At 36.9% G+C, this 72,089-nt stretch overlaps 2 protein-coding genes, 1 long non-coding RNA gene and 1 pseudogene across 3 annotated transcripts; 1 reads left to right on the plus strand and 3 right to left on the minus strand.

Annotated features, from left to right (window-relative positions):
• Positions 1-2,990: 2,990 nt before the first annotated feature.
• LOC142617073 (fatty acyl-CoA reductase 2, chloroplastic-like) lies at positions 2,991-30,572 on the plus strand (annotated as a pseudogene).
• On the minus strand, positions 11,761-14,010 carry LOC142615494 (uncharacterized). Its single transcript, XR_012840775.1, has 3 exons — positions 13,588-14,010; positions 11,982-12,085; positions 11,761-11,805 (listed from the first exon to the last, which is right to left on the minus strand). It is a non-coding gene; the product is annotated as an uncharacterized LOC142615494 (long non-coding RNA).
• Positions 30,573-46,537: 15,965 nt separating the features above from the next.
• LOC142617629 (fatty acyl-CoA reductase 2, chloroplastic-like) lies at positions 46,538-53,971 on the minus strand. Its single transcript, XM_075790576.1, has 10 exons — positions 53,429-53,971; positions 51,849-51,952; positions 51,473-51,672; positions 51,236-51,336; positions 50,952-51,162; positions 50,613-50,774; positions 49,304-49,385; positions 48,809-49,206; positions 47,765-47,894; positions 46,538-46,750 (listed from the first exon to the last, which is right to left on the minus strand). The coding sequence occupies exons 1-10, from the start codon at positions 53,943-53,945 to the stop codon at positions 46,712-46,714; spliced, it is 1,944 nt and encodes a 647-aa protein (XP_075646691.1). The 5' UTR covers positions 53,946-53,971; the 3' UTR covers positions 46,538-46,711.
• Positions 53,972-62,836: 8,865 nt separating this feature from the next.
• LOC142617074 (uncharacterized) lies at positions 62,837-63,890 on the minus strand. The gene is made up of 3 exons (XM_075789765.1): positions 63,585-63,890; positions 63,270-63,505; positions 62,837-63,131 (listed from the first exon to the last, which is right to left on the minus strand). The coding sequence occupies exons 1-3, from the start codon at positions 63,888-63,890 to the stop codon at positions 62,837-62,839; spliced, it is 837 nt and encodes a 278-aa protein (XP_075645880.1).
• Between the last annotated feature and the right edge of the window lie 8,199 nt (positions 63,891-72,089).

Consider the following 72,089-nt stretch of genomic DNA (forward strand, 5'->3'; position numbering starts at 1 on the left):
CCGGCCATTTGCAATGTCTACCCCACCCCTGGGGAACCCCCCCCCCCCTCCCCTCCATAAAAAAGAAATACCTAAAATTATTATAAAATCCTTATAGGATGATAGTGATTCTTTTTTTTTTTAAGGGGAATATATATATATAAAGTGGATTTTGCGTTATTTCTCCCACTAACATAAAAAGGCCCCAAAATATTGAACCACTAGAAAATGAACCTTGTTGAAACTTGAAATCCTAAATAGTTTCAGAAAACAAAAATAAAATGTTGTAAGGGTGTTTTAATTAACCGTTGACAATCAATTTCCCTAATAACTCGAAGCTTTGGTTTTTGTAAATAAGTTATCCATAACAGAAAATCATATTATTAAGTGAAGTTACAATAATATTTATAATAAATTAAAATTATGAAAATTCTACTTAAGATTAAGCTGATTTACTTTTTCCAATTGCAAAAGAGATGTTAATAAAATATAAATATAAAAACTTAATTAGTAATATATCATCTCAAAAATAAGTAGAATTAGAAAGGTTCATAAATAATAATAATAATAATAATAATAATAATAATAATAATAATTGTAAGTGCACAATTTGTACCTAGACCCAAAACGAGTGATGGACTTAGGCCCAAAGAGCCTTATACAATGAAATTTGTAGAGTATGGGTTTGAAACCTAGGTTAGGGATATTGAAAAGTTGATAAACAGGCTAGAATGCTGCAGTCTATGCAAGTAATAGATGAATGTGACAAAAAACCCTCCTCAGACGTAAGCCGAGGACAATTTGTATAGGTTTTCTTTCTTTAAGCAAAAGATTACAATTTTTTAGTTTCATAAAGGGAGCCTCCCCCTTTCTTTCCTCTCTCGTCTTCTTATATCCTTCTTCTTCTTCCCTGTTTCATCCACATGTAACATAGATCTTCCTTCTAGATACTTGTCCCATCCACCACCTTCTTAAAGTCTTCAAATAATAGCTGGAAGGCTAAATACTACTGTTCAGAGGTCATTTCTCCATTAATGCAACCAGAGAGGTAGATGCAGGGCCTTTAATGCGGTGGTAGCAGTTTTTTCTTCAAATATTTCTCCCACGTTCCTGCTTCTAACGGGCGCTTGGATCACGCCTTTACCCAACAGACCATCCAAAATTCAGTCCCTAAGCCCTTTAGCAAGTCCCATGGCCTTTACTGGGCTTGTTCGAGGAGATATTCCACCTCGGACTACTCCTCGGACCATTATAGTGCGGACTAACCTGTGGGCCCAAAAGACTCTGATTGAACAAACTTATACCAACTAACCAGGCCCAAGGCCCAAACGTGCCTTTAAGCATTTTTCCCCCCCCACAATAGCCCCTCAAAACTTCATTTTTTCCCTCCCATCCGAGGAGAGAAATGAAGTTTTGAACCAACAGCGCACCCTCCACACACTTTGCAAACCGCCACACGTGTAGGGATCCTCAAAACCGCCTCTGACACCTCTAACGCTTTGAAACCCAAAACACTCGCATTTATGACCGCAAGTTACGTCTTGTCCCCCACGTTCAACGGTGAGATACGCATCCAACAGTCCAGGTTTGTCTTAAAAAATTGGGCGGGATAATTTCGATTCGAGGCCGCCTCCCACACGTCAAAACGCCTAGGAATCTGTATCTCCATCCATTCTTTCAGAAATCAATCACATCTAAGAATTAATCATTATCTCTCCTCTCAAGAAGCTCGTGAAGAATTGCCTAATTATTTCCCGTAAGTTTTCAACTTCCTTTACTCATTTCTTCTCAGCTTCAGTCCTCGGCCACCATCTAAACCCCTTCCCTTCTCTAAATTTTCGTTCTCGCTCCCACCAAATGGGTAGATTTAAGTGTTTAGTAGATACCAATACCAGTATAGAGGGTTTTCGGGCCAAATATCGGATTCTCCAAGACGTAGGCTTAAGATATTGCCCAGTAGAAGCCATAGGTAACGCTAGGAGAGAGGGAGAGGTTATCATCCCCATCATCACCTTCCTAGAAGGTGGGATGACCCTCCCTATGAAAAACGTAATCAACGAATACCTACGCAACCATAGGCTATGCCCAGATCAGTGCACTCCAAATGTATTTAGGGTCTTAGGTTGTGTCGATGCTTTAAACGAGCAGATGGGTCTGAACCTCACATGGCACGACGTAGTTTACATGTACGAGTGCCATAAACTTAAAAGTGTAGGATACTACCTTAAATCTAGGTCTAGCATTGTTAGACTCATATCTTGTCTTCCCAAGTCCAACAAAGGCATGAAAGACGACTATCCCATTGCCTCGAGAAATTGGTCTGACGGCCCTCACTGCCCCGTCAAATGGGGAGACCTAGGAGTGACTCCATAGGAGTTAGATTCCCTAACCCATGACTTAATCCCATTATCTTTACCATTTTTTATTACATTGCACATTATTGCACTTTCTTTTGATATTTATCGCTAATCTAACCATGCTCGTCTCCTCGGATGTTTTTCACAGATAAACAACACGTACGTCCGCGTCTAAGCCTTTGCAACGTTACAGACCTCAACCGCGTTCTTCGCTCCGAAGTCTTTGTTAGCGAAGATCTACAAGTGAGAGCAACGCACCTGATATTAGGATACGATCCTTTATCAGAGGATTTCCAAGAGATTGACAATGCGATCACCGCGGGAGATAAAAAATGCAGAAGGATAGACGTTTCACGACGAGGCTTCCTCTCTGACCAGGAACTCCCAGACGACCCCTTCATCATACTATACTCTCGCCCCATCGCGGCAATTCCTCTCTCGGCACATTCCCAAACAATCGCCGTCCGAGAAGAGCCTGCATCCTTGCAACAATCGTTGGACGAGGAGATTGACCAGTTTTGACTTGAAGAAACTGAGAGACCTCGAGAGGATCAACTCGTCATCCTCTCGGACGAAGAACACGTGCCCGCTAAAACTTCGGGCATACAAGGTTTAATACTTGCACAGCCCGACTCCAGCTCCGAAGAAGACGACATGTCCACTCTAAGGATGCTGATGTCGAAGAGGGGCTCGAAAGCCTCCAAAAAAGACGCGGGTGAGTCCCAGATCCCTCCTCTTCTGCCACCGCCCCCTCCTCCCTCCGACCCTAAACTTCTCATTCCGGAGCCTAAGAAAAAGAGGAAAAATGAGGCCAAGAAGGCAGATGTGAAGAGGCAGAAGAAGCTAAAACAGCAACAACAACAACAACAACAGAAAACTGGCAAAGGTAAGGGACGTGCCTCTTCAATGGAAAGTGGGGAGAACCGAGACCTGGCCAAGGTACGCCGTACACCGGCCGACTGGTCTCTCGGGCTGAAACTAGATAGAGCACCAATCTCTTGCCAATCCAGCATCAGGGTGTTCTAGCAAGGTCACGCTCACCACCTGGCCGAGGCTTTGGAACGGCCTCTTCTTCTGCCTAAGGATATGGACGCCCTTGACAAGATGAACCAACCGCATATTTTTCTTTCGCTAAAAAGGGACTTAGATCTGGCGAGTATCACATGTTTACCCCCACATTACTGTTTTCACTACATTTTAACGAAAAAATCGTTCTCATGTACTTTGAATTTTTCCTTAACAATAATGCATTTATTTTAATATTTTAACGCAGGCCATCCAGGAAGTCTTTGCTGCCGAGAAGTGGGTGGAAGACTCTCGGAAGAAAGCTACAGCTGAGCTTGAGGTCCGGCAGGAGACCAAGAAGTCCCTAGGCTAGGCTCTTGTGAAGAACGAGAACCTAAACAAGCAGCTGGCAGAGCAAAAGAGGGAGAGAAACGGTGCCGAGGCCAGCCTGAAGACAATGAAGACCCAGGTGGAGGGGCAACGCAAGCTTCTACGTCAGAAGGACGAGGACTTGTCCAAAGTCCAACAAGAAAATTTCAACCTGAAGAAGGAGCTTACTAGGATGAGGGAAGAGGCTTGTACCTTCAAAGACAGCATGAAGGCCGCGAAGAAGGCTGCTTACAAAGAAGGGGTGGAGGCGACAGAAAACCAACTGACAGAGGAGTTTGCCGAGCTGTGCCGGGAATATTGCCAACAAGTATGGGCGAAAGCTCTAAATATGGCAGGGATTCCCACAACTTCCGAGTTGAGGAAGCCTAAAAACATTTGGCTTCCCTAGGACATCCAGGTGCTCGAAAAGCTTCCTCCTGTCGCACCTACCCCAGAGACGGCGCCTTCAACGCATCCATCCACGACTCCGCTGCCCATTCCAACTCCTAAAGAACCCGCTGGTTCTGACAAAAAGAAGAAACAAGACGACAGAGCCGAGAAGCCTACGAGCCAGAATGCCGAGCCCAATGTCCCTCCACCAGTGGCAAGAGATAAAGGGAAACAAGTCCAGACCTCATTCGAAGCAGAGCTGAAACGAATAGAGGAGGACAGCAAACCAAAAGAGGCTGCCAACACTTCCGAGTAGAACCCTCCTTCCAAGGCTTAAGGCTCAGGCTACTTGGGACTCCCTTCTCTTTTTTGTGATAAGTTTTTTTGTATTAGGACTTTAGTTTTTACCCTCTTTTTTTTTTTTTTTCTCAAAATTTTATCTCCGATGTATTCATTGACAAAAATTAGTGAGAAATTTGGAAGATTTGATTTTCGACTGGCTTTCAACATTTTGATTAGCAATAACTTCAAATAAAAGCACATACACTTGGTGTACATATGTAAATCATGCCTCAAAACCATAATACCTGTAATATAGCAATGCACAATTTAAAACTGAACTTTAGCATTTAGTTGGAGCAGAAAGCAATCCATCAAACTTACTGTGGCTTATCAACGCATCAATACTCATGTCGTATGGTTTCTGCTAATTTTACCGAAGTAGAGAGTCTGAGGACCTGACATAACTAAAGTTTTGTTTAACAGTCAATAGGACATCAATTTCCACCAAGTATGTGGTCCGAGGATCATACATGACCAAGTTTCTATTTGATATTTAAAAATAGTGAATTAAAATGTTAATTTCCCCAAAGTAGAAGGTCTGAGAACCCGACATTATTAAAGTTCTGTTTAACAAACAATAGGATATCAATTTTCACAAGGTATGTGGTCTGAGGACCATGCATGACCAAGTTTCTGTTTGATACTTAGAATTAGTGAATTGAAATGTTAATTTCCCCAAAGTAGAAGGTCTGAGGACCTGACATAACTAAGGTTCTGTTTAACAAATAATAGGATATCAATTTTCACAAGGTATGTGGTCCGAGGACCATGCATTACCAAGTTTCTGTTTGATATTTAGAAATAGTGAATTGAAATGTTAATTTCCCCAAAGTAGAAGGTCCGAGGACCTGATATAACTAAGGTTCTGTTTAACAAACAATAGGATATCAATTTTCACAAGGTATGTGGTCCGAGGACCATGCATAGCCAAGTTTCTGTTTGATATTTAGAAATAATGAATTGAAATGTTAATTTCTCCAAAGTAGAAGATCCGAGGACCTAACATAACTAAGGTTCTATTTAACAAACAATAGGATATCAATTTCCACAAGGTATGTGGTCCGAGGACTATGCACAACCAAGTTTCTGTTTGATATTTAGAAATAGTGAATCGAAATGTTAATTTTCCCAAAATAAAAGGTCCGAAGCAGAACTTAGAAAGGTCCCTAAATAATAATAATAATAATAATAATAATAATTGTTCTACGCATTAACTTCAATTCTAATTAAGGTTGGGAGGTAAGGATCGCATGCAAATATATATATTTTCTATTTGAGCCACAATCATTTTATTCTACTACATATCTAGATTATTATGAAGAAGTGAATATCATGTGATACAACAATAGATCTTGTTAGTTTATCTAATATAGTAATTTGGGAATATATATTCAATGGTGCAGCTTTTATTGAGAAGATGCCTGATGTGGAGAAAACCTCTCTCTTAATTAAGGCAAAGGATAAAGAAGCTGCTATCCACAGACAGAAAACCGAAGTATGTTATATAAAAAATTTTCTTTTTGTTTTTTGTTGTGTGTGTTCATAGTCGACAGAATGAATAATGATGCTATGTAAAGATGCAAGTTACTTTTATGTTTCTTTGTATTTTAATTACGAGAACCTCTGAATCTACGTTCATAGTCTCAGAGATTCAATTATTGTGATTAGATTTTAGACTCGGAACTGTTCAAGTGCTTGGAACAAATGCATGGGGAATCATTTAAAGCTTTCATGATGAGGAAGCTAGTCCCAGTAGTTGGGAATGTTTGTGAACCCAATCTGGGGATGGATCTTGATACAGCTAATGAAATTGCAAAAGAAGTTGATATGATCATAAATTCAGCCGGCAATACAACTTTTGATGAAAGGTTTCTCTATCTATTTTAGCTTGAACGTACATTTATTTAAAACAAGGTTGTTTAGGGCTTTTTTTTTTGTATTCTTGGTGTTCTCTTAAAATTTAATCTTAAATATTATTTGTGTGTGTGTGTGTATATATATAGGTATGATATTGCTCTCAACACAAACACAAGAGGACCTTCTCGACTCTTAGGTTTTGCAAAGAACTGCAAGAAACTTCGGCCTTTTCTTGCATATATCAACCGGTATGCAAGTAAGCTATTCTAAAGCTTAATATTTACATTATCATAGTTTCTTTTAATTAAACTGTTACTTTGTTACACAACATATGTCAATGGGGAGAGACAAGACAAGGATTTATCATGGGAAAGTGTCACCTTAGAAACCCTACCAGTATCTATCCCAGTGCTAGATATTATAGCTGAAATAGACTTGGCTTCAGATTTTATCTGTGCATGAAAATGAAGCTTCTCAAAAGAAGAAAGAATTGGGTCTGCAAAGGTAACTAACTGTGCTTTAATGTTCAATTAGAAATGAAACATTAATCAATCGAAACAAGATACAAGAAAATCAACCTTTGTAGTTCCATATATACATTTTCTAGGACCAAATTATATATAAGAAAAAAAAAATTTTGTCCAAAGGCAAAAAGTTACAAGTTGCAAAATATGATTGTTTTAACAAATAACCCTTAAATCCATAAGGGGTTACTTGAACATTTTAATAAAATTCTAAATGCCTAGTAGATTATGAACTCTAATTTATAAACAAAGAAATTGAAAATTATAACAAAATGAAAAATTACCATAAGTAACAAGTTTAACTAATCAAAAGTTTAAACAATGGAATTTGCCCGAAGAGCAGCGTAAGTTAGAACAAAAGGCAATGAGTTTCGATCCTCATGAGTCATGTCAATTCCCTTCGGGTCACAAAAATTCACGTGATTCCATATATTGCTGACCCAAAAGGTTTTTATCAGTTTTTTTTTTTTTTTTAATCTTACGATTCGATTTTTGAAGATTTCTCTGTTTAAGGAAAGTAGGTGCTACGACTCACATCACTATATTGTTTAAACAAGTGTAAAAATTAACATCCTTTCAAGCTTAATTGCAAGTTTATCATTGCTCAAGCTTACTTGATCAACATAACTATAACAAATCAAAAATCTTTGGATGGCAAAACACTTATGTGTTCACCAAGCCATGGGAGAATGCTAATAAATAGCATGAGAGATGTTCCAGCAGTCATCTTCCGCCCAAGTGTGATTGAGAGCTCCATTAAAGAGCCTTTCCCAGGATGGATATAGGGAAACAAGTAATTTTTTTAACCTCCATAATAATATGTTCCCTTTGAAGCTTGCTAGATTTCAAGTCTCTAGAAGGGAACTTCACACACATATACACTTAAATTAGGCTAGAGTAGAAATTCTATCTTATAGAAAATAAAAAATAAAAACAATAGGTTTCCATAAACTATACTCTAAAACCACCATTCAAATCAAAGGTACAATTGATTGTTATTGGTCTTAAATCAAAATAAACTAATTATAGACATAATTAGTCTTTAGAAAGTCCAAGATGGTTGCAATCCATACTCCACTTTGGGTGTTTGCTAAAAATTCTTTCTACTTACTTCACCAATGTCATAATTAAGCCCATAACATTGTTGCTTTTCTCTAGTTATTACTTACGAATAATTTGTTGAGCTACGGTTACAAATGATTTGCTACTAGCTAGGTTTGACAATCGTAATACCCAGAAATTGATGGAAGACATGTCATTTGGAAGAGATGAGGGACTTTGGATTTAACGTAGGCAGCATAAACTGGGAGAATAATATCTTGAACGTTCATATTCCAGGTTTTAGAAGGCATGTATTGAAAGGAAGACTTATATTCTAATATTTATTCTTGAACCCTAGTAAAGATGACACACTCAAACAAGGATGATAGGTTAGCTAGCGTGCGAAGGGTCTTAAGAGAGTCGACCAAGGTCACTGGCACGCAATCGACTATGTTTCTGTGTGGAGGTCAAAATGGTTTGTGGTGAGAGAGAGAGAGAGAAAAAATATTTCATAACTTTTATTGATGGACAGTTCCTTAATTGAGGCATATTGAAATACCATTCATTTGTTAATTTTGCTCATTAAATTGTTGAGTTTGATGCATGAAGCTTTTTATGGTGTTTAATTAGTTTATACTTAACAAACAGGACACTCCCTTCCTTTGAACCCTTGACCTTGGCATACGATTTCATTCTTGATCATTTTTTCTACACCAAATTTTGCTATATCACGTTAGCCTTTGGTGATAGGGAGCAACAGGTTCTAAACAATTAACCGCTAATTAATGTATATATTGTATTAAACATCTGAGTATCTGACACATCTTGTATTATATTTCTTACTTTTATTTATGAGAAGCAATGTACTCCTTCCACTATTATTGTAACTAATCGCAGACCCAAACGATGTGTAGGAATAAATAATTATTTTGTATTATAATATAATATATAATTTTTTAAAGATAATTAGTTCTCCCTAGAAATTAAACAATTTCTATTCAGTCAAATTAGGTCTACTTCTGTCCCATTCAGTCCAATTTCGTCTAATTAGGTCTACTTTGGTCCAATTTGTTCCACTTGGTCCAATTCGGTCAATTTCAATCCCACTTCAGTCCATTTTAACTGGACCTTAAATTGATTCTTTTTGTATTTTTTTTTTTTCAAGTTTAGCTCAAAAATGAATGTCTATTTTTTAATTTTTGGATTGAAAAGTAAGAAATTTTATTATGAGTTGGTTTGGGATCTACTTATTTTGGTGAAACTGAAAACTTTTAACTGAAAGTACCATAGATAAAGATAAAAGTTAACTAAAATAGTATAGTGGGACCCATGAATAGTACAAAAAAGTCTAGTAGAACCCATGAATAGTAGCAAAAATAAGCTGAATAGTAAAACAAGTTGGCAAAAATAATTTTTGCCAAACAAATATTATATTTGGGCTATATTCTTTAGTTTGAGTTAAAAAAATACAAATAAAATACTAAAATACACATTAGAAATTAGAAATAGAGCCTTAAAAATGCAATAAAAATGACAAATATTCAAAAGTCTTATTTGGTCCACATTGATTTTATTCGGTCCAATTTGGTCCAATTTGGTCTATTCAGTTCAATTCAGTCCATTCTATCTTATTTAGTGCCCGTTTGCTTCAGCTTTTAGGGGCTGAAACGCAGCTTTGTTTAAAAGCTGAACAGAAATGAGCATTTGGTTCAGCAAAAATGCAACTTTTGGGTAAAAGTTGCGTTTTGGATCAAGGCATAAAACGCCCAATCCAATTATGGAGCTTCGGAGGTCCATAAACAAAAAGTTCATGAGCATTTTGAAACTATCCGTTGGGCAATCTTGGGAAATTACCAAATTACCCTTCAAAAATCTATCCATTCTTCTTTCTTCGTCTTCTTCAACGCCTCTCAGCTCACTCACGCCTCTCATCTCTTCCTCTGTATTTTTTTTTAAAAATTTTATTTATCTAATCTGATCAACACAAAACAACTTAAAATCAACTCAAACCCCATTGGAAAACCCATCCCAAACCCAACTCAAAATCAACCAAAAACAAAATCAACTTAAAATCAAACCCAAAATCCACAACAAAAAAAAAAAAAAAAACCCAAAATCCCAAAATCCCTATGTTTCAATCATCTTCATCTTCTTCATCATCATCTTCTCTGGAGTGTGAAAAAAAAAAGAATAAAGAAGGAAAGATGAAATATGGAAATAAAGAAAAGAGACAAAAAAAGAGATGCAATAGCTCTGTGGATGGATGAGTTCTTGAGGACGGATGAGTTCTTGTGGTACCTCTGTGGACGGATGAGTTCTTGCATAGAGGAAAAAAAAAAAGAGAGGAAGAAGTAGAGCTCTGTTTTGTAGGATATGGACGAAGTGAAGTGTCTGGAGGATATGGCTGTGCAAAAAGAGAGGAAAGAAGTAAAAAAGGAGAAGTGTAATACGTGGGTGGAGGAGAAAAAAAGAGTGGAAAAAAAAAGGAACAAAGAAGGAATGCGGTACGTGTGTGGAGGAGAAAAAAAGAGGAAAAAAAAAGGGGAAAAAAAAGAAGAAGAAGAAGGAAATGCTATCGCAATATTTTCACAATAAATTTTAAGTGGTAAGTTATTATTGGCTAATATTGATGAGAAAAAAAATAATTTTTATAAAAAGAGAAAAAAAATAATTTTAATAGTACGTTCAAATTAAAATCAGTATCAATTTTTATCACAATATTTTCACAATAAACCTTAAGTGATAAGTTATTATTAGCTAATATTGATGAGAAAATAATAATTTGTATAGAAAGAGAAAAAAATAATTTTAATAGTACGTTCAAATTAAAATCAGTATAAATTTTTTTCACAATATTTTCACAATAAATCTTAAGTAGTAAGTTATTATTAGCTAATATTGATGAGAAAAAAATAATTTTCATAAAAAGAGAAAAAAATAATTTTAATAGTACATTCAAATTAAAATCAGTATCAATTTTTACCACAATATTTTCACAATAAACCTTACGTGGTAAGTTATTATTAGCTAATATTGGTGAGAAAACAATAATTTTTATAGAAAGAGAAAAAAATAATTTTAATAGTACGTTCAAATTAAAATCAGTATTAATTTTTATCACAATATTTTCACAATAAATCTTAAGTGATAGGTTATTATTAGCTAATATTGATGAGAAAAAAAAATTTAGAAAGAGAAAATTTGATTTAAGTATTTGAAATAGTTGATTTAAGTATGAAATAAATTCTGTTATATCTACATTGTCCTTTTTGGTAATTTACCCTTCAAACTGCAACTTTTATAAGGACTAGCCAAACACTCAGCTTTTTCAAAAAACACTTTTTAACAGCTTTTACCAAACACTCAACTTTTTGAAAAATCACTTTTCATTATGCACTTTTTGAAAACTCAACTTTTTCATTATGTACTTTTTCAAAAAGCCCAACCAAACTCACCCTTAGTCTACATCGGTCCTTTCCAGTCCATTATGTCTACTTTGGTCCTATTCGGTCCATTCAATCCACTTTGATCCACTTCAGTTCTATTCGGTCAGTTCTATCCACTTTAGTCTTAGTCAGTCCATTCTGTCTACTTCTGTTATATTTGGTCCTATTCGGCCCACTTTGATCCTCTTCAGTCCTATTCAGGATATTTGGTCCACTTTAGTTCTATACAGTCCATTTTGTCCACTTTGGTTATATTCGGTCCCTTCTGTCCACTTCGGTCCTATTCAGTCCACACTAGTTCTATTTGGTCGACATCGGTCTAGTCTATCCACTTCAGTTCTATTCGGTCCATTTGTTCTTATTCGGTCTATTTGATCCTTAAAATACAAAGAAACAAAAAGGTAACATGCATCTTTATATAGCTTTATTATTCATTCTGTTGACTATGAACCCATGCATTTGTTCCAAGCACTTGAAAATTTCCGAGTCTAAAATCTAATCACAATAATTAAATCTCTAAGACTATGAACATAGATTAAGAAGTTCTTTATGCTTAAAATACAAAGAAACAAAAAAGTAACATGCATCTTTATATAGCTTTATTATTCATTCTGTTGACTATGAACCCACACAATAAAAAACAAAAAGAAAATCTTTATATAATAACATACTTCAGTTTTCAGTCTGTGGATGGCAGCTTCTTTGTCCTTTGCCTTAATCAAGAGAAAGATTTTCCCCACATCTGGTGTTGTACGTAACATCTTCTCAATAAAAGCTGTACCATTGAATATATATTCCCAAGTTACTATGTTAGATAAACTAACAAGTTCTATTGTTGTATCATATGAAATTCACTTATTCATAGTAATCTAGATATGTAGTAGAATAAAATGACTGTGGGCACAATTTATGAGCTCAACAATCTAGGTATCCTAACTTATTGCCAGGAGTCAGTCAAAATTTCCTTGAGGAGCTTAAGAATAAAATGATTGTGGCGCAAAAAAGAAAAAAATTGCATGTGATCCTTACTCCCCTACCTTAATTAGAATTGAAAGTTAATGCGTAGAACTATTATTATTATTGTTATTATTTAGCAACGTTTCTAATTCTACTTATTTTTAAGATGATAAATTATTAATTAAGTTTTTATATTTAGATTTATTAACATCTCTTTTACAATTGGAAAAAGTAAATCAGCTTAATATGTTTATGTCATAATCAATCTAATTAAGTAGAATTTTGATAAATTTCATTTATTATAAATATTATTGTAACTTCACTTAATAATATGATTTTCTATTATGGGTGATTTATTTACAAAAACCAAAGTTTCAAGTTCTTAGGGAAATTGATTGTCAATGGTTAATTAACACACTCACAACATTTTTTTTTTTTTTTTGTTAATACATTTTGATCACACGTCACCACCAATTTAGGCATTTTAACTCAGTTTCCAGGCTTGAGGGTTTAAGAAGAAACCAAATAAATAAATAAAAATATATTGTAACTAAGCATAATTAAGGCTAACCCCAATCTATAAATATACCCTACCAGGGTCCTTTGTAATCAATACTTCATAAATATTATTAATAATCCTAATTGTAATTTCATTATTGCTTTTTTAAAGAAATATTGTCTGTTTGGCATAATTGATTTTGCCAACTTATTTTATTATTCAATTTATTTTTGCTACTATTCATGAGCCCACTGTACTTTTTTATACTATTTATCGGTCCCACTGTACCATTTCAACTAAATTTTACTTTTATCTACAGTACTTTCAGTAAAAAAAAATTTAATTTCAGCAAACTAAAAGGATCCCAAACAGACCTATAGTGTATAAGTAGCTTAAATTAATTTCAATAAAATCTACATATTTTTTAAACAATATATTTTTAAGTGTTAGAAATATTAAGTTTATTATGTGATTATATGTAATGACCTAAGGGGTCACCCAATATATTGTAACTAAGCATAATTAGGGCTGACCCTAATCTATAAATATATCCTACCAGGGTTCTCCGTAATCAATACTTCAAATCACATAATCCTCATGTCCTCCTTTTTTTACAATATTTTCTTATACGATTCTTAGTCTTTTATTAAGAAAAGAAACTATTGAAAGCAACCTATTTTCGGAGAACACTAAAATATGGTTTATATTTATATTTTTATCTTCAATTTAAGAAAAACAAAACTATTGAAAATATGGTTCTAAAAAAGCGACAACGAGGCCATGTTTTTAAGAAATATGAAAATGCAAAAGAAAGTTAATACCTTTGCCTATAAACCCAGTTGCACCTGTGATAAGATAGTTCTTGCCCCGAAGATAACTAACAATGCCAATACCATCAGATGGTTTCAGAAGAGGCATGATAGCAGTGGTGGTAGGCGTGGTTTTTATACCATTGTCAACCACCATATCTGTGGATGTTATCACATCCTGAGGGTTTTTGTGAGACAGTGTCAGAGCTGAAGAGAGACTGCTACCGCCCCCTTCTGCTTTTTCTTTGTTTTGGCAACTGACAATCTTATTAGTTCTCCGAGAAGTTTTGGTACTATAGCAGTTATAGTAGCAATGGTGGTTGTTTTTTGTAGCGAGAACAGGGGTTGTGATACTATTATGAATTGAATGAGCAAAAGTGAGAGAATAAGACATCTTTGCTTTAGAAGGCTACCTTAGCTCAGCAAGGGACTTAAGCCTTTAGGCATCTGATATTCTGTCCAAAGGAGCAGCCGAGAGCCTGATTATATAGCTACGGGTCTTCTTATGAAAAGATAAATTCTTTTATAAATTGATTTCCACATGGGATTGTTGCAAACCAATGATTGGTCATTTTATATTGGCATTCGGTGGCTTGGAGGTTTAAAACATGGACATTCATAATATTTTCATAACACTTTCATAGCAAATCATAGATAGTAGGTTGTTATATTGACATTTGGCGGCTTGAAATGGACCCAAGTAATGGTATCTCCTATTGCATGATTGATGACACATATTACTGTGAAAGTATTGTGAAAATATTCTGGATGTAGCATTTCTCTAAATAAAATAGATTTACAAAAATATTAAACTGGGAGTTTTATATTAAAATATAGCTTTCCACTGTTTTTCCGATGCCTAAATCAATGGATTCGGACAAAAACCAAGAATATTTTGAAAAATAAACATTACAACGTTTCCATTGTTATGAGTGGGCATAAAATTAATTTAAGTTGTGAATTTAAATTGAAACTAATAACAATCTATTACTTATAATGTATTGTGAAAGTATTATGAAAATGTTGTGGATGTAAGACTTTTCTAAATAAAATAAATTTTTAAAAATATTAAAGTGGGAGTTTTATATATATTAAAATGTGATTTTTCACTATTCTCCAGATGCCTTCAGTATTCAAAATCGAAGGATTTGGAAAAAAATCAAGAATATTTAGAATAAAATATTACAACCTTTCCATATATTGTCATGGGTGGACAAAAAATTAATTTAAGTTGTGAATTCAAATTAAAACCGATAATAGCACTAACTCTGGCTAGCACAAGACAAAACTAAAGTAAAAGAAAAAGTCCAAAAGTTCATATCATTAGTGAACTTTGAATCTGAAGTTTGTAAACTTAAAATATACTTTTTGGGCTCCTTAGAATCTATTTCTCTCTCAAGTTGTAAAATTATAATTATAAGCATTCTGACTATGAGTTATTAACATGAGAGACATTGTTATCATGAATGTAAAGAATTTTAATCATGCTTAAAACTATTAGAATTAGAAGGATATGGAAAGTTTTATATTTTTTTGATTTGTACATTATGCAAGCAAAAAATAACTTGAAAAGTATTGTACACTTGGGATAGATAAATTTTCAAGATTTTGGTAGAGATCTCAAAAATATAATTCCATTGGAAAATGGTTTTTTCTTTATTATTATTACTTAAAAGATGAAAAAATTTCTTATATTTTTGAAAAATGAATATCCTTTTTATATTTGAAAAGATGAGTATTTTCTCTTAAAAAACTTCTTGACTTTTTGAAAAAGTTTATTTTTGAAAAAGAGGCTATATCTCATGAGTTTCTGGAAAAGAGGGTTTTGAGAATGGTTGTCTCATGAGTTTTTATGAGAATGGGATTTCAATGAGAAATTATAAAAGATAAACTAATTTTATTTTAAGAGAGGTTTTTTTTATGTACTTTAAAAAATTGTTTTCAAGATTAAATTGCAATCCTTTGAAAGAGGGGTTCTTTTTTTTTTTTAAATAATAGACTCAGAAGATCCATCTTCAATAACACTACACTCACCACATTGATTAAAGATGCAGAGAATAAGCAAGATGCAAAGGTGGTTTCCTTTAAATCAATGGGATTTAGTATACATATGTGTAAAAGAAGGCATATACCTTCACGCATAGTATACACCGATAAGTATGAGGGAAACTCCAACCTTTATTAATTGTATAAATGTAAATGACTTGTATATAAATGACAATAAAGTAAATGATCACAAGTATTTATAGTACAAAAGCATTGTAATTGACAAGTATTTAAAGAGTATAAAAGTCACACTTTTATTTTGTAGCAAAAAAAAACTTGTGTTTTTATTTTATATATATAATTTTTATTTTAAGAATCTAATTTATAATTGGATAAAGTAATTTGAAAGTCAACAAGAGAGTAGTTCTATATTTTAGACAATATTTTAGTAGGAGATAGAATTGTATTTTTATCTAATTGTCTTTTAATTTTGTTTTTATTTAAATATAAGAGTGTAGGGACAATTTTTTATCTAAAAAAATGAGAATCTCAATAAAAACCTTTTAAATAATAATATAAAGAATTTGTATTTAAATTTCAAGAATGTAAACAAAAAGTTATTACATTGCATAAAAGTCGAGCAAGAAAATAAAAAGAAAAATAATGTAAGTGGAGCACATAGAGCCATAATGTATTTACCAGGAAAATAAAGAAGAATGGATAGCAAATATGGAAAGCTAGACTACCCTAGCCTAGAAAAGGGAGAAAAAACAGAAAGCTTACATAAGGCTTTTTAGGGAAAAAGGCTGCTGAGATTTTTTGTACAAATGGTTTTAGAGACTAACCTATACAGGAGAAGAGAGTGGGGTGAGCTGGAGAGAGATTTCTGTAGAGGTTATGTAGGATACGTGATGGTTGTTGGTTTTGAAAAAGATGAAGGGCATGGGGCATTTATTCTAAAATGGGGGCCAAGTAGCTAGTCACAGTCCCCTATACCTTTAGGCCTACTGGCAGTGTAGGAATGGCCCCAACAATTTAAACTGAAAGATAATTTATTGTACATTTCCTTTCCATTTTGTGAACTTTTCTTTATGGGCTAACTAACCTCCGCTGTGGTTGTGTAAAATGCAAAAAAAAAAAAAAAAAAAAAAAAAAAAAAAACGCGCCGTTGGACAGGTTGTAATATTTATTTTTCTAAGAATTTTGCTTTTTGTCCAAATCCTTCCATTTAGCATGCCGAGGGATATTGGAAAACCACATTTTAATATAAAATTATAACTTTAATATTTTTTAAAATTTATTATATTTAAAAAATATTATATCCACAATATTTTTATAACAAATTATAGGTAGTAAATTGTTATTGATTTTAATCTAAATTCACAACTTAAATTAATTTTTTGCCTACTCATAACTATGAAAATGTTGTAATATTTATTTTTGTGAAGAATCTTGATTTTTGTTCAAGTAGAGACAAAATTAAAAAATAATTAGATAAAAATTAGAATTAAAAACATAAGTAGAATTAGAAACGTTCCTAAATAGTAACTGTAAGTGCACAATTGCACCTGGTCCCAAGAACAGTTATGGGCTCAGGCCCAATGAGCCTTAAACAATACGAATTTGTAGAGTGTGGGCTTGAAACCTAGGTTAGAAGTGTGTGTGGGGATTAAATGACAAACTAAAGATTGCAAATACTTGGAAACAATAAGGAATACTGTAAATAGGCCTCCTCGGACGTAAGCCGAGAGCTGTTCTTATATTATATCTTTCTCTTTGTCTTTTTTCTGTTTAGGTTACCAAAAGTCTCCCTTCTTTCTGCTCTAGGTCCCTCCTTAAATACTCCTCCTCTTAATACTTTATACACGTGTTGCCTCCACTCCTCCCTTAGCTTAGATATTTCTTTTCTTAGCGCCTTTGAACAGTAACTAGAAGTTTCCCTTCTACTGTTCAAGTGTCACTTCCCCATTAATGCGGCCAGGGTGGTAGGTGCAGGGTCTTTAATGTGGAGGTAGCAGCCTTTACCTTTGACATTTTTCCAACATCGGTGCTTCTAGGACATTCAAGGGTTCACCCCCTTTAACCATTGGTCTTGACCGCGTCATTCCCTAACCTTTACCATGAAGTCCCGGGTTCTCTGGTGCCAGTCCGAGGGGAAAAACATCCTCGGCTGGATCCTCGGATCCTCGGCGTATGGGCCGACCCGAAGTAATAACAAGCCCTAAACTCAAGAGCAGGTCGGCCTTCCTTAGCAAGACCTAACGGCCCATATTCCTTTCAAGATCTTTTTACTCCCCACAATAGCCCCTCAAAACTCTAATTTTCGACATCCGAGGAGAAAAATAGGGTTTTGATCTAACGAGGATCCACTCCTACCACTTTATAAGTGATGGCACGTGTGGAAATCGTTTCGCGTCCCAGAAGATGCCACTTGGCGGTTTTATTTTCAAAAACGCGCGCATTTATTACCGTAAGTTACTCTTTGTCTTCCATGTTCAACGGTGAGATGGGCATCCAACGGTCCTCGTTACTCCACGAAATTTTAGGCGGGACAAATATAATTTCGAGGCCGCCTTTTCGCACGTCGTGACGCTTTGGGAACCTGCGCCTTCATTTAAGTCATCAGGGATCAATCCCATCAAAACAACAACAATCATTCTTTACCAGCAGAAAACCGTGGAAACCTGTACCTTCAACTTTGTAAGTTCTTGCTCTCTCTATTCTTAACATTTTCTCCTCGGATACAGTCCTCAGCTGTCTTCTTAAACACCCTCCCCTTTAGAGTTTAACCTTTCGTTCTTTTCTAATGGGCAAGTTTAAGTGTCTAGTTGATACCGCCGCTGGGATGGAGGGCTTTAGGGCTAAGTACCGTATTCCCAGCGATGTAGGACTAAAATATTGCCCGGCAGAAGCCGTGGCCGGTTCTAGGAAAGAGGAAGAAGTTATCATCCCTATGATAGCCTTTATAGAGGGTGGGATGACCCTTCCAATGAAACCCGTAATGAGGGAGTACCTTCGCAACCACCGGTTGTGTCCCGATCAATGCCTCCCAAACGTTTTTAGAGTTCTAGGTAGTGTAGATGCTCTAAACGAGCAGATGGGTTTAAACCTCACATGGCACGATGTCGTGTTCCTATATGAGTCCCATAAACTTTCTAAGGTAGGTTATTATATTAAATCTCGGTCCAGCACTGTTAGGCTAATCTCCTGTCTGCCCAAATCAAACAAAGGCATGAAGGACGACTACTTGATCGTGTCTGGGAACTGGCACGACGGCCTCCACTGCCCAGTTGAGTGGGGGGATCCAGATGCGACGCCGTAGGATTAATCTCCCCACAACACAACTTCTCCTAACACACACACAGAAATGCGTATTCGTATTTACTCAAATTTGTTAAATATTTGTGTGAATCTGACCAGATTTGTTTGTTTTGACGTCTTTTTTTTGCAGATAAGCAGCACGTGCGTCCTCGTCTGAGTCACTGTAACATTGCCGATCTAAACCGAGTACTTCGCTCCGAAGTGTTCGTTAGTGAAGACTTACAACTCCGGGCTGCTCACCTCATTCTAGGGTACAATCCCCTTTCCTCGGACTTCCAGGAGATAGAGAACGCCATAATTGCGGGCGACCGAAGACGAAGGAGGATAAACGTAGCTCGGCCCCACTTCCTGGACGACCGCGACCTCCCGGACGCTCCTAACACCGTTTTGTACAACCAGCCTATAGCAACAATCCCCCTTGCTGTGCATTCACAAACGACTGTCATTCCAGAAGAGCAGGTGTCTTCTTCACACACACTTGACGACGAGATAGATCAATTCCATCTCGAAGACACCGAGAGACCTCGCGGGAACCAGTTTGTGGTACTTTCCGACGAGGAGGAAGAAGCCACCGAGGCCTCTGGACTTGCAGGGTTTGTAGTTGCCCTTCCCGAGGACGAATTTGAAGAAGACATGGGAAGAATGGAGGGTCTCCTCACCAATAGGGCTACTAAGGTTGCAGAAAAAAAGAAAACGGGGACGTCCCAAATTCCCCCAGCTTTACCTCCTCCTCCTCCTCCAGCTGAGCCAAAACTGCCAGCCGAGGATCCCAAGAAGAAGAGGAAGGGGGATAATGAGGGGAGGATTACTAAAGACCCCAAGAAACCACGCCAACAACTCCCACCGGCCCAGCAGCAGAAGCTGGACAAGGGCATGGGTAGAGCCCGTTCGGTTGAAATCGGGGAATTCAGGGACGAGGCTGAAGTGCGCCGAGCACCGACCACCTGGTCCCCCGATCTAAGGCTGGACGGCGCACCCATCTCCTGCCAGTCCAGTATAAGGGCGGTTCAACAAGGCTATGCCCACCACCTGGCCGAGGTCTTGGAACGCCCTCTTCTGCTGCCCAAAGACATGGAGACTTTGGAAAAGATGGGCCAGCCACAACTATTCCTCTCACTGAAAAGAGACTTAGCGCTGGTAAGTTTTTCTCCTTTTTTAGGTAGATTCCACTTTTAATAATATTTATAGGTAAGTTTATTTTTTATTATTCCTAACTCCATCATACTTTGTTACAGGCTATTCAGGAGGTCTTTGTAGCTGAAAAGTTTATTGAAGACACTCGGAAAGTAGCCAGAACTGAACTCGAAATTAGGATGGAGACTGAGAAGTCCTTGGGTACAGCCCTTGCCGAGAACGAGAAGCTGACCTCGGAGGTGGCAGATCTGAGGAGAGAGAAAAATGGGGTCGAGTCAAACTTGAAGACTATGAAGACCCAGATAGAAGGACAGCGCAAGCTCCTTCGTGAAAGAGATGAAGAGCTCTCCCAAGCTCAAAGGGAGTGCTCGGATCTGAAGAAGCAACTGGCGCTGATGAAGGAAGAAGCCAGCTCCTTCCAACTCTCTCTTCAAGCTGCCAAGCAGGCAAGTTTCGATGAAGGGGTAGCAACCACCGAGGAGCAGCTGACAGAGGAGTTCGCGGCTTTATGCCGCGAATACTGTCAAAAAGTATGGGGGGAAGCTTTAAACGTAGCAGGAGTTCCCCAATCTTCGGATTTGAGGAAGTCCGAGAACGTTTGGCTTCCCCTAGAAATACAGGAGATTGAAGAGGCTCCTGCTGCTACTCCTACCCCTGAGACAACTCTTCCTGCTCTACCTCCAGTGGTCCCACAACAAATTCCTGATCTTACAGAACCTTCTGGTTCCAACAAAGAGAAGGAAGGAGGAGGGGATGCAGAGAAGGATTTAAGCCAAACAGTTGAACCCAACGTCCCTCCAACGAAGACAGCAGATAAGGGAAAGCAGATCTTGACTCCCTTTGAGCTGGAGTTGAGAAAGACCGAGGGCACTAGTACCTCTCAGCAAGAGCCTCCTCCAAAAGCTTAGGACTTAGCTTAGGGCTTAGCTTAGGGCTTCTCTTTTTCCATTTTTGAACTATCTATGTAATGCATATTTAACTGATTAATGAAGAACAATTTCATTTGCTTTTCACTTGGGTTGTATCTGTTATACTTTACCTTACTATTTTTGTATTTGTTATAAAGATTGCCATTAGCACATAACCAAAATTTCTCAGAGTAAACAAATCTAACTCCAAGGATTGCACAATCATAACTTTCACATAATCTTATGCACACCATTAAAGATTTAATAAAAGGTGACATGGTTAATATATTTAAACAATGCCTTGATTAAAAAGAAAAGAAGAATTCATATAACGATTAAACCCTTATAATGCATAACACTGTTTCTAGTAGGATGTAAGATCCGAGGACCATTCCTTACACAAAATTGCTTAACACTTAAAGATATGAAACTTAAGGTCCGAGTTTAATAAACAGTAACGCATTAACATCCAGACATAATAAGGAGATAACCTTGATCAAAATTGTGGTCCGAAGATAAGACTTAACCAATTTTACGTTTAATTCTTAAAAATTATAGCTTCAAATGTTAATTTTCCCAAAGTAGGAGGTCCGAAGACCCGGCATAACTAAGGTTCTGTTTAACAAGTGACAAGACATCAATTTCCACAAGGTTTGTGATCCGAGGACTGCACTTAACCAAGTTTCTGTTTGATTCTTAAAAATTATAACTTCAAATGTTAATTTCCCCAAAGTAGGAGGTCCGAAGACCCGACATAACTAAGGTTCTGTTTAACAAATGACAAGACATCAATTTCCACAAAGTTTGTGGTCCGAGGACTGCACTTAACCAAGTTTCTGTTTGATTCTTAAAAATTATGACTTCAAATGTTAATTTTCCCAAAGTAGGAGGTCTGAAGACCCGGCATAACTAAGGTTCTGTTTAACAAGTGACAAGACATCAATTTCCACAAGGTTTGTGATCCGAGGACTGCACTTAACCAAGTTTCTGTTTGATTCTTAAAAATTATGACTTCAAATGTTAATTTTCCCAAAGTAGGAGGTCCGAAAACCCGGCATAACTAAGGTTCTGTTTAACAAGTGACAAGACATCAATTTCCACAAGGTTTGTGATCCGAGGACTGCACTTAACCAAGTTTCTGTTTGATTCTTAAAAATTATGACTTCAAATGTTAATTTTCCCAAAGTAGGAGGTCCGAAGACCCGGCATAACTAAGGTTCTGTTTAACAAGTGACAAGACATCAATTTCCACAAGGTTTGTGGTCCGAGGACTGCACTTAACCAAGTTTCTGTTTGATTCTTAAAAATGATAACTTCAAAAATCAGAGCTACTCATAACTTTGAAATATTAATTGACAAAAGCTCATTTTCATTAATAGTAATACCTTCTAAGATTATTTACATTCCATGGACGTGGTACAATTCGTTCATTTAGGTCAGCTAGCCTATACGACCCTATGCCTGCTATTGAAACAATGCGATAGGGGCCTTCCCAGTTAGGTCCTAGCTTACCCCAAGCTGGGTTTTTAGAAGTGCCTACAACTTTCCTTAATACAAGATCACCAGGCGCAAGTGGCCTTAGCTTCACGTGGGCATCATATCCCTGTTTTAGCTTCTGCTGATAATAAGCCATTTGGACCATAGCTGCCTCACGCCGTTCCTCAAGTAAATCAAGATCTCTCTCTAGAAGTTCCTTGTTATTCTCTGGGCTAAAAGAACTTGTCTTTAGAGTAGGAAAACCAGATTCCAATGGTATCACCGCCTCGGCTCCATAAGTCATAGAGAATGGCGTTTCTCCAGTGGACCTGCGCGGAGTGGTCCGATACGTCCACAGGACATGAGGGAGCTCTTCTACCCATCTGCCTTTCGCATCATCCAACCTCTTCTTGAGCCCGTTGACTATGACCTTGTTAACGGCCTCGGCCTGCCCATTCCCTCGAGGATAAGCTGGGGTAGAATATCTATTTGTGATACCCATGTCACCACAATATTGCCTAAAGGCGTTGCTGTCAAATTGAACGACATTGTCTGAGATAAGTGTATGCGGTATACCAAATCTAGTAACAATATTTTTCCATATAAATTTCTTGGAATCAACATCTCGGATATTGGCTAAGGGCTCAGCTTCAACCCATTTAGTGAAATAGTCTGTTCCCACGAGCAGCCATCTTTTGTTGCCAGCAGCTCTTGGAAATGGCCCTACAATGTCCAGGCCCCATTGTGCGAAAGGCCAAGGGCTAGAGAGAGGGTTAAGAACCCCTCCAGGTTGGTGGATATTAGGGGCGAACCTCTGACATTGATCACATTTTCTGGCATAGTCCTGAGCCTCCCTCTGCATATTGGGCCACCAATAACCCTGAGTTAGGGCTCTATGGGCTAAAGACCTTCCCCCAGTGTGGCTTCCACAAATTCCCTCATGCAATTCCTCCAGTAATGACTCTGTTGATTCAGGGTGTACACACAACAAATACGGTCCTGAAAAGGATCGTTTATATAGCTTCTGGTCCTCGGACAACCAGAAACGCGGCGCCTTTCGACGTACCTTTTCTGCTTCAACTTTGTCTTCGGGAAGGATGTCATTTTTAAGAAAAGATATGATCGAATCCATCCAACTAGGACCAGGCCTTATTAGATGGATGCGAGGTGCGTTAGCAGCTACAAGAGAAGGTTCTACCAGATCCTCAACGAGAATAACCCTTGGTAGACCTTGAGCCGAGGATGTTGCCAACGTAGCCAAATAATCTGCATGAGTGTTTCCACTCCTAGAGACATGAGCTAAGGCAAAGGAGTCGAATTCAGCCTGCCGACGCTTGACCTGGGCCAAATATTCCTGCATTCTGGGGTCTCTAGCCTCCATGGTCCCCATGACTTGGCCGACCACTAACTGAGAGTCCGAGAACACATGGATTTCCTTGCCACCCATCTTATGTACCATTTGCATGCCTACCAAGACTGCTTCATACTCGGCCTCATTATTAGTAGCCGAGAAGGTCAATCTCAAAGATTTTTCAAAGACAATTCCTTCAGGGGATATTAGAACAAGTCCAACACCAGACCCTTTTTGATTAGCAGCCCCATCTACATAAACTCTCCAAGCCGAGGGTGATATGGCTGTGATCACACCAACTGATTTTTCACCCATGTGTGCTTCTTTTGAAGTTTCTTCTAACAATGGTTCAGTAAACTCTGCCACCAAATCAGCGAGTACCTGTCCCTTTACTGAAGTGCGAGGCTTGTATTTAACATCAAAGGCTCCCAAAATGGTTCCCCATTTTGCCACCCTGCCAGAATAATCAGCACTACGCAACACAGCCTTGAGAGGCAACTGAGTCAAAACAACCACAGTATGAGATTGGAAATAATGAGGAAGTTTGCGCGTGGCGTGGACTACAGCCAGAAGCGCTTTTTCCAAGGGCAGATAGCGCACCTCGGCCTCATTCAAGGACTTACTAACGTAGTAGATCGGTCTCTGTACTCCATTTTCATTCCTTATAAGGACTAGGCTCACCGCGTGAATAGCCACGGCCAGATAAGCGAATAAAACCTCGTCCACCTCAGGGCGAGATAAAATGGGTGGCCGAGAAAGATATTGCTTAAGCTGTTGGAAGGCTAACTCGCAGTCCTCGGTCCATTGAAACCCTTTCCACTTGTTCAATAACTGAAAGAAAGGACGGCACCGGTCAGCTGACCGAGAAATAAATCTATTCAACGCAGCAATCATTCCAGTCAATTTCTGAATCTCTTTTGGGTTCCGAGGCGGCTGCAAATTCTGAATAGCCTTAACCTGCACTGGGTTTACCTCTATGCCCCTATGAGTGATCATATATCCCAAGAACTTTCCAGATCCCACGCCAAAAGAACACTTTGAGGCGTTAAGGCGCAACTTATACTTCCTTAGCATCTGGAAGGTGTCGGCCAAATCTGTCATGTGCGAAGGTACTGTCTTACTCTTCACCACCATATCATCCACGTATACTTCTATGGTGTTCAAACATTCGGGTCATCATTCTTTGGTAAGTAGCCCCAGCATTTTTTAACCCAAATGGCATGACCTTATAATGATAGTTCCCGGTTGGAGTAATGAAAGCAGTCTTCTCCTGATCTTCTAACGCCAAGGGAATTTGGTGGTAACCCTGGAAGGCGTCCAAAAAACTCATCCGAGGATGTCCGACAGTAGCATCTACCAGTTGATCAATCCGTGGCATTGGGAACGAATCTTTAGGACAGGCCTTGTTCAGATCAGTAAAGTCCACACATACTCTCCACTTGCCGTTCTTCTTCTTAACAAAAACAGTATGAGCCAACCATTCAGGGTAGAAAACTTCTTTGATAGCCCCTGCCCTTTTGAGTTTAAGAACCTCTTCCTTCACAGCCTCAGAATGTTCTCGGGAAGATCGCCGAGGTGGCTGCCTCCTCGGAACAATGGCCGGATTGACGTTTAAATGATGACAAATAAAGTTCGGATCTACGCCTGGAGCCTCATAGGGGTCCCACGCAAAGACATCTAAATTATCCTTCAGAAATTTCAATAACTCCATCTTCTCTTGGTGTGGCAATCGTATGCCAACCTGGAAGAACCTCTCTGGATCATCTGTTATTACAAACTTCTCTAACTCCTCACAAACAGCCTCATCTTCTGTCATCGCTCCAGGTGCCTCCGGAGCTGTTAATTGCTATGACTCCTGGATGGGCAAGGTTGATGACTCAATTTCTGACTGACGAAGCACCGCAGCCGATATGCATTGCCTAGCCACTACCTGACTGCCAAGGATTTCCTCAACATGCTCCCCCGAGGGGAATTTCACTTTAACATGTAAGGTAGAAGAGACAGCTCCCAAAGCGTGCAGCCATGGCCTAGCGAGGATGGCTGTATATGGAGAATACGCGTCAACCACAATGAAATCTACCTCAACCGTTTCTGTGCCGGATTGAACGGGTAAACGGATCTGTCCCTTCGGCACAACGGCCCTTCCTTCGAAGCTTATAAGTGGGGAGTCGTAGGGAGTTAGATCTTCCAACTCCAACCTTAGCCCTTTAAATAGATCAGGGTACATGATATCTGCACCGCTGCCCTGATCTATCATAACCCTTCTCACATCATAATTCCCTATCCTAAGGGTAACCACAAGAGCATCGTCATGGGGCTGGATAGTCCCTACTTTATCCTCCTCGGAAAAACCCAAGACAGGTAAAGTACTCTTTAACCTCTTCGGCCTGCTACCCACATCCTCGGCCTGCGGATGGGAAACCGCCATAACCCTAGTGGGACCTGAGCCGGTCCTACCAGGTGCAGCGAAGATAACATTGATTGTTCCCAATGCTGGCCGAGATGAACTGTTCCTCTGGTTGTTTGAACCAACTTGACTGACTTGCCCAGTGGGCTGACACAAGTGCTGCTTTAACTTTCCCTCACCGACGAGCTGCTCTAGATGATTCCACAGGGTCCGACAGTTCTCAGTAGTGTGGCCCACATCCTGATGGCACTGACAGAAAAGGTTTTGATTTCTTCTCGCAGGGTCTCCTGCCATCTTACCGGGCCATCTGAAGAAGGGCTCTTTACGAACTTTTTCTAATAACTGATGCACTGGTTCTCGGAACACAGTATTTACAGCCTGGGGTGCTGCAGAGCCGGATTGTCCGAAGTAATCCCTCCTCGGCTTGTTGTTATGATATTTGTCCGACCTGAAATCCCTTCTCTCCTGCGGGATAACCTTCTCCTTTCCTTTCCCCTGCTGCTGGTCTTCCTCTACCCTTTTATATTCATCAATACGATCCATAAGACGGCGTACGCTGCGGACGGGCTTTTTCGTCAAAGACTTTCTTAGGTCGTGATCAGTAGGGAGGCCCACCTTAAAGGTATTAAGGGCCACCTCATCAAAGTCGCCATCTATTTCATTAAACATCTCCCAGTATCTGTCGGAGTATGCTTTTAGTGTCTCCCCTTCCTTCATGACCATGGATAACAACGAATCCAATGGCCGAGGGACTCTGCTACAAGTAATGAACCGCGAAGCAAATGCCCTAGTTAGTTCCCCAAACGAGCCTACAAACCCCGATTTGAGACCGTTAAACCATCTCATAGCCACAGGTCCCAAGCTGGAGGGGAAGACTTTACACATCAGAGTCTCGTTGTGAGAGTGCACTGCCATCCTTTGGTTGAAGTGACTCACGTGCTCCACCGGATCAGTCCGGCCATTATAGATGGTAAAGGTGGGCTGGGTGAACCGCCTGGGAAGCTTCCCCCTCTCAATCCTCCGTGAAAACGGAGATTTAGAGAGTTGGTGCAACGCCCTACTCATGGTATCGTTGCCTAAGCCCCTAGAACGAAGCTTCTTACGTCTGCGGGTTGGCTGGTCGTCCTCCTCACCGGAGGATGTTGCGCTGGTGGGGGAACATGACCTTGAACTGTACCCAAGTCTCCTATCCTTCTCTGAGGAAGAACTAGACGAGGACGGGGAAACCTTACGTTTAGCACGGCGTAACTTCCTCTTCAAACGATTGATTTCCTTCTGCATGGATTTAGAACCCTCATCGTGGGTAGTGCTACCCCCTCCATGAGTATGGCTAGCCCCTGGGTATTCTGTATGGACGCTTCCCTCACGATCCCTACGTTGTTTAAGACGTTCGAAATGATCTTCCGGTTGTGATCCTTGTGACTCTGCATGGTGAGAGCCTAAGCCTGCCATAATATCCCTACCCCTTCTAGACTAGATTCCCACAGACGGCGCCAATTGTAAGTGCACAATTGCACCTGGTCCCAAGAACAGTTATGGGCTCAGGCCCAATGAGCCTTAAACAATACGAATTTGTAGAGTGTGGGCTTGAAACCTAGGTTAGAAGTGTGTGTGGGGATTAAATGACAAACTAAAGATTGCAAATACTTGGAAACAACAAGGAATACTGTAAATAGGCCTCCTCGGACGTAAGCCGAGAGCTGTTCTTATATTATATCTTTCTCTTTGTCTTTTTTCTGTTTAGGTTACCAAAAGTCTCCCTTCTTTCTGCTCTAGGTCCCTCCTTAAATACTCCTCCTCTTAATACTTTATACACGTGTTGCCTCCACTCCTCCCTTAGCTTAGATATTTCTTTTCTTAGCGCCTTTGAACAGTAACTAGAAGTTTCCCTTCCACTGTTCAAGTGTCACTTCACCATTAATGCGGCCAGGGTGGTAGGTGCAGGGTCTTTAATGTGGAGGTAGCAGCCTTTACCTTTGACATTTTTCCAACATCGGTGCTTCTAGGACATTCAAGGGTTCACCCCCTTTAACCATTGGTCTTGACCGCGTCATTCCCTAACCTTTACCATGAAGTCCCGGGTTCTCTGGTGCCAGTCCGAGGGGAAAAACATCCTCGGCTGGATCCTCGGATCCTCGGCGTATGGGCCGACCCGAAGTAATAACAAGCCCTAAACTCAAGAGCAGGTCGGCCTTCCTTAGCAAGACCTAACGGCCCATATTCCTTTCAAGATCTTTTTACTCCCCACAGTAACAATAATAATAATAATTGTTCTAGGCATTAACTTTCAATTCTAATTAAGGTGAATACGTTTATTTCAACAAATAACCCTTAAATCAATAAAGGGCTACTTGAACATGTTAATAAATTCTAATGAAATTGAAAATTATAAACAAAGAAATTGAAAATTATAACAAAATGAAAAATTATCCTAAATAACAAATTTAACTAATCAAAAGTTTAAAGGATGAAATTTGCCGGAAAAGTGGCGTAAGTTAGGACAAAAGGCAATGAGTTTCGATTCTCATGAGTCATGAAAATTCCCTTCAGGTCACAAAAATTTACGTGATTCCATATATTGCTGACCCGAAAGAATTCTATTAGTGGTTTTTTTTTTTTTTTTTTTTTTTTTTTTTTTTTTAACTTTACGGTTTGATTTATGAAGATTTCTCTGTTTAAGGAAAGTCAGTGCTATTCGCATCACTATTAATTGTTTAAACAAGAGTAAAAATTAACCATCCTTTTAAGCTTAATTGCAAGTTTTTCATTGCTCATGCTCACTTGATCAACATAACTATAACAGAGCAAAAATCTTTGGATGGCAAAACACTTACGTGTTCACCAAGGCCATGGGAGAGATGCTAATAAATAGCATGAGAGGAGATGTTCCTGTAGTCACCATCCGCCCAAGTGTGATTGAGAGCTCTATCAAAGAGCCTTTCCCAGGATGGATACAGGGAAATAGGTACTTTTTTTATCCTCCACAATAATATATTCCTTTTGAAGCTTGCTTGAATAATGCATTACGTGTTAAATTTCACACTATTTCTTATTTGTTAAAACTTTTAGGATAACTAGTAATTTATCAAAGGTTCTTCAATATCATAAATAATTAACTATACTTTTCATGTTTTCTTAATTATACGTAAATAACTCAGAATGCTGGATCCATTGATCTTATCCTATGGGAAAGGCCAGCTCCCAGGATTTCTTGTAGACCCAAAAGCAATTATAGATGTGGTAATTTGCAACTTTTTTGCTTCCTTGCAATATTGGGTTAACATACCATACTATTATTTTTTTTTCTCCAACTATGAATTGACACATGAATGCTTTTAGGTTCCTTTGGACATGGTTGTCAACGCGTCCATAGCAGCCATAGCAAAGCATGGGATAACTGCGAAACCAGAATTAAATGTCTACCACGTTGGGTCATCTTCTGTAAACCCGCTTTTGTTGCATGATTTATTCAAGTTTTCTTGCGATCACTTCACTTGTTCTCCACTAATGGACTCCAAAGGGAAAAACATATGCGTCGATGGAATGAAGTTTTTTAGTTCAATGGACAATTTCTCCTCTTACATTTCAGATGAAATAGCTGAAAGAAGCGGACTAATGGATACAACCATTACAGACTCTAAGCTGCGAGGCAAGCTGGCAATAAAATGCAAGAAGATAGTGGAGCATGCTGTTCACTTGGCTAAGATTTATGAACCATATATGTTCGATAGGGGAAGGTAATTAATGTCTTTTACTTTGGAATCCTCACACACACACAAACGCACGCACACATATATTATAGCCAATAAGTAATTTTCTAAACTTCACCTATAATGGGCGAGAACAAAAACAATAGGTTTCTATAAACTATACTTTGTTTTTAGAAAGTCCAAGGTGGTTGCAATCCATACATCACTTTGTGTGTTTGCTCAAAATTCTTTCTCCTTATTTCACTAATGCAATGATTAAGCCCATACATTGTTGCTTTTCTCTGGTTATTACTAACGAATAATTTGTTGAGCTACAGTTACTAATGATTTGCTACCAGGTTTGACAATCGTAATACCCAGAAATTGATGGAAGGCATGTCATTGGAAGAGATGAGGGACTTTGGATATAACGTAGGCAGCATAAACTGGGAGAATTACATCTTGAACGTTCATATTCCAGGTTTTAGAAGGCATGTATTGAAAGGAAGACTTGTATTCTAATATTTATTCTTTTGTTACCAAGATCCCCATACCTTGATAGGGTGTTGGGGATTTTTGCATTTGTGTTTATTGTACCACTTGAATATTGTCCAGAGAAGACTATGAAGTCAGTGATACGTGCATTATCAATCTCAAAGTAATATTGAGATTTCTCTACAAATAATAATAATAATAATAATAATAAAGAAGTAATATTGGGATAATTTTTCTTGTCATGTCTTGAATGGAAGAGTACTATTTTTTTTTAGAAACATACACACACCTGAACCCTTGTAAAGCAGAATGTGTCTCTAGTCGCAGCGAGGTCTCATTTGTCGCAAATGACGGTGACACACTCGAAAAAGGACTGTAGGTTAGCTAGCTAGCATGCAGTTGAATCTAAGCGTAAATGCATTTGTAGTCACTACATTTTGATTCAATTTTTATTTTGGTGTTTACATTTTATTTTTATCACTTTTAATCCCTAAACCAATTAACGCGTTCTATTTTGGTCCTTACCGTCACCCAACTAACAGAAAATACTAACGTGGTAAACTGAGTGCACTGTTTGCACAGTAAATGTTGACGTGTCTATTAAAATAATATTAAAAAAATGCTACTTTGACATCCACGTCAGCGTCCACTCAGCATCTAATTTAAAAAATTAAATTTATCAGTTTAAAAATATAAAAAAATAATTAAAAACAAAAAAAAAATGATGGATTTACATTTGTTTTATTGGGGGTTGAAACGAAAGCACAAGAAGCATTCTCTGAGGGAAACGAACACACGAGACCCAGTCCTGGTGTTCCAGAGCTTGATCGTGCGGTCACGGGAAGTCGAGACGATCTGACGGTTGTTGATTGAGAAAGCGACGGAGAGGACGTCTTTGGTGTGGCCGACGAAGCGGCGGGCGGAGACGCCGGCCTGGAGGTCCCAGAGGCGGAGCTCGCCATCCCAGGAGTCGGAGAGAGCGAATTGGCAGTCGGAGGAGAGAACCACGTCCTCGACGAAGTGGGAGTGGCCCGTCCTTGGTGAGGTTCTAGAAGCTGATGGATTTGTCGCGCGAGGCAGTGACAATGATGTCGCTGTTGTCGGTGCACATAGTGGGAGATCGATTTCTCTCATCTCTGATGAAATCTGCTCCCACAAGTGCTTATCTTTCTCATCTCGCTCTCTCTTTATCTGGATTGAGTCTGCTGTATTTCTTTTGGATTTTTGATAAATTTGAAAAGGGATAATATGGGTTTGTGAAAGGAAATTTTTTAGATCTGGGTGGCGATGGTCAGCTGGGCTCACAGGTGGTGGGTAGATCTGGATTTTTTGGCCATTGGTGGGGTTTGAAAGTGGTGGATGTTCTTGGTCTATTGTTGTGTTTGGTTGAGTTTTGATGTTTGGAGTTTGATTGGTTGGGTCCAGTAGAGATGTTTTAGTGTTGTGGTTGAGATGTGTTTTGGTATTTTTGTGATTGTTGGGTTTTGGTCTCATTTGAAGATTGCTGAGTGTTTTGCATGTTTGGTTACTAAGAAAATATAAGAATAGAAACAAAAATATTGATTTTTATAATTTTCTGGGCAACAAGTTATTTGAGGAAGAAGATGAGCCATTCTGGGGAAGAGATGAAGAACATGAACCATTCTGGGCTTGATTTTTTGTTTTTAATTTTTTTTTCATTTAGTTAAAATTAAGAAATTAATTTTTTAAATTTAAATTATGACGTGGCAATCTTTTAATGCCAAAATAGATTTTTTTAATTATTATTTTATTGTGCCATCAGCCACGTCAGCATTTTCTGTTAGTTGGTTGACGGTAAGGACTAAAATAGAACGCGTTAATTGGTTTAGGGACTAAAAATGGTAAAAATAAAATGTAGGGACCAAAATAGAAATCGGGTCAAAATGTAGGGACTAAAAGTGCATTTACGCCTTGAATCTATTTCTGTGTGGTTGTCGAAGATGGTCTGTGGTAAGGGAATGGTGGTTGGAAATTTGATTACTATGATCTGTTTAGATCAGTGATTTTTTCAAATTAAAAAAAAAATGCCTTGAAAAGCTTATGTAATGATGTTTATGTAAATTTAGACTTTAGGCAAATAAAAATGAATAAAAATGCCTTCTTGTGCATTTTTTTATGTATCTTAAAAACATAAGGGGATTTGGTGTTTTTTATTTATTTTTTAGAACACACAAAAAAAAAAAAAATAGAAACGTGATGTTTTTAAATAGTTCTGATTTTCTTAAACTGAAAACAAGATAAAACAAAAATAAATAAATAAATTAGTACACCATTATTATTTAACTGACCAGATCTAGATCCAGGCCTAAGATCCTATGTCTCAACAATTTTATAAAGGATCCAAGGCCCTCCAATAACTCCTGGACGTGGAAAAACAGGCCCAAATTTACTGATCTAACCCGAATCCGCCCTTTTTTATCTGGTCTAAACTCAAAGTTTGGCTTGAATGAAAAACGGGCCATCCCGTGGCCCACCAGTTTTTTGCTAGCTAACTCAGCCCAATCCGGTTAACACGTGACCTAGCCTATTTTTTAAAACTTTTTTTTTTTCCTAAAAAATATTTAGATTACATGCCAAGGTGCTATGGGCATAGAGTCATAGACATAAAGGCACAAAGCATTGTATTTACACTATTTAGCCATTTAGTAGCCACCAGCGGCAGTGGCCATGCCCCCATTTATTAAAGAAGAAAAGAGTTAAATAACGGGAAAAAAAATATGAAAGGCAAAAGTATCTGCAAGATTACAACTATACATCTACACTACTAAACGTCTAACACTAACTTAAATACTAAGACTAAGTTACTAGCACAAGTCTACCTAACACAGAACAAAAATAAAGTAAAGAAAAAAAGGTCTAAAAGTCCATATCAGTAGTGAATTATGAATCTGAAGTGTGTGAACTTAAAATATATACTTTTTGTGCTCCTTAGAAAGTTAGAATTTGTCTCTCTCTTAAGTTGTAAATTTATAATTATAAGCATTCTGGCTATGAGTTATTAACGTGAAAGATTTTGTTATCATGAATGTATTTTAATCATCAAAACTATCAGAATTTAATGGATATGGAATTTTTTTTTTTTTTTTACCTTCAAATGTATGATAGTAATACAAATAGTCTAATAAAAGTAGGTGCCCACTCAACGAAAAAAAAAAAAAAAAAAAAAGAAAGAAGAATTATGTGCAATTCATTTCCTTGATTCATTCTCACTAAAAATTTCTTTTTTTTTTCTTTTTTTTTTTCTTTCAGGTGAAAATATGGGTCGGCCCAACCTCTTTTCAACCCGTCTAAAATGACCACTATTTGAACCCAACCCATTTTGACCAGCATCCTGATTGATCCAACCCAACTCGGCCATTTGCAATGTCTACCCCACCCCTCGGGAACCCCCCCCCCCTCCATAAAAAATGAAATACCTAAAATTATTATAAAATCCTTATAGGATGATAAAGATTCTTTTTTTTTTATGGGGAATATATATATATATATATATATATATATATATATATATATATATATATATATATATATATATATATATATATATATAAAGTGGATTTTGCATTATTTCTCCCACTAAAATAAAAAGGCCCCAAAATATTGAACCACTGGAAAATGAACATTGTTGAAACTTGAAATCCTAAATAGTTTCAGAAAACAAAAATAAAATGTTGTAAGGGTGTTTTAATTAACTATTGACGATCAATTTCCCTAATAACTTGAAGCTTTGGTTTTTTGTAAATAAGTTATCCATAACAGAAAATCATATTATTAAGTGAAGTTACAATAATATTTATAATAAATTAAAATTATGAAAATTCTACTTAAGATTAAGCTGATTTACTTTTTCCAATTGCAAAAGAGATGTTAATAAAATATAAATATAAAAACTTAATTAGTAATATATCATCTCAAAAATAAGTAGAATTAGAAAGGTTCATAAATAATAATAATAATAATAATAATAATAATAATAATAATAATTGTAAGTGCACAATTTGTACCCGGACCCAAAACGAGTAATGGGCTCAGGCCCAAAGAGCCTTATACAATGAAATTTGTAGAGTATGGGTTTGAAACCTAGGTTAAGATATTAGAAAATTGATAAACAGGCTAGAATTCCGCAGTCTATGCAAGTAATAGATGAATGTGACAAAAAACCCTCCTCGGAGGTAAGCCGATAACAATTTATATAGCCTTTCTTTCTCTAAGCAAAAGATTACAATTTTTTAGTTTCCAAAAGGGAGCCTCCCTCTTTCTTTCCTTTCTCGTCTTCTTATATCCTTCTTCTTCTTCCTTTTTTATATCCTTCTTCTTCTTCCCTGTTTCATCCACATGTAACACAGATCTTCCTCCTAGATACTTGTCCCATCCACCACCTTCTTAAAGTCTTCAAATAATAGCTGGAAGGCTGAATACTACTGTTCAGAGGTCATTTCCCCATTAATGCGACTAGAGAGGTAGATACAGGGCCTCTAATGCGATGGTAGCAGCTTTTTTCTCAGATATTTCTCCCACGTTTCTACTTCTAACGGGCGCTTTGATCACGCCTTTACCCAATAGACCATCCAGAATTCATTCCCTAAGCCCTTTAGCAAGTTCCATGGCCTTTACTAGGCTTGTCCGAGGAGATATTCCACCTCGGACTACTCCTCGGACCATTATAGTGCGGACTAACCTGTGGGTCCAGAAGACTCTGATTGAACAGACTTATACCAACTAACCAAGTCCAAGGCCCAAACATGCCTTTAAGCATTTTTACCCCCCACAATAGCCCTTCAAAACTTCATTTTTTCCCTTCCATCCGAGGAGAGAAATGGAGTTTTGAACCAACAGCGCACCTTCCACACACTTTGCAAACCACCACACGTGTAGGGGTCTTTTCGTTCCTTCAAAACCGCCTTTGATGCCTCTGATGCTTCAAAACCCGAAACACTTGCATTTATAACCACAAGTTACGTCTTGTCCCCACGTTCAAGGGTGAGATACGCATCCAACGGTCCAGGTTTGTCTAAAAAAATTGGGGGGGATAATTTTGATTCGAGGCCGCCTCCCACACGTCAAAACACCTAGGAATTTGTATCTCCATCCATTCTTTCAGAAATCAATCACATCTAAGAGTTAATCATTATCTCTCCTCTCAAGAAGCTCATGAAGAATCACCTAATTATTTCCCGTAAGTTTTCAACTTCCTTTACTCATTTCTTCTCGGCTTCAGTCCTCAGCCACCATCTAAACCCCTTCCCTTCCCTAAATTTTCGTTCTCACTCCCACCAAATGGGTAGATTTAAGTGTTTAGTAGATACCGACGCCGGTATAGAGGGTTTTCAGGCCAAATATCGGATTTCCCAAGACGTAGGCTTAAGATATTGCCTAGTAGAAGCCATAGGTAATGCTAGGAGAGAGGGAGATGTTATCATCCTCATCATCACCTTCCTAGAAGGCGGGATGACCCTCCCCATGAAAAACGTAACCAGCGAATACCTACGCAATTATAGGCTATGCCCAGATCAGTGCATACCAAATGTATTTAGGGTTTTAGGTTGTATCGATGCTTTAAACGAGCAAATGGGTCTGAACCTCACATGGCACAACGTAGTTTACATGTACGAGTGCCATAAACTTAAAAGTGTAGGATACTACCTTAAATCTAGGTCTAGCATTGTTAGACTCATATACTGTCTTCCCAAGTCCAACAAAGGCATGAAAGACGACTATCTCATCGCCTCGGGAAATTGGTCTGACGGCCCTTACTACCTCGTCGAATGGGGAGACCCAGGGTGACTCCATAAGAGTTAAATTCCCTAACCCATGACTTAATCCCATTATCTTTACCATTTTTTATTACATTGCGCATTATTGCACTTTATTTTGATATTTATTACTAATCTATCCATGCTCGTCTCCTCGGATGTTTTTCGCAGATAAACAACATGTACGTTCACGTCTAAGCCTTTGCAATGTCGCAGACCTCAACCGCGTTCTTCGCTCCGAAGTCTTTGTTAGCGAAGATTTAGAAGTGAGAGCAGCGTACCTGATATTAGGATACGATCCTTTATTAGAGGATTTCTAAGAGATTGACAACGCGATCACCACAGGAGATAAACGACGCAGAAGGATAGACGTTTCACGATGAGGCTTCCTCTCTGACCACGAACTCCCAGATGACCCCTCCATCATACTATACTCTCGCCCTATCACGACAATTCCTCTCTCGGCACATTCCCAAACAACCGCCATCCAAGAAGAGCCTGCATCCTCACAACAATCGTTGGACGAGGAGATTGACCAGTTTTGACTTGAAGAAGCTGAGAGACCTTGAGAGGATCAACTCGTCATCCTCTCGGACGAAGAACACGTGCCCGCCAAAACTTCGGGCATACAAGGTTCAATAATTGCACAGCCCGACTCCAGCTCCAAAGAAGACGACATGTCCACTCTAAGGACGCTGATGTCGAAGAGGGGCTCGAAAGCCTCCAAAAAGGACGAGGGTGAGTCCCAGATCCCTCCTCTTTTGCCACCGCCCCCTCCTCCCTCCGACCCTAAACTTCCCATTTCAGAGCCTAAGAAGAAGAGGAAAAATGAGGCCGAGGAGGTAGATGTGGAGAGGCAGAAAAAGCTAAAACAACAACAAAACAATAGAAAACTGGTAAAGGCAAGGGACGTGCCTCTTTAGTGGAAAGTGGGGAGAACCGGAACCTGGCCGAGGTACACCGTACACCGGCCAACTGGTCTCCCGAGCTGAAGCTGGATGGGGCACCAATCTCTTGCCAATCCAGCATCAGAGAGTTCCAACAAGGTCACGCTCACCACCTGGCCTAGGCTTTGGAACAGCCTCTTCTTCTGCCTAAGGATATGGACGCCCTGGACAAGATGAACCAACCACATATTTTTCTTTCGCTTAAAAGGGACTTAGATTTGGTGAGTATCACGTGTTTACCCCCACATTACTGTTTTCACTACATGTTAACGAAAAAATTGTTCTCATGTACTTTGAATTTTTCCTTAACAATAATGCATTTATTTTAATATTTTAACGCAGGCCATCCAGGAAGTCTTTGCTACCGAGAAGTAGGTGGAAAACTCTCGGAAGAAAGCTGCAGCTGAGCTTGAGGTCCGGCAGGAGACCGAGAAGTCCCTAGGCTAGGCTCTTGCGGAGAACGAGAACCTAAACAAGCAACTGGCAGAGCAGAAGAGGGAGAGGGATGGTGCTGAGGCCAGCCTGAAAACAATGAAAACCCAGGTGGAGGGGCAACGCAAGCTTCTGCGTCAGAAGGACAAGGACTTGTCCAAAGTCCAGCAAGAAAATTCTGACCTGAAGAAGGAGCTTACTAGGATGAGGGAAGAGGCTCATACCTTCAAGGACAGCATAGAGGCCGCGAAGAAGGCTGCTTACAAAGAAGGGGTGGAGGCGACAGAAAACCAACTAACAGAGGAATTCGCCGAGCTGTGCCGGGAATATTGCCAACAAGTATAGGCGGAAGCTCTAAATGTGGCAGAGATTCCCACAACTTCTGAGTTGAGGAAGCCTGAAAACATTTGGCTTCCCCAGGACATCCAGGTGCTCGAAGAGCTTCCTCCTATCACACCTATCCCAGAGACGGTGCCTTCAACGCATCCATCCATGACTCCGCTGCCCATTCCAACTCCTAAAGAACCCGCTAGTTCTAACAAAGAGAAGAAACAAGACGACGAAGCCAAGAAGCCTACGATCCAGAATGCAGAGCCCAATGTCTCTCCACCAGTGGCTAGAGATAAAGGGAAACAAGTTCAGACCTCATTCGAAGCAAAGTTGAAACAAACAGTGGAGGACAGCAAACCAAAAGAGGCTGCCAGCACTTCCGAGTAGAACCCCCTTCCAAGACTTAAGGCTCAAGCTACTTGGGACTCCCTTCTCTTTTCTGTGATAAGTTTTTTTTTGTATTAGGACTTTTGTTTTTACCCTTTTTTTTTTTCAAAATTTTATCTCCGATGTATTCATTGACAAAATTTAGTGAGAAATTTGGAAGATTTGATTTTTGACTGGCTTTCAACATTTCAATTAGCAGTAACTTCAAATAAAAGCACATACACTTGGTGTACATATGTAAATCATGCCTCAAAACCATAATACATGTAATACAACAATACACAATTTAAAACTGAACTTTAGCATTTAGTTGGAGCATAAAGCAATCCATTAAACTTACTGTGGCTTATCAACGCATCAACACTCATGTTGTATGGTTTATGCTAATTTTACTGAAGTAAAGGGTCTGAGGACCCGACATAACTAAAATTTTGTTTAACAGTCAATAGGACATCAATTTTCACCAGGTTTGTGGTCCGAGGACCATACATAACCAAGTTTCTGTTTGATATTTAAAAATAGTGAATTGAAATGTTAATTTCCCCAAAGTAGAAGGTCTGAGGACCCGACATAACTAAGGTTTTGTTTAACAAACAATAGGACATCAATTTCCACAAGGTATGTGGTCTGAAGACCATGCATGAGCATGTTTCTGTTTGATACTTAAAAATAGTGAATTGAAATGTTAATTTTTCCAAAGTAGAAGATCCAAGGACCAGACATAGCTAAGGTTCTGTTTAACAAACAATAAGATATCAATTTTCACAAGGTATGTGGTCCGAGGACCAGGCATAACCAAGTTTCTGTTTGATATTTAGAAATAGTGAATTGAAATGTTAATTTTTCCAAAGTAAAAGGTCCGAGGACCTGACATAACTAAGGTTCTGTTTAACAAATAATAGGATATCAATTTCCACAAGGCATGTGGTCCGAGAACCATACATAACTAAGTTTCTGTTTGATATTTAAAAATAGTGAATTGAAATGTTAATTTTCCCAAAATAGAAGGTTCGAGGACCTGACATAACTAAGATTCTGTTTAATAAACAATAAGATATCAATTTTCACAAGGTATGTGGTCCGAGGACCATGTATAACCAAGTTTTTGTTTGATATTTAGAAATAGTGAATTGAACTATATAATGATAACTTGAACAATGAACGACAAAAATGCTTTTGATTAATAATAATACCTTCGTAGGTTGTTTACATTCCAAGGGCGTTGTACAATTTTTTCATTTAGATTAGTTAAGTGATATGACCCTATACCCGCTACAGAAATGATCCGATATGGTCCTTCCCAATTTGGTCCTAGCTTTCCCCATGCTAGATTTTTGGCAGTACCCATGACTTTCCTCAACACCAAATCCCCAGGCGCTAGTGGCCTCAGCTTCAAATGAGAATCATATCCTCGTTTGAGCTTCTGCTGATAATAAGCCATTTAGACCATGGCGGCCTCTCGCTATTCCTCAACCAAATCCAGGCTTCTTTCCAAGAGGCCATTGTTATTTCTCGAGCTGAAAGAACTCGTCCTTAATGTAGGAAACCCAGATTCTAAAGGTATCAATGCCTCGGCCCCATAAGTCATCGAGAAGGGCGTTTCTCCAGTGGATCTTCGCGGCGTAGTCCAATATGTCCACAAAACGTGTGGCAATTCCTCTACCCATCTACCATTTGCGTCATTCAGCCCCTTCTTAAGTCCACTGACTATAACTTTATTAACAGCCTCGGCATGCCCATTTTCCTAAGGATAAACTGGAGTGGAGTATCTATTTTTGTGATGCCCAAGTCATTACAATATTTCCTGAAATTTTTACTATCAAATTGCATGCCATTATCTAAAATAAGTGTGTGAGGTATCCCAAATCTAGTGATAATGTTCTTCCAGATAAATTTCTTGGAGTCCACATCCCTAATATTTGATAAAGGCTCAACTTCGACCCACTTGGTGAAGTAGTCAGTTCCCATGAGTAGCCACCTTTTGTTTCCCACAGCCCTCGGAAAAGGCCCAACTATATCCAGCCCCATTGAACGAATGGCCAAGGACTAGACAAAGGATTAAGGACTCTACCAAGCTGATGAATATTGGGAGCAAACCTTTGGCATTGGTCACATTTTCTTGCATAGTCTTGAGCTTCTCTCTGCATATTAGGCCGCCAATATCCCTGAGTCAGAGCTCTATAGGCTAAGAATCTCCCCCCAGTATGGCTTCTGCAAATTTCCTCATGCAATTCTTCCAAAAGTGCCTTCATCGCTTCAAGATGTACACACAGCAGGTATGGTCCGGAAAATGAGCGTTTATACAACTTCTGATCCTCGGACAACGAGAACCGAGGCGCCTTTCGACGAATTTTATCTGCTTCAGACTTCTTCTCGGGCAAAACATCACTTTTTAGAAAAGAAACTACGTGGTCAATCCAGCTAGGTCCAGGCCTTATTAGATGGATATGGACGGCACCTGTGGTGGTTAAAGTTGGTTTCAACAAGTCTTTGACGAGGATAATCCTAGGCAAACACTGAGCCGAGGACGTCGCCAAAGTGGCCAACGAGTCCGCATGCGTGTTTCCACTTCTAGAAACATGCATAAAAATGAAAGAATCAAACTCGGATTGTAAACATTTGACCTGGGTCAAGTACTCTTGCATTTTTGGATCCCTAGCCTCCATGGTCCCCGTCATGGCCCACAACTAATTGAGAATACGAGGACATATGAACAACCTTTCCCCCCATTCTTTGTACCATATTCATACCGACTAGGACAGCTTCGTACTCAGTCTCGTTATTAGTGGCCAAGAACGCTAATCTCAATGATTTCTCAAAGGTAATTCCCTCAGGGGACACCAAAACAAGTCCAACGCCAGCTCCCCTATGGTTTGCTGCTCCATCAACATACGCTTTCCAAATTGGAGGCCCTCTGCCTGCGATCATGCCAACTGATTTTTCATCCATGTGCGATTCCTTCACAGTTTCTTCTAATGATGGTTTGGCAAATTCTACCACCAAATTAGCAAGAACCTGGCCCTTCATTGAGGTGTGCGGCATATATTTGATATCGAAAGCTCCCAGAATAGTTTTCTACTTGGCTACCCTTCCCGAATATTCGGCACTTCGTAATACTGACTTGAGAGGCAGTTGAGTCAAAACCACGACAGTATATGACTAGAAATAGTGAGGAAGTTTTCGTGTTGCATGGACTACGGCCAGAATTGCCTTCTCCAAAGGCAAATAACGCACCTCAGCTTCATTCAAAGATTTGCTGATATAATAAACCGATCTTTGTACCCCAGCGTCGTCCCTTATTAGAACCAGGCTAACTGCATGGATAGCTACAGTTAAGTATGCAAATAGGATTTCATCAATCTCCGGCCAAGACATGATGGGTGGCCGGGAAATATATTCCTTAAATTGCTGAAAAGCTAAGACGCATTCCTCGGACCATTGGAATCCTTTCCATTTATTTAACAATTTGAAAAAAAGGCCTACACTTATCAGCGGACCGAGAGATAAATCTGCTAAGAGCAGCAGTCATCTCGGTCAATTTCTGAACTTCCTTTGGGTTCCGAGGTGGTTGCAAGCCCTGAATGGCTCTGACCTGTGCCAGATTCACCTCTATTCATCTATGAGTCACCATGTAGCCTAGGAACTTTCTGGAGCCCACCCCAAAAGAACACTTTGAGGCGTTTAGGCGCAGCTTGTACTACCTAAGTGTTTGAATGGTGTCGTCCAAATCTTTCACATGCATAGATATTGTCTTACTCTTCACTACCATATCATCCACGTATACCTCAATGGTCTTTTCAAGTCGCGATTCGAACATCCTGGTCATCATCCTTTGGTAAGTAGCCCTGTATTTTTCAAACCAAATGGCATCACTTTATAGTGATAATTCCCTATAGGAGTAATGAAGGCAGTCTTCTCCTGATCACCCAACGCCAATGGTATTTGGTGATAACCCTGGAAGACATCCAAAAAACACATCCGAGGATGCCCGACAGTAGCATCCACTAGCTGATCGAGCGAGGCATCGGGAACAAGTCTTTTGGGTAGGCTTTGTTCAAGTCTGTAAAGTCCATGCATACTCCCCACTTTTCGCTCTTCTTCTTCACTACGACTGTGTGCGCCAACCATTCCGGGTAGAAAACTTCTTTAATAGCCCCAACCCTTTTGAGCTTGAGCACCTCTTTCTTGACGGCCTCGGAATGCTCTTTTGAAGAACGCCGAGGTGGTTGCCTCCTAGGAACAACGGCAGAGTTGATGTTCAAATGATGGTAAATGAAGTTTGGGTCAACCCACGGAGCCTCATAGGGATCCCAGGCAAAAACATCGATATTGTTTTTCAAAAACATCACCAATTCCATCTTCTCTTGGTGTGGTAACCGTATCCCAACTTGAAAGAACCTTTCGGGGTCATCAGTTATGAGAAACCTTTCCAAATCTTCACACATGGCCTTCTCTACTGTCACTATACTAGGCGCATCCAGAGTTGTTAATTGCTATAAGTCTTCCATAGTCGAAGTCGAGGACTCTGATTTGGCTTGATGCAGTACTGCGGCCGATATGCATTGCCTTGCTACCTATTGGCTACCAAGAATTTCTTCAATGAATCCACTTGAGGGAAATTTTACTTTAACATGCAAAGTCGAGGAGACAACACCCAAAGCATGTAGCCAAGGCCTAGCGAGGATGGTCGTGCATGGAGAATATGCGTCAACCACAATGAAATCCACATTAACCGTCTTCGAGCCCGACTGTACGGGCAATCAAATTTGTCCCTTTGGCATGACAGCCTTCCCTTCGAAGCTTATCAACGGCGAATCATAGGGAGTGAGATCCTCCGGCCCTAACTTAAGCCCTTTGAATAAGTCAAGGTACATAATATCCGCATCGTTACCCTGATCGACCATCACCCTTTTGACATCATAACTCCCTATTCTCAATGTGACCACCAGGGCATGGTCATGTGGTTGAATAGTCCCAACCTTATCTTCATCAGAGAATCCCAAAATAGGTGTACTCCCTTTGATCCTCTTCGGCCTCGAGCTAGACTCCTCAGCCTGGGATTGTGACACTGCCATCACCCTTGTGGGACAGGAACTGGTCCTGCCCGGTGCAACAAAGATGACATTAATCGTTCCCAAAGGCGGCCGAGGTGAGTTGTTCTTCTAATTATTTGAACTTGAACGATTTCCTTGTCCGTTGGGTTAATACAAGTGTTGCTTCAATTTTTTCTCGCTAACAAGCTGCTCTAAAATGGTTCCAAAGGGTCCGACAATTCTCGGTGGTATGACCCACATCCTGATGATATTGGCAAAAGAGGTTCTGATTCCGTTTCGTAGGGTCCCCCGCCATCTTACTAGGCCACTTAAAGTAGGGTTCCTTACGGACTTTCTCCAGCAGCTGGTGCATTGGTTCTCGGAATATGGTATTAACTACTTGAGGACTGGCTGAGCCAGATTGCCTAGAGAAATCTCTCCTCGACTTATTGTTATGGTACCTGTCCAACCTAAAATCCCTTCTTTCTTGTGGGATAACCTTCGCCTTACCCTTACCTTATTGTTGATCTTCCTCAACCTTTTCGTACTCGTCGATGCGATCTATAATGCGACGTACACTACATAAGGGCTTTTTGGTCAGAGATTTCCTTAAATCGTGATCAGTTGGGTGGCCCACTTTAAAAGTGTTAATCGCCACTTCATCAAAATCTCCATCGATTTCGTTAAACATCTCCCAGTACCTGTTAGAATATGCTTTCAAAGTCTCACCCTCCCTCATGGCCATAGATAACAATGAGTCCAAAGGCCGAGGGACTCTGCTGCATGTAATGAATCGAGACGTGAATGCCCTGGTGAGTTCCATGAAAGAATCGACAGACCCCGGCTTTAGTCCGTTAAACCATCTCATAGCAACAGGTCACAGGCTAGAGGGAAAGACTTTGCACATCAAGATTTCGTTCTGAGAATGTACCGCCATCCTCTGATTAAAATGGCTCACGTGTTCGACTGGGTCTGTCCTGCCATTATAGATGGTGAAAGTGGGCTAAGTGAACCGCCGTGGGAGCCTTCCCTTCTCGATTCTGTGTGAGAAGGGGGACTTGTAGAGTTGGTGCAACGCTCGACTCATAGCATCATTCCCCAAGCCCCTAGAGGGAAACTTCTTATGCTTACAACTTGGAAGCTCATCCTTCCCGTAAGAGAAGGTTTCGCTAGGGGGAGTCTTGGATCTTGAACTGTAACTGCTTCCCCGTGGCCCCCTAGAGGAAGGACTAGACAGAGGTGAAGCCCGCCTTCGTCTGACACGGCGCAGCTTCTTCTTGAGGTGGTCAATCTCCCTCTACATGGCCTTAGCATTATCCTCATGAGTGGCCCTACTCCCACCACGCGAGTGGCTTGCCTCAGGGTGTGGTGTATGCATACTTCCTTCTCGATCCCTCCGACGCTCGAGACGCTCAAATTGATCTTCGTGCTGAAACCCCTGAGACTCTGTATAACGCGAACCTAAGCCTGCCATCATGTTCCAATTCCTTTCAACACTCGATTCCCCACAGACGGCGCCAATTGTAAGTGCACAATTTGTACCCGGACCCAAAACGAGTGATGGGCTCAGGCCCAAAGAGCCTTATACAATGAAATTTGTAGAGTATAGGTTTGAAACCTAAGTTAGGGATATTGGAAAGTTGATAAACAGACTAGAATGCCACATTCTATGCAAGTAATAGATGAATGTGACAAAAAACCCTCATCGGACGTAAGCCAAGGACAATTTGTATAGCCTTTCTTTCTTTCCTCTCTCGTCTTCTTATATCCTTCTTCTTCTTCTTCTTCCCTATTTCATCCATGTGTAACACAGATCTTCCTCCTAGATACTTATCTCATCCACCACCTTCTTAAAGTCTTCAAATAATAGTTGGAAGGCTGAATATTACTGTTTAGAGGTCATTTCCCCATTAATGCGACCAGAGAGGTAGATGCAAGGCCTTTAATGCGGTGGTAGTAGCTTTTTCCTCAGATATTTCTCCCACGTTCTTGCTTCTAACGGGCACTTGGATCACGTCTTTACCTAACAGACCATCCAGAATTCAGTCCCTAAGCCCTTTAGCAAGTCCCATGGCCTTTACTGGGCTTGTCCGAGGAGATATTCCACTTCGGACTACTCCTCGAACCATTATAGTGCAGACTAACCTTTGAGCCCAAAAGACTCTGATTGAACAAACTTATACCAACTAACCAGGCCCAAGGCCCAAACATGCCTTTAAGCATTTTTACCCCCCACAATAATAATAATAATAATAATAATAATAATTTACATGATTTGGCAAGATATTTACATCCAAAAAATGATGAGAAAAAAAATTTTACTATAAAATTAAGAACACTATAATAATAGTAGAAGTTTTCTATTAAGAAATTCAAAATCCAAATACACCCAAGATTTTCTCTCTTAAACTAGCACATGCACAAGAGAATTTCTTTTAAGCCTATTCTCTAGCCCACGAAAAAAAAAAGGACTAAGTACTTAAAAACAAGAGAACAATCATACACTTATTAATGTTGTTAAGTGATTGGGTGATGAGTGGAATCACGAAAAAGAGAAAAGGGTAAATCAAATGTAAGACAAGAATTTTATGTGGTTTGGCCTAGTGTCTTATGTCCATAATGGGAAGTCCCTGATGACTACACTTTTATATTAAAAGCTTGTATTACAATGCACTCAATGTACAGTTTTTATTATCCTAAAAGAAAATGTAGGTTTATATTCTAGAGAGCCCTAAAGAAATCCTAAGTTAATTTGTTGGGCTATAATACCACTTGTTGGATAGATAACACATTTGGGAGATTCAAGTTGACATGTTAATATAATATACAAGGACACCACTTTACCCAAAAGCTTAAATTTATGAGATTGGGTCCAAACATGTTATATTAACCACTAACTCTTCTCATTATTATTCAGTGTATGACTTTACTTACATGTGTATACCCATCATATTATAATTGTCTAGAGCTAGCTTTTCATATCCAATTATTCTATCTTCTATATGATTGAAATTCATATACTTCTTTACAAAATTTTCAGTATATACAAATGCTCTTTTTTTGGGGTGGTTGTTTAACGGATTGGAGGAATTGGGAATAGGGAGAAAATTTTTGGTAAGCTTATGCCATGATTTAGATCAATTTGATAAAAGATACAATATCAAATGTAACTCATAAGTCATATGGGCCTAAGGCTAGCAAGGTGTTGGCGAAGTACAAATTAAGCATTATATTGTACATATGTGAGTGACTAAATTGAAAAATCTTTACACCTCAAGTACTCTTTCATCTAATGCATATAGTACAATTTTAAAATAAGCACGAGAAATTATTCCAATATACGTTACATAGTCCTCTCCGGACATTATTCAAGTGGTAATATATATAAACATGAAGACACAGATATGATATAGAAAAGGGCTCAACTCAACTCCTCTGTCTCTCTCTCTCTCTCTGATACAGTTCTTTATTCATTGATCACTAGTCTTTCCTTCATGACATGCCTTCTTAGAGCATCCACATCAGTGTATCTAAAATCATGTATAATACAAATTTTTTTCAATTTTACACATTTTGAGCTACATCAGTGTATCTAAAACTGGGTAAAAATGTGGAAACTCATCCACGAGCTACAGTACCGTGTAAATATACACGGTTACTGTAGCTCGGCTAAACAATATTTTATCATTTTCCCTTCGCTCCTTTTTTTCTCTCTCTGATCCGTTCTCAACAGACTCCATAATTTTCTCAACACAGAATACAGAGATATACTTTGCTCAAAAAAAAAAAAAACACAGACATACACAAACAACCACAGATCGGTGCTTGACTTGTAGATCGGTGCTTGACTGGTCGGAGCTCGTGGGTCTTGCCGTGGATCGGAGCTGGCGGACGCTGGATCGGAGCTCGGATCGGCGATCGGAGCGCTGGATCGGAGCTCGCGATCGCGCTCGGAGCGCTGGATCGGAGCTCCGATCGCGCTCCGAGCGCTGGATCGGAGCTCGGATCGCGCTCCGAGCGCTGGATCGGAGCTCGGATCGCGCTCCGAGCGCTGGATGGAGCTCACGATCGCGCTCGAAGCGCTGGATCGGAGCTCCGATCGCGCTCGGACCGCTGGATCGGAGCTCGCGATCGCGCTCCGAGCGCTGGATCGGAGCTCCGATCGCGCTCGGACCGCTGGATCGGAGCTCGGATCGAGCTTTGATCTGGGTAGAGAGAGAGTGAGAGAGATGATCTGGGTAGAGAGAGTGAGAAATGAAGAGAAGAAATGAAGAGAAGGAGAGAGACAGAGAGAGAGAGAGAAATTAATCAGAACGGAAGAAAAGAAGAAATGAAATAAAGACGCGCGTGGGTTAGTTGAGGAAATTAATAAAAAAAGTGAAAAAATTATTATTTAATTAATAGAGGGAGTAGGATAGATGAACTGATGTGGGTAATTTGTAAAAGTGAATGTGTAAAATTTTAAAAGGAGTTTTTTGTGTAAAATAGAGGAAATTTTTACATGGACTGATGTGTTTGCTCTTACACCTGGAATATGAATGTCAACAATGTAATGCTCCCAATTTATGCTTCGTACATTGAATTCGAAATTCCTCATCTCTTCCAAGGACATGTCTTCCATCAATTTCTGGGTATTACGGATGTCAAATCTGGCAGCAAATCATACAAGATCGTAGCTTAACAAATTATTAGCAAGTAACTGGAGAAATGCAATAATGTTATCATCTAAGAAGAGTGAAATAAGCTAAATGATTTTTTAGCAAACACAAAAAGTGATGTATAGTACTCATCGTACGTGAGTTTGGAAGATGATATTTGTTTGATAGTTATAAATAAGTTTTATTTGCACGAATTTAGAAATAAGGAAAAAAATATTTTTGAAAATGAAACTTCAAAATTACGAGGATGATGTAGTTTGACATCATTATTCAGTACTTCTTCTTTTTTTGATAGGACATTAATCAGTACTTCAAATATATATAATTGTGCCAATAGTTAGTAAGTACGTACTAGAAATCAACATATATATATAACTAAACAATTTGTTTATAGAATGATTATAATTATACTTATTCTTTTAATTTCTATTGCATATATGGAACAAACATTTTCAATCATGAATATTATCAAAACTAGGTTTTGCAACAAATTGAAATATGATATTCTAAAAGACTTTTTGATTTTGTACATCAAAATGGAAAATTTAGCACAAAATTAATCACAAATAATTTTCAGAATCTAAAAATATATCTAGTTTTAATTTGATATATGCTAGATTATTGAATGGAAATGCATGAAGATAATTTATTTATGTCCTTTTTTTAATTAAAATTTTTTTAATACTGAATAAATATTTTTAGATAATTTATCTAAAAATTTTTTTTTTTTTGAATTTTAGTATTTTCTTACTTAGTCCTAACATACTACCTTGCTTAGTTCAACTGAGGAATTCATTTTTATTATGGTTTCTTTTCCCAGCTAGTTTCAAAGGTCTGATTTTCAGATGCTGAAATAATGAAACACAGAGAATTGTGTGTGATGATTTCAAAGTTAGAAATACTACCGTGCCCTAAAGAACGCATATGGCTTATATAACTTCGCCATGTGAACAATAAGCTCCGCTCTATTTTTGCATTTCATTTCCAGCTTGCTTTTTAAGATAGAGTCTGAAATTTTTGCATCCATTAGCCCAATTCCTTGAGCTATCTCATCCGATATGTAAGAGGAAAAATTGTCCATTGAGCTAAAAAACTTGAATTCAGTGACCCTTATGTTCTTCCCTTGTGAGTCCATCAACGGAAAACTAGTGAAGTGATCGCAACAAAACTTGAATACATCTTCATACGCAATGGGGTTTACAGTAGATGACCCAATATTGTAGACATTTAAACCTGGTTTCGCAGCAATCCCATGCTTTGCTATGGCTGCTATGGATGCATTGACGACCATGTCCACAGGAACCTATAATCATGCATGCTTTCAACTCATAGTGTAAAAATTAAGAAAAGTTTGGTACGTCAAATGAATATTGAGAGGAAGTGAATATGTAGCTATGTACCACATCTACGATTGCTTTTGGATCTGCAGCAAATCCTGAGAGTTGGCCTTTACCATAAGATATAATCACTGGATCTAGCATTCTGATTTGTTCACATAAAAAAAAAAAAAAGATGAAACATATAATTATAAATTCTACTGATAAAAGGCTTTTCACATGCAGGATAAAAAAAATCATGATTACCTCCATAAAATGTGTATATATTTATATAAGAAGAAACTCCTCTTTGGATTGAATTTTTATATAGTTCAGAAATACTCTTAAATCTTATGTTTTAATAAGGAAAAAACTTAAGAACAACCCTATAAAAAATACATTTTTAACTCCATTTAAAATGCCTACAAAATATGAAACTCTCCTATTAATCCATGTCATCAATACAAACTTATCAAAGTTTTCTCAAAAAATAATATAAAAAAAAAACTTATCCAAAATTTTTATAAAAAAGCAAAGCCTCATCACATGTGCAAATTCTGTGTGATGAGGTTAGTGTGTATATATACACATGCACGCGCACGTGCACACACACATACACACACACACACACACACACACATATATATATATATAAACACATACACACATGCACACACAAGATTGGATTCAAGTTACTCATAAACTTTATTTTTTGAAAAGAATATATTACCCTACTTGATAACTCTATTTAATATGTTTTTGGAAAATCCACAATTAAATTATATTATCACCTTATATCAAGATAATTAATAACTAGAGATCAAAAATTATTTATCTCATCTATAAATTAATGTTTAACTTTTAGGTACTCTTAATTTTAAAGTTATATTTGAACATGAGTTTAAGGATTAAATACATCTACTTAACACAAAATTTATAGTCTTTAAAAAGCACAAAAAACATATATGCAATTCAATAATATGATTTTCAAGTATTAATCTAATAAAGAATTTCTTCTAGAAAAAATTTTGATAATTTTTTTTTTGTGGCATATAACAAGTGTAACTTGATCTAACCTTATATATATAAAAGATTTTACTAACATATGCCTTAAGGGCACACAATAGCATATTATTTTTGAAAAAAAATTTATTGAAAATTGAAAAAATTTTGACAGTTTTTTCAATTCTCAATAAAACGGATTTTTTAATGTATGTCCTAACTGGACCCATATATATATAAGGGCATACATTAACTGAACCAATATATATATATATATATATATATATATATATATATGTATGTATGTATGTATGTATGTATGTATGTATGTATGTATGTATGTATGTATACACACACCCACACACACAAATTAAAGGTTAAAAAAGGGCACCTATTTCCTTGTATCCATCCAGGAAAAGGATCTTTATAGGTACTCTCAATGATGGTAGGGCGGATGATGACTATTGGAATATCTCCTCTCATGCTATCTATTAGCATCTCTCCCATGGCCTTAGTGAACACGTATGTGTTTTCCCATCCGAATAATTTTGCCCTGTTACAAATCTACTATATTAGGATTAAAATAGCTTGAGCAATGAAAACCTAAGCTTAATTAAAATGGTGTCAAAAAATCATTGAAAAAGAGAGAGTGCTGATTTTCTTGGGTATTGGTTTTGATTGATTACTGTTTCATCTCTAATTGAGCATTAAATTAAGCTCAGTTCATCACCTTTCCAAACCCAATTCTTTCAACTTTTGAGTAACTTCATTTTCATGCACACAAAACTTCAAATTTGAAGCCAACTCTATTTCAGCTATAATATCCAGCACTGGGATAGATACTGGTGGGGTTTCTGAGGTGACACTTTCCCCTACTATTGTCTGTCCCATGTGGAAAGGTTTCTCCATAATTAATCCTTGTCTCTCCCCATTGACATATGCTGTGTAACAAAGTAACAGTTTAAAAAAAATGATAATATAGATATTAAGCTTTATAACAACTTATTTGCTTACCGGTTGATACATGCAAGAAAAGGCCAAGTTTCTTGCACTTCTTTGCAAAACCTAAGAGCCGAGAAGGTCCTCTTGTGTTTGTGTCGAGAGCAACATCATACCTATATATATATACACGGATAATATTTAAGATTCATTTTCAAACCAAGGATACAAAAAAAGAAAAAGAAAAAAAAAAGGGTTAAAACAACCTTGTTTTAAATATATGCATATTAAAACTAAAAAAAATAGAGAAACCTTTCATCAAAATTTGTATTGCCAGCTGAATTTATGATCACATCAACTTCTTTTGCGATTTCATTAGTTGTATCAGGATCCATCCCCAGATTGGGCTCACAAACATTCCCAGCTACTGGGACAAGCTTCGTCATCATGAAAGCCTTAAAGGATTCCCCATACATTTGTTCCAAGCACTTGAAAATTTCCGAGTCTAAAATCTAATAACAATAATTAAATCTCTGAGACTATGAACGTAGATTCAGAAGTTCTTTATGCTTAAAATACAAAGAAACAAAAAAGTAACATGCATCTTTATATAGCTTTATTATTCATTCTGTTTACTATGAACCCACACAACAAAAAACAAAAAGAAAATCTTTATATAATAACATACTTCAGTTTTCAGTCTGTGGATGGCAGCTTCTTTGTCCTTTGCCTTAATCAAGAGAAAGATTTTCCCCAAATCTGGTATTGTACGTAACATCTTCTCCATAAAAGCTGTACCATTGAATATATATTCCCAAATTACTATGTTAGATAAACTAACAAGATCTATTGTTGTATCATATGAAATTCACTTATTCATAGTAATCAAGATAAGTAGAATAAAATGACCGTGGGCGCAATTTACGAGTTCAACAATCTAGGTATCCTAACTTATTGCCAGGAGTCAGTCAAAATTTCCTTGAGGAGCTGAAGAATAAAATGATTGTGGCGCAAAAAAAAAACAAAAAAAAAAAAAAATTGCATGCTGTCCTTACTCCCCTACCTTGATTAGAATTGAAAGTTAATGCGTAGAACTATTATTATTGTTATTATTATCTAGGAACATTTCTAATTCTACTTATTTTTTAGATGATAAATTACTAATTAAGTTTTTATATTTGGATTTTATTAACACGTCTCTTTTACAATTGGAAAAATTAAATCCCCTTAATATGTTTATGACACAATCAATATCTTAAGTAGAATTTTAATAAATTTCATTTATTAAAAATATTATTGTAACTTCACTTAATAATATGATTTTCTGTTATGGGTGACTTATTTACAAAAACCAAAGCTTCAAGTTCTTAGGGAAATTGATTGTCAATGGTTAATTAACACACGCTCAGAACATTTTTTTTTTTGTTAATGCATTTTGATCACACGTCACCACCAATTTAGGTATTTTAACTCAGTTTCCAGGCTTGAGGGTTTGAGAAGAAACCAAATAAATAAATAAAAATATATTGTAACTAAGCATAATTAAGGCTAACCCTAATCTATAAATATACCTTACCAGGGTTCTTTGTAATCAATACTTCATCATAAATATTATTAATAATCCTAATTGTAATTTCATTAGTGCTTTTTTTTAGATATAGTGTATAAGTAGCTTAGATTAGTTTCTATTAAATCTACATATTTTTTAAACAATATATTTTTAAGTGTTAAAAATATTAAGTTTATTATATGATTATAAGTAATGACCTAAGAGGTTACCCAATATATTGTAATGGGGTTCTTTGTAATCAATATTTTGTGTCTGTTTGAAATCTGCTAACTTTGTTGAAATTGAAAAAATTTTATTGAAAATACAGTAGATAAAGTTAGTTGAAATAGTATAGTAAGACTTATGAATAATACCAAAAAATAAGTTAGCAAAAATAATTTTTGTCAAACGGACACTTCATCATAGTAAAAAAACAACTTCTCAAAGTTTTCTCTACAAACATAAGTCATAGGCCAAATCACGTAATCCTCATATTCTCCTCTTTTTACAATATTTTCTTATACTATTCTCAGTCTTTTATTAAGGAAAAAAAAACTATTGAAAGCAATCTGTTTTTGGAGAACACTAAAATATGGTTTATATTTATATTTTTATCTTCAATTTAAGAAAAACAAAACTATTGAAAATATGGTTCTAAAAAAGCGACAAACAGGCCTTATGTTTTAAAGAAATATGAAAATGCAAAAGAAAGTAAATACCTTTGCCTAGAAACCCAGTTGCACCTGTGATAAGATAGTTCTTGCCCCGAAGATAACTAACAATGCCAATACCATCAGATGGTTTCAGAAGAGGCATGATAGCATTGGTGGTAGACGTGGTTTTTATACCATTGTCAACCACCCTATCTGTGAATGTTACCACATCCTGAGGGTTTTTGTGGGACAGTGTCAGAGCTGAAGAGAGACTGCTATGGCCCCCTTCTGCGTTTTCTTTGTTTTGGCAACTGATAATTTTATTAGTTCTCCGAGAAGTTTTGGAACTATAGCAGTTATAGTAGCAATGGTGGTTGTTTTTTGTAGCGAGAACAGGGGTTGTGCAGCAAACCACGTTAAAAGTTCTTCCAGAAGTTCTGGTACTATTGTAGTGATCATAGCAGCAATGATAGTTGTTTGTGGTAGTGAGGACAGGGATTGCATGAGTGCTGGTGAGAGATCGAGAATAGGATCTATAATAAGGCACAGATGCCGTGGACATGAAACTTTGGAAAATACTCATTGTAATTTCAAAAGGCTACCTGAGCAAGTTATCTAATTTAGATATGCATATACTGCTCTATACAATGGAGAAGCTAGGTGCCTTTTATATACATAATTACATGTTTTATACACACCATAATTACATGTTTGTAAATGGGTGCCTCTTTATATACATAATTACATGTTTGGTATAATAATTTATATACAAATTCATATTCCACTTGATGTTACATGTTCCCTACATATAACATCTTCCGTACAGATGTTGTTAGAAGTAGGGACAGTTAATTAATAATAGCCTTCTTTATGGTTAATAGATATCGATCATCGGATTGGACCAAAATTTATCACACCAATAAACTAAACAACCACCATATATACAATAAATAATCACAACAATTTACATGGATTTGACAAGATACATTCAGACGGAAATGAAAAGAAAAATCCACTACAAAATTAATGAGCTAAGAATAATATCAGAAGTATTTTCATTGGCAAAATTGGGAGGTTCTTTGTCAGCTTAAATCAGAAGGTGGGTTAGGTTTCAAGAGCTTGGAAAAATTTATCGATGCAATGTTGACAAAACAAGTGTGGAGACTATTGATCATATTTTGCAACTTGTAACTTTTTGCCTTTATTAGATAGACAATTTTTTTTTCTTATATATAATTTGGTCCTTGAAAAAGTTTATATAGTATAAAGGTTGATTTTCTTGGATCTTGGCTTCAATTGATTAATGTTTCATTTCTAACTGAACATTAAAGCAAAGTTTTTTACCTTTGCAGGCCTAATTCTCTCATCTTTTGAGAAAATTCATTTTCATATATGCACAAATAACTTCAAATCTAAAGCCAACTCTGCTTTAGCCATAGTTGTCAAAATCGCGATTTAGATCTTAGGATTACACGATTTTACAATCCCACATCACCAAAATATTTAGGATCGCACAAGAATCGTAAAAATTGTAGGATCCCATATAGGATCGCGTAGGATTGTATAAGATCGTATGGGATCCTACCGATTAGTTTTTTTTTTTTTTTTTTTTTTAAGTTCATCTTTATAAGTTGTAATTTGTAGAGTCCGTTTGGATAGAACTTATTGCTGAAAACTGAAAATTGAAAACTGAAAACACTGTAGCAAAATAATTTTTTAATGTGTAAAAAAATACTGTTCACTCTTTTTTTTACTGTTTTTATGCCTTGGTGCACTGTTCATGTCCCATGAACAGTGCACCAAGCGCTGTTCTTTAAAAAAAAAAAAAAAAAAAACGCAAACGCAGAAGGGAAAACGGGGATCCAAACGGGCAAGTAATCTCAAAACTAAGACATTGTACTTCATAAATGTATCAACTAAGTGGAGGGACTCATATGGAGATGACTTTCTTGAATTGAAAATTTTTGCTATAAGAATATTGAGCTTAACATATAGCTCTTCAGGTTGTGAAAGTAATTGTAGTACATTTGGAATAGTAAGAACAAATGACTTCGGCATATTATCCCACAGTTGAGAATTCTCTATTAAAATTGATATAAAGTACACTCAAAAAGGAGAAAATTGTTTAAACCAAAAATAAATAAATAAATAAATGAGTTGGTATTTGTTATGTAAAACATGAAGATAAAAGAGAAAATACCTAAACCATCAAGTGTAAAAGAAGAAATTGGTTTGAAGAACTTGTCTTTGGATGATAAGTGGTTAGCAAAGGGTGTTGACCAGAAGATGATGGTACCGATTTTGATGAAGATAATGAAGTAACAAGTCTAATGCCTTCCTCTCAGTGTGAATAAAAAATATTGTGATTGTGTATAAAAGTTACATGTATATAGTGTGAATGTGTGTTCACTATTGTATCATTTAGTTATCAATGTTAGATGATGATGAGGATTCAAGAGCTGTTGCTGAAGGAAAAAAGTGTGCTATAGTATTTTGGTATTTGGTTGGTTTCTATTAAACATTCCTTGGACTTTTTAAATACATTGCGTTAAAACTTAAATATATTTGTTTCATTAGTATAGACGAAACGATATAAGACATGCAAATTACATCATTTGATCAAAATCTTTATTTTTTATTTTTATGAAAGATTCATAATTTACATGATTATTCAATATACAAAGTTACTATTAATGTGTTTTTTGCTTCAAATCTGAAAATAAGTAAGATCTTACAATCCACGATTTGGTCCTACAATCCACAATCCTACCTACCTCCTGCAATCTTACGTAGGATCCCGTTTTTAACAACCTTGACTTCAACTATAATATCTAGCACTAGGATAGATATTGGTGGGGTTTCTAAGGTGACACTTTCCCCTACTATTGTATGTCCCATGCAGAAAGGTTTCTCCATAATTAATCCTTGTCTTTCCCCATTGACATATGCTGTGTAACAAAGTAACAGTTTAAAAGAAATTATGATAATGTAGATATTAAGCTTTAGAATAGCTTATTTGCATACCAGCTAGTTGATATATATATATGCAGGAAAAGGCCAAGTTTCTTGCACTTCTTTGCAAAACCTAGGCGCCGAGAAGGTCCTCTTGTGTTTGTGTTGAGAGCAATATCATACCTATATATATACACGAATAATGTTTAAGATTTAATTTTAAGAGAACACCAAGAATACAAAAAAGGCTAAAACAACCTTGTTTTAAATAAATGCACGTTCAAGCTAAAAAAATAGAGAAACCTTTCATCAAAAGTTGTATTGCGAACTGAATTTATGATCACATCAACTTCTTTTGCGATTTCATTAGCTGTATCAGGATCCATCCCCAGATCTGAATTCTCACTTTCTTTCTCAGCCATTGAATCTAGGGTTTTGATGGATCTTAAGGATATTTATATACAAACCTTCGAGCACGTTTTGTGTAGTACAAGAGGGAGTGTTTTGTACACAAATCTGGAGTTTTTTCAAACCCTTTTGAAGCTACAACTATAGAGGGATTGTTTAGGTTAAATCATTTCCAAGTTTTTTTACTTTGAAACCATAATTTCAAAAATTTTCCTGGGTCATTATTCTTGGTATTCATGTGATCTATGTTTGTTTGATGTTTGTTAGTTTCAGATTTATTGCATAATTAATCTAATTAATTATTGGGTTAATATTTGATAAAACCTGAGACAACTAGGCTCTAATACCCTAACAGCAACAAAAAAAAAAACTCCCACGATAGACCATTTATATCTACAGTGACATTTTATTTGTTTTTTGCTACGTTTTACAAACGCCACCTAAACCCATATTTTTTGTGGAGAAAATACTGCCTTAGCAATTTACCTAATTTAGATATACCTGATGCTCTTTACAATGGTAGAAGCGGGAGCCTCTTTATATAATAACGACATAGATGATAGATCCCCACATGTAACATCTTGGTATATAAGCAATAAACATGTATATTAATTTTCATCATGGGTTGCTAGAAGCCAAAAATATCTCAATTGATTTCCATGATCGAATGGTTATTAGTCTTTATTGTTATATAGCACTTGAGGATTCATATAGCAATAACAGTAAAAATAAATTACAACAATCATATACATACAATAAATAACCAAAACAATTTACATGGTTTGGCAAGATATTTACATCCAAAAAACGATGAGAAAAAAATTTTACTATAAAATTAAGAACACTATAATAATAGTAGAAGTATTCTATTAAGAAATTCAAAATCCAAATACACCCAAGATTTTCTCTCTTAAACTAGCACATGCACAAGAGAATTTCTTTTAAGCCTATTCTCTAGCCCACGAAAAAAAAAAAAGGAAGACGTACTTAAAAACAAGAGAACAATCATACACTTGTTAATGTTGTTAAGTGATTCGGTGATGAGTGGAAGCACGTAAAAGAGAAAAGTGTAAATCAAATGTAAGAAAGGAATTTTATGAGATTCGGCCTAGTGGCTTACATCCATAATGGGAAGGCCCTAATCGCTACATTTTTATTATTATTAAAAGCTTGTACGTATTACAATGCACTCAATGTAGAGTTTATATTATCCTCAAAAAAAATGTAGGTTTATATACTAGAGAACCCTAAACAAACCCTAGGTCAATTTGTTGGGCTCTAGTACCACTTGTTGGATAGATAACACATTTGGGAGACTCAAGTTGAGATGTTAATATAATATACAAAGACACCACTTTACCCAAAAGCTTAAATTTATGAGATTGAGTCCAAACATGTTATATATACTTAGTATGTGCAGCAAACCACGTTAAAAGTTCTTCCAGAAGTTCTGGTACTATTGTAGTGATCATAGCAGCAATGATAGTTGTTTGTGGTAGTGAGGACAGGGATTGCATGAGTGCTGGTGAGAGATCGAGAATAGGATCTATAATAAGGCACAGATGCCGTGGACATGAAACTTTGGAAAATACTCATTGTAATTTCAAAAGGCTACCTGAGCAAGTTATCTAATTTAGATATACCTATACTGCTCTATACAATGGAGAAACTGGGAGCCTCTTTATATAAGACCTACATGTAACATCTTCCGTAGAGGTGTTGTTAGAAGTTGGGATAGTTAATAAATAATAGCCTTATCTATTGTTGATAGATCGATCATTGGATAGAACCACGTACACGTAGTAGTGTGGCCGATACCATACCGGTACCGGCCGGTACATACCGTACCGGCCAGTGCACCGGTACCGGTACACTTCTATATTGTACCGGAAAAAATACCGGCCGTACCGGCCGCGTACCAGTCGTACCGGCCAATTTCGGGCAATACCAGCCGGTACAGAAAAAAGCTTTTTTTTTTTTTTTTTTTTTTTAGTTTTGTAATTTTTGAATTTTTGTAAAGGTATAATGGTAACTTATTTACATTAACTTCTTAGTATTATTTGTTTTCTTAGTATGCAATGAACAACTAAACTTTTTATTTTTTATATTGTGTTTTTTTTTTCTTTTATTTGATACTAAAGTCTAAAACTATGAATAATTTGTTATGAATTGAGGTAATGTTTTATAATAAACTTTTATATTTACTATAATATAAGTGAAATATTATATGTTTATAAACATGGTTCTAGAGATTTTGGTGTGTGTGTGTGTGTGTGTGTGTGTGTATAAAATAGCGGTAAACCCGAAACGGTACATCGGTATTGACCGGTATCCGAAATATATCGTACCGGTGGCCAAACCGGTACAGCCTCCGGTACGGTATTGACTTCCTTGACACGTACACATCTTCATAAGCAAAAAGAATTCAAGTTAATTAACAAATTTATTATTGAATTTTACAAATGTACACGTAAGTTATGCATACATACTAAGTACAATTACAAATTCCATTTGTATTATTATATCAGGACCACCAAACTACCAAACTTCTCCAATTCCCACTTCTTTAAAATTAGTTAACAAATTAGGCCACATTGATAGAGAGGTCTAAAAATGAACAACTACACGTGATTTGCTACTAACGTTTACAACTACTAATATTCTTTACATTCATGATAACTTTGTGTAGACATGTTGCTATAGATATTTTTGGTTTAGAGCGGTGGCAGCTCTAGGAATATTTTCTAGGGTAGTTATTAGAAAACTTAAATTATACAAAATTTAATAAAAATATAATTTCATATATTGATCATTAAAAAAAAACACATACACACACAGAAAGACATAAAGTCTTATAATTTCCTTTTTGAAATTTTTGCATGATAGTTTCGTTATCAATACTGCAAATTACATCTTTTTCAAAATTTTAGCTCCATAAAAATTTTCTTGGGCTTTTTCTTTTTATTTGTAAGGACCTAATATTTTGTTAAGGGGATCAAAGTTTGACGAAAAGTTTGACTATAAACTAACAACTCTCACTAAACAAATTAATATAGTTACATATTTTGAAAATTTAAATATTAAATTGACGTTCTTTATATTCTTAAAACACATATCAAATTTTATGTCAATCAGAAGTTATTTACTATTTAATCTATAAACTTTTTTTATGTATAATTTTACATAACAAAAATTCAAAATTTAAAGATTTGAGTGATGACATAGCTATTGATATTTGATCTTTTTGAAATTTTGCAAGTATGAAGGATTTAAGAAGAAAATGTAATCTAATGGTGGATTTGTTAAAATTTACATCCAATAAAAAAAAAAAGTTAAGTGGAGTTGTAGTCTTAATCTACAACTAAGTTTGCTGCTAAATTTTGTCCAAAGTGTAATTATGTCGAGCTTAAAAAAAATTTAGGGTAGTCCCAAATATTTTTTTAGGATAAAAAATCATAAATTTTTTGAAATTTACATATAATAATTAATTTTTTTTTTCTAAGACAGGGTGGTCCTATGACCGCCCTAGACTCTACGTGGAGCTGCTAGTGGCTTAGAGATCTAAAAGTCAAAAGTTTCTACAACTACACGTCTACACTACTAAACGTCTAACACTAAGTTAAATACTAAATAGTAAAGTTAAATACTAAAACTTAGTTATTAGCACTAACTCTAGCTAGCACAAGACAAAACTAAAGTAAAAGAAAAAGTTCAAAAGTTCATATCATTAGTGAACTTTGAATCTGAAGTGTTTAAACTTAAAAATATACTTTTTGTGCTCATTAGAATGTATTTCTCTCTCATGTTGTAAAATTATAATTATAGGGGTAATTACACATAACCCACCTATGGTTTGGGCGAAAATCACTTTGCCTACCCGTAGTTTGAAAAGTATCACTTAACCCACCTGTGGTATGTTTCCGTCGATCTCCATAACCCACCTCAGTCCCAGCCATTACAAAAACACCTCTTAACCCCAAAAAACAACATAACACGGATCAAAACACCCAAAACTCAAAAACTTTTCGAGAGAGATACCTATGGTGAGATCAATGTGTTCTTCGTGGTTTGGAGTGTCTAGAGGGGGAGAAAACACAAGTTTTGCAACATCGAAGCTAGCGAAGGTAGTTTCGGTAAAGAAAATCAAGGTATTTGTGTTTGTTCTCAATTTAGGGTTTCAGATTTTGTTCAAGTGCTAACTTACTTTGTGAAACTCTAAATTTGGGCTTCCCAGGAATTGTGTTTTGTTAATATGTCTTCATCAAGTGGTAATTTCTCGGGTTCATGTGGGCATATGTGCAATGAGCAGACTTGTGTTTTGAGAACAAGTTTGAGTTTAATTTGTACAATTTTGGGAGGAGGTTCTTGGGTTGTAGCCGTTATAAGGTTGGTCCTAAGTGTCCTTTCTTTATTTGGCTTGATAACCCAACCTGTCCTCGTGGGAATGAAACTGCACCTTTGGCTCTAGAGAGGTTGTCTAGGCTTCAAAGTGCTTTCCAACTTGTTAATGAGAGGGAAAGGAAAGCTCTAGAAATGGCAAAAGAAGCTAGGCAAATGGCAGAAAAGGTTGTTAAAGAGGATGCCAAAGCCAAGGAGAGAGAGAGAAAGGCTCGAGCTATCTGTTCAAAAGCTAAGGAAAAGGCCATGTTTGCTGAAGAGAAGCAGAAAATGTGGAATTTGCATCCATTTTGTCATGGATCTTTTTTGTTATTGTTATGTTGTTGTTTTTGTGTTTTGGCTCAATTAAGTTCTCTGGAGTGAAGAGACCGAGGTTGTTGCCTTGAGGTTGTTAATTGGTTAGTAGAGATAGTTATGGCAATGGTGTTAATGAATTTGCATTGTAATAGCACTAGCCTACTGATGTAATGTTTTAATGTGTCAATGAACAAAGAATTGGTCAATTAATGAGTATTGTTTTGTGCATACCATAACAACCATTCCACAATAACAACTTCCATACACTCTGTATTGGCAAAATCTACTTAGACACAATCTGTAATAGCAATAAATAAACTTCCATGTAATCCAATTTGGACAAATAATGTTCCATACAGTTACCTGTGCATACCATAGCAACCATTTTACAATAACAATTTCCATACACTCTGTATTGGAAAAATCTACTTGGACACAATCTGTAACAACAATAATAAAACTTCTATATAATTTGGTTTGGACAAATAATATTCCATACAAACTGTTTTGGACAAATAATGTTCCATACAAACTAAATTGAATAAATACCACAACTTCCATACCATAATACCACAATTTCCATACCATAATACCACAACTTCTTTTGTTGCCTTTACTCTTTCCACCCACTGAATTCATTTTTGGTGGCATTTGTGCAGCAAGCTGTCCTCTAGTCCTCACACCACCAATGCTCTTATTTGCAAGTGAAGGCTACAAAATAAAAAATAGATCCACTTGTTAAAAAATATCCCAGTCTACATAGCCATCTAGGAAAGAGGTAACTCAACTAAGTTACCCATGAAGAACTTGGTAGGGTATCCCAAGTCTCCCTAGGTGTGTGAAACTCTAGTTGTGAAGAAGAGAACCATCCTGCTCTCATGTGAGATGGCCTAGCTTGATTTCCTTGCTGTGAGGATGAAGGCTAAGTGGCAGACCTCATGTTGTAAGTCTAGGTAGGCTGTTGGGATGGTGGCTGGGGTGCAACCTGAGGTGCAGATCCAAATCTGGTACTAGGTATAGGCACCCCTCCCCTTACTTGCAACAAAACCCAGTTTCAGTACATTAATAGATTTGTAAATTTAAAAACAAGTTTTTTTTTTTTGCCATTTAAATCTCAATTACTTACAGCTTTTTCTCTTTTAAGCCTCTGTCTCCTCTGCCATGGTGTCTCCCCAGTGATGCCAGCCCTGCACCATCTTGAGTTATGCCCTTCCTTTTTGCATTTCCCACACCTTACAGGTCTGTTCAACTTATTTGATTTGTAAGGGTTTTTAGGCTCATCAGGAACCCTCTTTCTTTGCTTGGGTGGCCTGCCTGGTGGTTTGTATATGTGAGGTGCTAAGGGAGCAGGTTGTCCAGTCTCAGCCCATTCTGACTGGCCAGGCATGGAAGTACCTCCTTGTATATCTCCGTGTAAGTTTATTTGTGGTAACATGGGTGGGTGTAGGCTTTTGGTGGCTCAATGTTTGTATAAATGGCTGTTATGGCATGTTTGCATGGAATGCCATTTAAATCCCAATACCTATAGCTGTACATCTTCTTAACAAGGTCAACTACATGCCTTTCATACTGACTAGCTACCTCATAAAGGAAACTGCTAGCTGGGGTAGCACTAAATGGCTTGCTTTCAACCTTTAATTTCTCCAACTTATCTTGTATGCTTGGACACAACTTTACAACATACTTCTTTATCCCTTCCCTTTTTGTGTAAAGCCTAGTCATAAGTCTAACCCTAATTCACTCTAACATTACCAAGATAGACTTGTCGCTAGACTTCAATATCATTGAGTTAAAAAACTCACTTAAGTTATTTACCAAACAATCTGTTAAGGCCGTAGGAGTGAAGAGTGACCTTGTCCACTGTGCAGGTGCAATGTTTGCAAGATACTCATATGTCATTTCATCCAAATCGTTTATGTATAGCACGCATCTCTCAAACTCCCTTACTGTTGTGGCAACAGCACACCTCCACAGTGCATCCTTCAACTCCAATCCCTTGTGATCTGCTTTGAAATTGTTGTAGATGTGTTTCACACAATACCTATGCTCCACAGTAGGAAATAGTGTCTCTATTGCAAGTATAAGCCCCTACAAATAACCAAACAAAATATGTTAGTTCAAAAAACGAAGAAAACCATTCAAGTATAATTGAACAAAACTTGCATACCTTTTGTCTATCAAAAATGAAGACCAATTGAAGCTCCTCTGGTCTCCCTATATCATCAGTGAAAATTTCCAAAAACCATATCCAAGACTCCTTATTTTCTTGTTCCACAACAGCCATGGCTACTGGAAAAATGTTGTCATTTGCATCCTTGGTAGTGGCTGATAAGATTTGCCTACCAAATCTATGCTTTATGTGACAACCATCTAAACCTACAAATGGCCTGCATCCACCTAAAAATCCTACCTTCTGAGCATTGAACCTAACATACATCCTCTTAAATTTTGGTTGGGAAGTCTCATCAGCCATTTTTGTCTACAATATAACCCTACTACCCCTTGTCTACAGTGTTTATCATTTGTGCATAGTCCCTAAGGACACATATTGCAGTTGTTCATCTCCATTGATCAAATCTTTTGCCTTTCTCTTTGACCTATACACTTGGTTTACACTTAGGTCAACAGATAAATTTTGCATCACATGGTTGTGTACACCACTCACCTCCCAATTTGGATTTTTGCTAAAATCCTCAATGAACCTCTTAGCAACATAAGCTGATGTTGCTTGGCTATTTTTAAAAGACTTGGGGCAAGTACAGTCATCAGTCAAGGTCTTAATCTGAAATGTTAGCTCTCCACTTATTTGAGATTCATAACATCTCCACCCACACCCATTCTTACAGTGAACTGATATCTTGGTCCTCTCATTAAGCTTGAATTTGATGTCAATAGGTTACTTAATTGCATACTCCCTCAAAGCATCTCTGAACACCTTTGCATTAGGAAACTTCATCTCCTTCTTCAATACAACATTTCTCATGTCACTCTTAGCATTAAACTCTAGCTGCCCATGTATCCATTCATCATTAGATCCATCCATGCTTACCAGGTCATCCTCAAGAGCTGGCTCAGCCCACTCAAGGTCTGCATGGGGTGCATTGCTTGATTTTGGGACTATATTGGGAGCATCACTTGATTTTGGAGCAAAACCTTGGGGAGCTGAGTTTGGAGCAGCAAATATGTCATCACCAAAGTCATACCCCTCTAGGCCTTCATATAGCCAATCATTATCATCATCTCCTTCAACATTCTGCTCTTCAACCCTTACACCAACCTCAACATCCTGTTCTTCAACTCTTGTACCAACCTCAACATCTTCTTCTTCATCATCATTCTCATCATCTTCATCATAATCACTCTCCAAATCTATTTCATCCACCTCTCTATCACCACCTACACCACCTACACCATCATCTGCCACTCCCCCTATATCACCACCTACACCATCATCTGTCACTCCCCCTTCATCAGGATGCTCAACTGTCAGTGGCTCCACATCTATGTAAGTATAGATTATGATTTTGTTAGCTGGTCATGCCCTATAAAGGATAGTCATGTTCACCACATCTGCATTTGTTTCTATGGCCCTTAAATCATCCTCTAGACCATATTCAGGAAGTAAATACTTATATCTACTATGTTCTTTAGGAGCACCAACTAAATGGCATAAATCTCGATTTCAAAGAAACTCAACTTGTCAGGGTCAATTTCTGTTAATGTATGTACAGACCCACCCACATATTCAAGGGTTAGGTCCTCCACAAAACATCCCCCAACGTGAATTTCAATGTCAAATGTGAAGTCAACCATCTATAATTAAAATAAGTAGTTTATTCACACACTGACATGCAAAAAACGACAACAAGCCAAAAGAGATAACAAGCCAAACATAGTGCTATTTTGTTTTCATACAAAATTGGTTTTGTTGTTGAGAGACAACACATGGACAAAGGACCACATAAAGCACATGTAAAACCAAATTCCCAACAAAATCACAGGGACCACACTATCCATAATTCACAAACAAGTGTAATCATTGACAAATAAACTTGATTCTTTCAGGTATACGCATTATATAAACAACCATAGCAGTACATTAGCTACATCCTAGGCGATTCTACATATAAATAGCAAAATGCACATTTAACATACAAAAATTTTGAGAAAATTTAACAAACCCTAACTACGTGGGTGGGTCGCGATAAAAAAATGCCATCAAGAACCCAAATACAGATCAACAATAGTCACACATACCTTCCCTAGCTTCGATGTTGCAAAACTTGTGTTTTCTCCCCCTCTAGACACTCCAAACCATGAAGAACATGTTAATCTCACTACAGGTTTCTCACTCGAAAAGCTTTTGAGTTTTGGGTGTTTTGATCCACGTTATGTTGTGTTTTAGGGTTATGAGGTGTTTTTGTAATGGCTGGGACTGAGGTGAGTTATGGAGATTGACGAAAACATACCACAGGTGAGTTAAGTGATACTTTTCAAATTACGGGTAGGCAAAGTGATATTTGCCCAAACCACAAGTGGGTTATGTGTAATTACCCCATAATTATAAGCATTCTGGCTATGAGTTATTAACATGGGAGACTTTGTTATCATGAATGTAAAGAATTTTAATCATGCTTAAAACTATTAGAATTAGAAGGAAATGGAAAGTTTTTTTTTTTTTCCCTTCACATGTGTAATAGTAACATAAATAGTATAATAATAGTAGGTGCCCACTTAATGAAAAAAACAAAGGGTATTATGTGCAATTCATTTCCTTGATTGATTTGACTCATTCTCACTAAAAACTTGGCATTTATTTGTTTTTATTTTCATGTGAAAATATGGGTCGGCCCGACCCATTTTCTACCCATCTAAAATGATCATTTTTTGAACCTAGACCATTTGACCCACAACCCAATTGACCCGAACCCCATTTGCTATGTCAACCCAAAAAAAAAAAAAAAAAAAAAAAAAAAAAAAAAAAAACCCAAAATTGTTATAAAATCCCTATATGATGATAATGATTTTTCAAAAGGAAAAAAAATAAATATATATATATATATATAAATAAATGAATTTTGCATTATTTCTCCCACTAAGAAAAAATTCCCAAAATTTTGAACCACTAGAAATCAACCTTGTTTAAAATTGATATCCATAAATAGTTTTTTTTTTTTTATAAAAATGTTGTAAGGGTGTGTTAATTAACCATTGACATTCAATTTCCCTGATAACTTTCTTTTTTTAATACAAAATAAAAATTCTACTCTAGCTTAATCTAAGTGCATATGTGTGTAAAACTCTCTCCTAGAAACTTGAACTCCGTCCCTTGCACCCCGCACCCTACAAGCACTTATATTTGTAGAGTGATCATTGTACCAAGGGTGTGCAGTAGTTTTCCCTAATAACTTGAAGCTTTGGTTTTTGTAAATAAGTCACCCATAGCGGAAAATTATATAATAAAGTGAAGTTACTATAATGTTCATAATATATTAAAATTATTAAAATGCTACTAAGATTGATTATGTATAAACAGATTAAGCTGATTTACTTTTTCCAATTGTAAAAGAGATATTAATAAAATCTAAATATAAAAACTTAATTAGTTATTTTTCATCTAAAAAATAAGCAGAATTTAGAAAGGTTCCTAAATAATAATAATAATAATAATAATTGTTCTACGCATTAACTTCAATTCTAATTAAGGTTGGGAGGTAAGGATCGCATGCAAATATATATATTTTCTAATTGAGCCACAATCATTTTATTCTACTACATATCTAGATTATTATGAAGAAGTGAATATCATGTGATACAACAATAGATCTTGTTTGTTTATCTAATATAGTAATTTGGGAATATATATTCAATGGTGCAGCTTTTATTGAGAAGATGCCTGATGTGGAGAAAACATTTCTCTTAATTAAGGCAAAGGATAAAGAATCTGCTATCCACAGACTGAAAACCGAAGTATGTTATGTAAAAAAATTTCTTTTTGTTTTTTGTTGTGTGTGTTCATAGTCGACAGAATGAATAATGATGCTATGTAAAGATGCAAGTTACTTTTATGTTTCTTTGTATTTTAAGTACGAGAACCTCTGAATCTACGTTCATAGTCTCAGAGATTCAATTATTGTGATTAGATTTTAGACTCGGAACTGTTCAAGTGCTTGGAACAAATGCATGGGGAATCATTTAAAGCTTTCATGATGAGGAAGCTAGTCCCAGTAGTTGGGAATGTTTGTGAACCCAATCTGGGGATGGATCTTGATACAGCTAATGAAATTGCAAAAGAAGTTGATATGATCATAAATTCAGCCGGCAATACAACTTTTGATGAAAGGTTTCTCTATTTATTTTAGCTTGAACGTACATTTATTTAAAACAAGGTTGTTTAGGGCTTTTTTTTTGTATTCTTGGTGTTCTCTTAAAATTTAATCTTAAATATTATTTGTGTGTGTGTGTGTGTATATATATATAGGTATGATATTGCTCTCAACACAAACACAAGAGGACCTTCTCGACTCTTAGGTTTTGCAAAGAACTGCAAGAAACTTCGGCCTTTTCTTGCATATATCAACCGGTATGCAAGTAAGCTATTCTAAAGCTTAATATTTACATTATCATAGTTTCTTTTAATTAAACTGTTACTTTGTTACACAACATATGTCAATGGGGAGAGACAAGGATTTATCATGGGAAAGTGTCACCTTAGAAACCCTACCAGTATCTATCCCAGTGCTAGATATTATAGCTGAAATAGAGTTGGCTTCAGATTTGAAGTTATCTGTGCATGAAAATGAAGCTTCTCAAAAGAAGAAAGAATTGGGTCTGCAAAGGTAACTAACTGTGCTTTAATGTTCAATTAGAAATGAAACATTAATCAATCGAAACAAGATACAAGAAAATCAACCTTTGTAGTTCCATATATACATTTTCTAGGACCAAATTATATATAAGAAAAAAAAAATTTGTCCAAAGGCAAAAAGTTACAAGTTGCAAAATATGATTGTTTTAACAAATAACCCTTAAATCCATAAGGGGTTACTTGAACATTTTAATAAAATTCTAAATGCCTAGTAGATTATGAACTCTAATTTATAAACAAAGAAATTGAAAATTATAACAAAATGAAAAATTACCATAAATAACAAGTTTAACTAATCAAAAGTTTAAACGATGAAATTTGCCCGAAGAGCAGCGTAAGTTAGAACAAAAGGCAATGAGTTTCGATCCTCATGAGTCATGTCAATTCCCTTCGGGTCACAAAAATTCACGTGATTCCATATATTGCTGACCCAAAAGGTTTCTATCAGTTTTTTTTTTTTTTTTAATCTTACGATTCGATTTTTGAAGATTTCTCTGTTTAAGGAAAGTAGGTGCTACGACTCACATCACTATATTGTTTAAACAAGTGTAAAAATTAACATCCTTTCAAGCTTAATTGCAAGTTTATCATTGCTCATGCTCACTTGATCAACATAACTATAACAAATCAAAAATCTTTGGATGGCAAAACACTTATGTGTTCACCAAGCCATGGGAGAATGCTAATAAATAGCATGAGAGAATATGTTCCAGGAGTCATCTTCTGCCCAAGTGTGATTGCGAGCTCTATTAAAGAGCCTTTCCCAGGATGGATATAGGGAAACAAGTAATTTTTTTAAACTCCATAATAATATGTTCCCTTTGATGCTTGCTAGATTTCAAGTCTCCAGAAGGGAGCTTCACACACATATACACTTAGATTAGGTTAGAGTAGAAATTCTATCTTGTATTAAAAAAAAAAAAAAAACCATAGGTTTCCATAAACTATACTCTAAAACCACCATTCAAATCAAAGGTACAATTGATTGTTATTGGTCTTAAATCAAAATAAACTAATTATAGACATAATTAGTCTTTAGAAAGTCCAACATGGTTGCAATCCATACTCCACTTTGGGTGTTTGCTAAAAATTCTTTCTACTTACTTCACCAATGTCATAATTAAGTCCATAACATTGTTGCTTTTCTCTAGTTATTACTTACGAATAATTTGTTGAGCTACGGTTACAAATGATTTGCTACTAGCTAGGTTTGACAATCGTAATACCCAGAAATTGATGGAAGACATGTCATTTGGAAGAGATGAGGGACTTTGGATTTAACGTAGGCAGCATAAACTGGGAGAATAATATCTTGAACGTTCATATTCCAGGTTTTAGAAGGCATGTATTGAAAGGAAGACTTATATTCTAATATTTATTCTTGAACCCTAGTAAAGATGACACACTCAAACAAGGATGATAGGTTAGCTAGCGTGCGAAGGGTCTTAAGAGAGTCGACCAAGGTCACTGGCACGCAATCGACTATGTTTCTGTGTGGAGGTCAAAATGGTTTGTGGTGAGAGAGAGAGAGAGAAAAAATATTTCATAACTTTTATTGATGGACAGTTCCTTAATTGAGGCATATTGAAATACCATTCATTTGTTAATTTTGCTCATTAAATTGTTGAGTTTGATGCATGAAGCTTTTTATGGTGTTTAATTAGTTTATACTTAACAAACAGGACACTCCCTTCCTTTGAACCCTTGACCTTGGCATACGATTTCATTCTTGATCATTTTTTCTACACCAAATTTTGCTATATCACGTTAGCCTTTGGTGATAGGGAGCAACAGGTTCTAAACAATTAACCGCTAATTAATGTATATATTGTATTAAACATCTGAGTATCTGACACATCTTGTATTATATTTCTTACTTTTATTTATGAGAAGCAATGTACTCCTTCCACTATTATTGTAACTAATCGCAGACCCAAACGATGTGTAGGAATAAATAATTATTTTGTATTATAATATAATATATAATTTTTTAAAGATAATTAGTTCTCCCTAGAAATTAAACAATTTCTATTCAGTCAAATTAGGTCTACTTCTATCCCATTCAGTCCAATTTCGTCAAATTAGGTCTACTTTGGTCCAATTTGTTCCACTTGGTCCAATTCGGTCAATTTCAATCCCACTTTAGTCCATTTTAACTGGACCTTAAATTGATTCTTTTTGTATTTTTTTTTTTTTCAAGTTTAGCTCAAAAATGAATGTCTATTTTTTAATTTTTGGATTGAAAAGTAAGAAATTTTATTATGAGTTGGTTTGGGATCTACTTATTTTGCTGAAACTGAAAACTTTTAACTGAAAGTACCATAGATAAAGATAAAAGTTAACTAAAATAGTATAGTGGGACCCATGAATAGTACCAAAAAGTCTAGTGGAACCCATGAATAGTAGCAAAAATAAGCTGAATAGTAAAACAAGTTGGCAAAAATAATTTTTGCCAAACAAATATTATATTTGGGCTATATTCTTTAGTTTGAGTTAAAAAAATACAAATAAAATACTAAAATACACATTAGAAATTAGAAATAGAGCCTTAAAAATGCAATAAAAATGACAAATATTCAAAAGTCTTATTTGGTCCACATTGATTTTATTCGGTCCAATTTGGTCCTATTTGGTCTATTCAGTTCAATTCAGTCCATTCTGTCTTATTTAGTGCCCGTTTGCTTCAGCTTTTAGGGGCTTAAACGCAGCTTTGTTTAAAAGCTGAACAGAAATGAGCGTTTGGTTCAGCAAAAATGCAACTTTTGGGTAAAAGTTGCGTTTTGGATCAAGGCATAAAACGCCCAATCCAATTATGGAGCTTCGGAGGTCCATAAACAAAAAGTTCATAGGCATTTTGAAACTATCCGTTGGCAATCTTGGGCAATTACCAAATTACCCTTCAAAAATCTGTCCATTCTTCTTTCTTCGTCTTCTTCAACGCCTCTCAGCTCACTCACGCCTCTCATCTCTTCCTCTGTATTTTAAAAAAAAAAAAAATTATTTATCTAATCTGATCAACACAAAACAACTTAAAATCAACTCAAACCCCATTGGAAAACCCATCCCAAACCCAACTCAAAATCAACCAAAAACAAAATCAACTTAAAATCAAACCCAAAATCCCTATGTTTCAATCATCTTCATCTTCTTCATCATCATCTTCTCTGGAGTGTGAAAAAAAAAAAAGAATAAAGAAGGAAAGATGAAATATGGAAATAAAGAAAAGAGACGAAAAAAGAGATGCAATAGTTCTTGAGGACGGATGAGTTCTTGCGGTACCTCTGTGGACGGATGAGTTCTTGCATAGAGGAAAAAAAAAAAGAAAAGAGGAAGAAGTAGAGCTCTGTTTTGTAGGATATGGACGAAGTGAAGTGTCTGGAGGATATGGCTGGGGAAAAAGAGAGGAAAGAAGTAAAAAAGGAGAAGTGTAATACGTGGGTGGAGGAGAAAAAAAGAGTGGAAAAAAAAAGGAACAAAGAAGAAATGCGGTACGTGTGTGGAGGAGAAAAAAAGAGGAAAAAAAAAAAAGGGAAAAAAAAGAAGAAGAAGGAGGAAATGCTATCGTAATATTTTCACAATAAATTTTAAGTGGTAAGTTATTATTGGCTAATATTGATGAGAAAAAAAATAATTTTTATAAAAAGAGAAAAAAATAATTTTAATAGTACGTTCAAATTAAAATCAGTATCAATTTTTATCACAATATTTTCACAATAAACCTTAAGTGGTAAGTTATTATTAGCTAATATTGGTGAGAAAACAATAATTTGTATAGAAAGAGAAAAAAATAATTTTAATAGTACG

This window comes from Castanea sativa, chromosome 11 (assembly GCF_040712315.1).
Source record: "Castanea sativa cultivar Marrone di Chiusa Pesio chromosome 11, ASM4071231v1".
Classification (NCBI taxonomy): Eukaryota; Viridiplantae; Streptophyta; class Magnoliopsida; order Fagales; family Fagaceae; genus Castanea; species Castanea sativa.

Excerpts from the sequence above, each read along its gene's own strand:
- LOC142617074 (XM_075789765.1), bottom strand. The coding sequence starts at position 63,890 with ATGGCTGATGAGACTTCCCAACCAAAATTTAAGAGGATGTATGTTAGG. Across the intron at positions 63,506-63,584 it reads TCATTTTTGATAGACAAAAG|GGGCTTATACTTGCAATAGA; the intron begins GTATGCAAGTTT and ends GGTTATTTGTAG. Across the intron at positions 63,132-63,269 it reads GCACCTGCACAGTGGACAAG|GCTTTACACAAAAAGGGAAG; the intron begins GTCACTCTTCAC and ends ACTTATGACTAG.
- LOC142617629 (XM_075790576.1), bottom strand. The coding sequence starts at position 53,945 with ATGAGTATTTTCCAAAGTTTCATGTCCACGGCATCTGTGCCTTATTAT. Across the intron at positions 51,673-51,848 it reads TCCACAGACTGAAAACTGAA|ATTTTAGACTCGGAAATTTT; the intron begins GTATGTTATTAT and ends TATTGTTATTAG. Across the intron at positions 50,775-50,951 it reads AAAGAATTGGGTTTGGAAAG|GGCAAAATTATTCGGATGGG; the intron begins GTGATGAACTGA and ends GATTTGTAACAG.